The sequence below is a fragment of the Carassius carassius genome, chromosome 18, assembly GCF_963082965.1.
Source record: "Carassius carassius chromosome 18, fCarCar2.1, whole genome shotgun sequence".
NCBI classification, from domain to species: Eukaryota; Metazoa; Chordata; class Actinopteri; order Cypriniformes; family Cyprinidae; genus Carassius; species Carassius carassius.
Genome location: NC_081772.1, coordinates 2,836,994 through 2,909,082, shown reverse-complemented (window position 1 = coordinate 2,909,082; position 72,089 = coordinate 2,836,994). Strand labels below are relative to the sequence as shown.

At 35.9% G+C, this 72,089-nt stretch overlaps 4 protein-coding genes, 1 long non-coding RNA gene and 1 pseudogene across 5 annotated transcripts; 3 read left to right on the top strand and 3 right to left on the bottom strand.

Annotated features, from left to right (window-relative positions):
* Nucleotides 1–2,319: 2,319 nt before the first annotated feature.
* Nucleotides 2,320–6,561, top strand: LOC132091770 (uncharacterized). The gene is made up of 3 exons (XR_009422125.1): nt 2,320–2,653; nt 4,192–4,377; nt 6,438–6,561. It is a non-coding gene; the product is annotated as an uncharacterized LOC132091770 (long non-coding RNA).
* Nucleotides 6,562–10,770: 4,209 nt separating this feature from the next.
* LOC132092111 (insulinoma-associated protein 1a) lies at nt 10,771–13,049 on the bottom strand. Its single transcript, XM_059498198.1, has one exon. The coding sequence runs from the start codon at nt 12,921–12,923 to the stop codon at nt 11,721–11,723; it is 1,203 nt and encodes a 400-aa protein (XP_059354181.1). The 5' UTR covers nt 12,924–13,049; the 3' UTR covers nt 10,771–11,720.
* A 7,021-nt stretch (nt 13,050–20,070) lies between these two features.
* Nucleotides 20,071–34,890, bottom strand: LOC132092848 (cilia- and flagella-associated protein 61-like; annotated as a pseudogene).
* Nucleotides 34,891–36,222: 1,332 nt separating this feature from the next.
* LOC132092110 (crooked neck-like protein 1) lies at nt 36,223–44,824 on the top strand. The gene is made up of 14 exons (XM_059498197.1): nt 36,223–36,413; nt 36,577–36,729; nt 38,632–38,723; nt 38,800–38,958; nt 39,071–39,237; nt 39,702–39,880; nt 39,972–40,142; nt 40,341–40,532; nt 40,658–40,717; nt 41,862–41,942; nt 42,488–42,727; nt 42,855–42,956; nt 43,042–43,290; nt 44,391–44,824. The coding sequence occupies exons 1-14, from the start codon at nt 36,366–36,368 to the stop codon at nt 44,736–44,738; spliced, it is 2,241 nt and encodes a 746-aa protein (XP_059354180.1). The 5' UTR covers nt 36,223–36,365; the 3' UTR covers nt 44,739–44,824.
* A 321-nt stretch (nt 44,825–45,145) lies between these two features.
* On the bottom strand, nt 45,146–47,499 carry LOC132092109 (N-alpha-acetyltransferase 20). The gene is made up of 6 exons (XM_059498196.1): nt 47,396–47,499; nt 46,893–46,917; nt 46,710–46,800; nt 45,976–46,111; nt 45,626–45,771; nt 45,146–45,461 (listed from the first exon to the last, which is right to left on the bottom strand). The coding sequence occupies exons 1-6, from the start codon at nt 47,446–47,448 to the stop codon at nt 45,376–45,378; spliced, it is 537 nt and encodes a 178-aa protein (XP_059354179.1). The 5' UTR covers nt 47,449–47,499; the 3' UTR covers nt 45,146–45,375.
* Nucleotides 47,500–48,563: 1,064 nt separating this feature from the next.
* Nucleotides 48,564–69,183, top strand: LOC132092108 (CD109 antigen-like). The gene is made up of 33 exons (XM_059498195.1): nt 48,564–48,866; nt 49,301–49,467; nt 50,037–50,065; nt 50,183–50,419; nt 51,479–51,604; nt 51,784–51,823; nt 51,904–51,985; nt 52,060–52,153; nt 52,612–52,744; nt 52,875–52,984; nt 53,695–53,970; nt 54,088–54,186; nt 54,269–54,331; nt 55,220–55,396; nt 56,630–56,782; nt 57,177–57,266; nt 57,371–57,440; nt 58,321–58,423; nt 59,749–59,863; nt 59,951–60,064; nt 61,505–61,723; nt 62,370–62,511; nt 62,614–62,790; nt 62,878–62,959; nt 63,056–63,284; nt 63,397–63,568; nt 63,763–63,953; nt 65,089–65,247; nt 66,235–66,300; nt 66,664–66,800; nt 67,567–67,723; nt 67,870–67,972; nt 68,070–69,183. Exons 1-33 carry the CDS (start codon nt 48,796–48,798, stop codon nt 68,264–68,266), a joined length of 4,380 nt encoding a protein of 1,459 aa, XP_059354178.1. The 5' UTR covers nt 48,564–48,795; the 3' UTR covers nt 68,267–69,183.
* The last annotated feature ends 2,906 nt before the right edge of the window (nt 69,184–72,089 follow it).

The following is a 72,089-nucleotide window of genomic DNA, read 5'->3' as shown; positions in this document are numbered from 1 at the left end:
AATATAACATTATATATATATATATATATATATATATATATATATATATATATATATATATATTTATATATTTTATATTACAGCATTTTTACACAACTGTATAAAACTTTGCACAGTACTGTAGCTTTGCAGGTTTTCTTGAAGGGTTCTGGAGACATTACCACAGTTATTCTGGATTGAGTCTATCTCAGTTTGTTATTTTTCTTCATGTTATTCCAGACAGACTGATGATGATGATCAGATCTCTGTCTGGAGCACTGGCTGCTGTCAGACTCCTTGTGCAAACACAAATCTCACTGGATTATTACATTTAATGGCAAAAATAATGTTTGGAAATGTAAATTGATATTAACTACTGACACACTAGTAGAACACATAGAAATAACTGACTTAAAACCATTTTTTTAATGGTGAAAATACTAGAGGCCTAAGACTTTTGCACAGTACTGTATATATATATATATACATACTGAATTTTTTTTTTTTTTAAACTTACAAGGAATAAATACAATAAAAATATATAATAAACTATCTATATATTCTAGTTTATTATATATTTATATATTGTAATAAACTACAATATATTGATAGTTTCATGCAAGTGAAAGAGATAATTGTTACGCTTCAAAAACAAAACAAATCCATCCGACAGATAGCAGCTCAGCAACATAAAAAGGCCTAGATGTCTGCGGAGGATAACAGTAATTGATGATTGGAGGATTCTCTCCATGTTAAAGAAAAACCCTCTCACAGCATCCAGCCAAGTGAAGAACACTCTCCAGGAGGCTGGCGTGTCACTGTCAAAGTCCACACTCAAGAGAGGACTTCATGAGAACAAATACTGAGGGTTCACAAGGTGCAAACAAGGCCAGATTAGCCAAAAAACATCTAAAAAAGCCAGACTGCTTCTGGAAAAGCATTCTTTGGAAAAACTGATATCAGCCTGTACCAAATTGACAAGAATAAAAAAGTATGAAAAAGTCTTAAGGACAGCTCGTGATCCAAAGCACACAACATCATCTGTGAAACATGGTGGAGTAGTGTGAAAAAAAAAAAAAAAAAGTGAAGTGACATTCAGCCAAGTACGGTGACCCATACTCAGAATTTGTGCTCTGCATTTAACCCATCCGAAATGCACACACACAGAGCAGTGAACACACACACACACACACACACTGTGAGCACACACCCGGAGCAGTGGGCAGCCATTTATGCTGCGGCGCCCGGGGAGCAGTTGGGGGTTCGATGCCTTGCTCAAGGGCACCTAAGTCGTGGTATTGAAGGTGGAGAGAGAACTGTACATGCACTCCCCCCACCCACAATTCCTGCCGGCCCGGGACTCGAACTCACAACCTTTCGATTGGGAGTCCGACTCTCTAACCATTAGGCCACGACTTCCCCTTTGTGATGGCATGAGCGTGCATGGCATCCAGTGGCACTGGGTTACTGGTGTTTATTGATGATGTGACAGAAGACAGAAGCAGCTGGGTGAATTCTGAAGTACATAGGGATATACTGTCTGCCCATATTCACCCAAATGCAGCAAAGTTGATTGGACAGCACTTCATAGTACAAATGGACAATGACCCAAAACATACAGCAAAAGCAACCCAGGAGTTTTTGAAGGTAAAAAAAGTGAAATATTTTGCTTTGGCCAAGTCAATCTCATGATCTCAACCGCACTGAGCATGAATTTCACTTGCTTAAGACAAAACTGAAGGCAGAAAGAGCAACAAACAAACAACCACTGAAGTCAGATGCAGTAAAGGCCTGGCAAAGCATCACAAAAAAGGAAACCCAGTCTCTAGTGACGTCCATGAGTTCTAGACTTAAGGCAGTCTTTGCTCACAAAATATTCTCAACAAAATATTAAAAATTAACTTTTTATTTATGATTACATTTATTTGTCCAATTACATTTGAGCCCCTGGAATGGGGGAAATAAAAATGGTTGTAATTCCTAATCATTTAATGTTATATTTTTGAATTAAAGTTTAAAGTCTGCACTTCAGTTTCATCTTGATAGTTTCATTTTAATTCAATACTGGTGGCATACAGAGCCAAAATTATGAAAGAGAATTTTTTGGAGAATCATCTTGCAGAGTTTATCAATTAAATCTAACGAGCTACTGAGCAACACAATTTAAGGTAGTTAAAAGATTTCGTTTGAATTAAAGAAGAATGGATTGTATGTTTTAAGCTGTACTGATTTGTATTTGTGTTCCTGAGCAGGATGCATTTCTACAGGATGTGTTTGTGTGTTAATGATGCTGGAATTCTGATGTGTGCATCTGTGTGTGTTTGTCCTCTGACAGCGTCCTCAGGTGCATGGTGTTGCACTCTTGAATGGGCTCTTTCAGCGATTTGTCACGGTTCTGTTGGGCCCTGCTGTGACGGCACGTGCCAGATCACCGCCGAGGCTCTGCTCCCCGTGTGCCAGACGGCCTCTCGCCGTCCTGACAGCCCACCAATGCTGTCACCCGCCCTGCGCCCGAACACCGACTCCCGGCCCTGGCAACACGAGCTTAACCACAACCCCTACCCAGAATAGATGCAGATACAGGGGCCAGACAGAAAGCCCCAGAGGACACACACACACGCTGTACCCTGCAGCTCCACAGACTGTTCATTTCCACGAGTCGGGATGAGACAAGGTCAGATTCAGACTGACTTTATGATTTCAGTTTATCAAAACATTTAAAATCAGTGTTACCTGATTATGTGATAGTTCTGATTGGATGATACACTCATAAAGCCATTGTAAATACCGATATAACAGTTGAATTCTGTTGGCCTATTAATTCACCAAGCTGCTTGACAATTTTACATACACTTATTGTCAGAACAGTATAAAAAGTAAATTGAACTTTATTCATATATTGTTCAATCATGATTCTTTTAATGCCATTTTCTAAGAACGTTGTCTATTAAACCAGAGTTGTTATTCTGTTGTCTAAAATGATTAAAAATGATTTTAGATAATTTAAATAAAATAAAAAAGTATAATAAAATATAAATATTAGATTAAAAACCTAACAAAAAATTAGCAATGTCGTCTTGGCAACTAACTGAAATACATTTAAATTATTGATGTAACTGTTGCTGAAACTAAAGATGAAAAATAAATCTAAATAGAAATATTTAAAAGCAATAATTAATAAAAAATAGCAAAATACATAATAAAATTACTAAAACTTAAACTTAAAATAAGATGAAAATATCAAGATAGTAGTTAAATACTATAATAATAAAAATAAATTAATAAAATGAATTGAATATAATATAAAACACTACTAAAAATGGTAGTATATAAAAGTATATAAAGTATATGAAATTACAAAAACCTATGCTTAAAATGAAATGAAAACCTAAAATAAAAGCTCATTCAAAAATTAATAAAAGTTATTATAATATACAAATAATAGCAAAATAAATAAAATAATAAGAAATAAATAGCAGAAATACAAGAAAATAATAAAATGGCAAATTTTACTATAAAATTACTAAAATATAAACTAAAGATAAAATAAAAAATGTAATATAAAAAAAGCTAGTCAAAATATTAATAAATTCTAAATAATGCTAAAATAATACTTAAGCATTTTTAATGCTAAAATGCACAAACAAATTAAATAGTTCACACATTTGAAGCAGTTTAATTATTTCTTTCTCTCTCTCTTTCTTTCTTGTACATTAAATGAGTAACGAATTCTTTGTGGCTTTGAAGAGGAGGGACAAGTGTTTGTTTCCATGCATTCATTAAACAGCAGCTGAAACTGAATTGGAGAAACATACACACACACACACACACACACACACACACACACACACACACACACACACACACACACAGAAGTTTACAGGGGTATGTAAATTAAGACATACCAAAGACTTGAAGCATGATGTACTTTTAATTAGGAATAATAAAGACCTTTGAGGACATCCTCAAAAAGCAGTTTTCTTACTTTTAGAGGACATTTATAAGTGTTTTGTCCCCAAAGTGTCTCTTTCTCCTTTTTTTTTTTTTGTGTGTGTTCTGCAGGATGCATTTGTTGTATGTTCAACAAAGCCGAACGCATTAATAACACAGTTTGAAATTGATGTCATGGATCACATATCTATCTATCCAAGCACTTCGGGGAGAGACATCATCTGTGTGTGTGTGTGTGTGTGTGTGTGTGTGTGTGTGCAGACATGTGCAGGTTGTGCCCGTAGCGGTCTGGCCCGATCAGCAGTCTGACGGTGACGGGAGGAGGCTGGCAGGTGGGGGAGCCAGTCATTTGCATAATTATGGTCGTGCTTCCTGAAACACAGCCCCGCCCAGCGCCGAACTTTCAACAACCTGAATACTGACGAGCTCAGAGACACACAGCCATGAGTGAGTGTGTTTTGATGGTTGTAGATTCCTCTAAGGTTATCCTCAGTTCACTTTTGTGCAACAAAGTGTTAGTGTTATTTTAGTATAATTAAGATACTATTATAGTTTTTATAAATTGTTTTGAATTAGTTTTTATTTTTTAGATTTTCAGTTTTTACTTTCATTTTAATTAAGTTAGTTCTGATTTAAGTTTATTTCTTATGTGCTTTTGCCATTTTTATTAGGCTTTTTTGTATTTCTTATAGTTTTGCTTTCATTTATTTTTATTTCAGTTTTGTTAGTAACTTAACTTACTTCAATAATTTAAACTTATGTATTTCAGTACCAAAACATTTATATATTCATTCTAATTTTAGCTTTTTTTTTTAAATTTTAAATATGCATATATACTTTTTAAATTGTTTTTTTTTGTTGTTGTAATTTTATTTATTTTAATATATTAAGTTAACTAAATCAAAATGAGTAATCGGCAACTATCTGAAATAAAAATGTTTGCTTTTTTATGTTTTATTTAAATTAACATTTGTTTTTATTTCAAGGTTCATAAAGGATTTATTGTTTTAGTTAACTATAATAACCCTGTTATGTGCATATCAAGATAGAAACTATGGTAAAATTTTATAATGATTGTGTAAAAAGGTGCAAAATTGCAAAGTACATGCACTGAAATAAATAATTTAAAAGTTGTAAATCCTATTTCAGTCTTTCTACTTGAGAATTTCATGTTTAAATCAATCTAACTTGCAATTTTTTTTTGGTAATTGTTTGTGAAATTTACTAGCAGTTTTTGAGTGAAAATTGTTTCAACTAAATCATATGCAAGTAACGATCAGTATTTTACAAACCATGTGAACCGTTTTGTTTGATGGTAGTTTGTAATTTCTGAAACTAAACGTTTTTTTGCACACATTTCTGTCCTGTTAAACCTCTCAGACGTTTTAGCATCTTTGTCACACTTTTTGGTCTCTCGTTTTGTAAATGCACTGGGACCGGCGTGCTGCCATGCGCTCTGATCAGTGAATAGATTTACAAGCATTAGGGTCGGGGTATTGTGTGCTGCTTGAGAACAGGAGGTCCGAGTCTTTTGTGTGGATCAGCTGTGTTCCCCCCACCACAGAAAGCCGTCTGCAAACCTCCTGCTGAATTGTGTGAGGGTCTGGGGTCCCAAAACACAATAGACATGTGCCACATTTAACTGACACTCCAAACCGGCCAACACTTAACACACACACACACACACACACACACACACACACACACACACACACACACACACACACACACACACACACAGATAAAGAGTGAGAGAGAACATCTCTTTTATTTCTTAGTTGTTTATCCTGCGAAAAAAAAGGTCCTTACTCATTTTTGTTTTATTTTACATATCTAAACATTCTTAAATTAAGATTTAAGATATTAAGTCTGTTTTCGGAAAGGAAAAAAAATCTAAATTATATAATTTTTTTTACTTAAAATAAGATAAAACATCTGCCAGTGGTATCCTTTTGAGTTAAGTTTATTTTCTGACCCCACTGATGGATTTTTTCCCCCTAGTTTGAAGCACAAACAAGACTTTATATCTTGCTTCTCAAGTAAATGTACCTTGACTTAAGAATGTTTAAATATTTGTACAAATGAAAACAAGACCAAAATAGCATTTATCTTCTAAAAAAGATAGATTTTTTTTTAGAAACATTAACTTACTGACACCAAACTTTTGAATTGTAGAGTGTGTCTATATATAGACATTTGTCTATGAATACTAAAAGTGACATTTTTAAGAATATCTGAGCTGCAGCTGTGTGTGAATTAAATCTTTATTGCACGCTGAATTAGATTTGGTAATCTAAGGCTAAACAAGCCTTCATTCTCTTTCACAGCACTAACTGGTTGAATGTTTTAACCATACTGTAATTTCCTTTGTGTGTGTGTGTGTGTGTATGTTAGTCCATGACAGCAACACCTGCCACACTGGAAAATGCCTTGAGGTTTGTGTGCTTTTCTGTAGGACTGAAAGTGCAAGTGTTTACTTTCCTCTCCGTCTCTTTGTCTGAGTGCAGGCCAGATAAGAGCTGCCACGCACCAGACTGCACGCCTCCGTCCACCCGCTCAACCAGTGTTTACTTCTGAGGAAAGACAGCAGGCGGAGAAAGGGATGACAAACAGACGAGTGCGAGCTGCAGCAGGCAGGTGTGACCTCTCTTTACACGTGTGACACACGCTCATATGAAGAGAGAGATTTGTTTTCATAATGCCACATTGTTGTGACACACCAAACACAAAGACATGCATTTTAATGCGCTTTCATAGCTGAGGATACTAAATGTAGATCTCAGTTTAATTGTTGCAAGGGATTTTGGCTTTGGTGGGCACATAATGGCAGACAACAGACATTTAACCATTTGATCAAAATTATTGCTAGGGACAATTTAGTAGTTGCTGGATGTTGGTAGGGACATGTCATATGAAGAGGTCAAACAAGAGATTAATAAATTAATCCGAATTTCACCAAATGCTTTTGAAGTGAAGTGAAGTGATATACAGCCAAGTATAGTGACCCATACTCAGAATTCGTGCTCTGCATTTAACCCATCCAATAATGGGTTATTACCAATAATTATGGACGTAATTATTACATAAGTCTGTCATTGAAGTGAATTGATATTTTTGTCTCTTCTGAGGAAAATTAATTCATTTGTTTTGGCAATGTACCCTCACACACAGAAATTTTGGTCAGATCTTTTAAATGTGTCGCTTGAATCGCTTGAACTGAATGATCAAAATTGAATCAATAGTAGCGGTTCCGGCTTAAATGACTTAAATGTTCCTCTTTTCACGTCTTCAGCGATGTTTACACAATACTGACAGTATTACTGGCTTAGCTCGCTAGTTGTATGTCATTGTTTACAAATAAAAGATCCATATTTCCATTCCAACGATAACATTCAACACAAATCAGTTGAAAGCATCCACTCCAGAATATTCAATTTATCAGTAGCCTATATTGCAATAAATATTTCAGAAATTATTGTTGTATCTGATTGTATTAGTCTATATAGAGTGATTGAAGCAGTTGAAGAAAACAGCAGAACAACATCTAGCTAAAGAGGAAAAAACTTTATCATTCAACTGAAATTGACTTTTGCTACAGAAAATAAATCTTCAGGAGATTGAAAGCAGACACAAATGAGATATTTGTTCATGTGCAGTAATAGGGCTATAAAATGAATGTTGATAGCAGCTCAGATCTCTTGGAGAAATGTTGCTGAAATGTTCTATTTTATCACTTTGTAAACATTAAAGGAATGTTACTTTGGAACAATCGTTTTAGGACAAAACATTCCACGAACAATGTATAAACAATGTTTTTGTACTAATGTTTTGAGAACATTATTAAAGACCAGATAACTGAATGGATGTTCAGTTAATATTACTTGGAAGAACAATTGTTCATAACTTTGAGAGAACCTCGGCAATACATTTTGTTAACTTTTCCATTAAGTAATGAAAACTTTATTTCGGAATGTTCTGCAACATCCAAAACTTCACATTTGGGGCACAGTGGGCACAACTGGAGTCACATGTGCAAAACTCTTACTACAGTCTGCACAGCAGCAGTTCATGTGAACCAAACTCTAGTTCGTTTTTCATTGCTTGAACACAGTTTTCAAAACTTTACACACTTATCCCACGACTTTAACCACAACCTGCACAACACTGTGGATTTACAGCACTTTGTTCAAATGCTAACACACTGCTGTCAGAACAGTGAACCACACATTCAAAACAGAAGAGATTTCAAACACTGCTGATTGCAATTTCAGGATTAGCCCTGAAAATTGTTTGTTCGAATTACAGTGTACTTTTAGTTTATACCTTTTTTTTCTCATTACTGTAATTCCGTTAATTACTACAGACTATTGAAGCAAACTGCTAATTTTCATTTACCTTAAAGAATTTTTATGTTCTAAAAATGTAAATAAATAATGTGAAAGAATGTCACTCCTTTCTTTGAAGAAAATATGACTTTTTCTGTAAAGATGAAAAGTGAGTATTTTCTGTATTGGTGTTTGATGCTAGAGTTTTTCCTCTCGGTGTGTTCTGAGTGACGGTGTGTGTTATCTCAGTGAGGGTTGTGTGTAGTGTTTGGCTGCACTGAGTCTGTTTTGAGCCATGTGTTAAGAGTTGTGTTGCTTGGAACGAGTTTTGCAGGTGATGTGAACTGTTTAGCTCAGGTGACTGTTGGTAGTGCAGACTGTAGTTAGAGTTTTGCACATGTAGCTCCAGTTGTGCTCACTGTCGTTTAGCAGTCGAAAAAAACTGTATAAATAATATTTTTGTGCTAACGTTTTGAGAATGATTAAAGACCAAGATAACTGAACATTACTGCAAGAACATTTGTTCATAACTTAGAATGTTTTGAGAATATTCTGTTAGCTGTTAATTGCTGGTACTTTATTGTTAGCAAAGGAAGTGCTATTAATCAGTCTCATTCTCTCTCCCAGCATGCACCAGCTCCATGGATCAGACCTCAGATGATTGATACTAGCTGAAATGTGTCCAGTTAAATCATTAGGACACACACTACAGGCCAGTCATTCTGAGAGGCAAGTAAAGTCAACATCCAGCCTCTCAATGATGCTGAACTAATGCTGATTGATCACACTGTTGATGCTCATTTGTGTGTGTATGATCGGTTTCAGCTGTAAATCATATTAGCTTGTTGTTTGCTGTATCTTCAGATGCCATTACCTTGTTTTGTTCTGGTTTGTAAATGTTGGCCACAGTGTGTGTGTGTGTGTGTGTGTGTGTGTGTGTGTGTGTGTGTGTGTGTGTGTGTGTGTGTGTGTGTGTGTGTGAAAAGGCTTTATCTGTTGTTATCTTCGCCAGCCCGCTTTGCAGCTGCTCTCCACCTGTCATCCACACACACACACACACACACACTCACACACACACACATACACACAGGGAGTGGTGCACATAGTCTGGAGCAGTGCGCATGTGCATACATGCAAATTAGTTAGTGATTACGGGGTCACAGAGGGTTGCATTCTGTAATAAAATACACTGATGGAATGTACACAAAAAATAATTAATACTCAAGATGAGTATTGCATGTGAAGTTTCAAGTAGTGATGTGACTTACTCCATCAAAAGCTATTTTAACAGCATTTTCTACTTTTTGTATAAGTATGTGTGTGTGTGTGTGTGTGTGTGTGTGTGCAGTTTTTCAGCTCATGCTACTATAGACCATTTGTATATATACATACATACAAACATACATACATATACAGTATATATAGAATATCACAATTCAATATATTTATTTGCAAAGATAATATTATTTTACGGTATTTTCTAGTATTTTCTATGCAGGTTTTTATTTTTTAAATATCCATATCAAGCAACTAACAGCTTTTATACAAGATGGAAATATGTTAAAATAATGACTTTTATCATAAATGTTAGGCTGGGGCAGGTTGTCACATGTGTATAAATTGTATCCAATTCATTAATTACTATTTCTTTTTGCCTAAACAGTGATTTGATTTTTGTAATGTTTTAAACATTTACATTTTTGCTTTATGAATTACGTGTTTTGTGCTACATTGTTTTACTATTAGCTGAAATGTCATTAAATAACAAGTAAACAAACATATTTTCTCTAATCGATGTCAATAAATATCAGGTTCAGTATCTGGGTAAATGTGTTTCCTGGGCAATGACAGTGGAAATATAATTTAGGGTTTCTGTTTATATAGAAATGACTTGCTGTGAGAAATATTAATTGGAGTAAAAATTGAGAACTAGCCCAAGGCTGCCTTACCATGGTGTTTTTGTGTGTATTTCTTTCAGATCTATGAGTTTCTTGTTCTCAGCCCTGGGGTGAGGCTGTTTGTGGAAGTTTGTGTTTGTGTGTGTGTGTGTGTGTGTGTGTGTGTGTCCCATGGCCTTTGAGAGGCTGTCTGCATAACAGCAGTGTGTCTGAGGTGCTGCATTGTGGGATTTGGTGTCTATGGTGAATTCTCTCTTCAGTATTTATTAGTAATTAATTTAATAATATTGTTTCCTAAAAAGATCTACAGATTTTATTTTAAAATTGAAATGTTTACATACACACACCCACACATAAATTGTATATTGTTTTCAAGTTTCACTGTTTTTAATAACATTTTAGCTTTTTAACAGTTCATTAGAAAGTATATTTTCCATTTAGCCTCATAGTCATAGATTTTTTTAATTATTCAAAAAAGTAAAAAAAAAAAGTTTCATTGATGTTTTAAAACAGTACTGTGGTCTGTCTTGTGTTGAGAGCTTGTGAAATTACTTTTCATAATGAGTTTGATGCTGTTAGAGGAAGTCTCAGGATGTAATTAGTCACAGACAAACAGATTGTTTAGGTTGATGTTTTTTATTAAGTGCAGACATATCTTGGTACAGAATCAAGTTAGACACATTTCATTGAAGATGATGAATTTCTTTGTTCACAGTGTCTGGGTTTCCACATGACAACAGATTGCTGGAATGTCACATCACGAGTGGATCCCATTTGAATTTTTGGACTTTATTATTATTATTATAAGTATTTTTGGACAGATAGCAGAACTGCAGAAACACACAAGCACTGAACATGTAGAAAAATAATAATAAATTAATAAACGATTGTATCTGATGCAGAGTAAATTTCAGACTTTCAGCATTGACAGAGATCGATCTTTAGATCAATAAATGAAACATTTGGCCCTCGAGACAAATTTCAAAATCAATCACAAATGATAGGCAGACAAATAATTTAAATAAAACATTTGAAATAAATAAATAATAATAAGATAAATAAATCACAAACATATACACACAAGAAGAAGAAGAATTACAACAATATAAAAATTATTATCAGCAACCGCAATCACTCCAACATTTACATGATTAAGGCAGTTTTACAGCATGTCAAGATCTAATTCAAGGCATTTCTGGCTACACTAAAGGGAGAAACCCTTGTCAGAAGGTTGTTTGGAAAGCTACAGTCAAAGTCCACAGATTCACAAGCTCTATTAAAGCTAGAGACGATGGAGACATATATACAGCCTGTGAATTCAAGGCATGTTCTAGGATTCTTAGGTCTAAAAGCTAAAAGCACTTGTGCGGAGATCCTAGAAAAATAAGCGAACAGTCTAACCTGTTGTAGATCAACTACCTTAAATTTGAAAATAGTCTCATCTGGTGCTCGTCCAGGTCTATTCTGTGGGTTAATGCAGTGCTTCCCGACCCGGTTTGGAGGTCAACCGCTCCTGAGTTATCCGAGAGGTGGGTAGAGAAGCACTGGTTTAAGGCACAGCTTTGCTTCAGCAGGCTGGACGCACAGGCATCTGAAGCAGGATCACCTGCCTGTTTTCCGACGGGTGGCATTTGTTGATGTGTCTCGTGAGTCCCGGCGAGCTGTAGAACATGGCTGGGCAGTATTTGCAGGGGTAGATCTGCGCCGAGTGCAGCAGACGGATGTGCCGCTCCTGGCTCACTCTGCTGGGGAAGTTTTCTCCGCACACCGGGCACAGGTGGCTGTGGCACTCGGACGCGCTCAGATTCAGCGGCGCCTGACTTTGGGATTTATCGCACGCGTCGTGGTGCGCCATCACGTGCTTTTTCAGGTACGCCTGACGTTTGAACTTCCTCCCACAGTGCTGGCAATCATAAAGCCCGTCTTCGGATCCGGATTCGGAAAGTTCAGGACTCGGAGTATCTCTGTCGCTGGAAGTCTCCTCTTTTTGAGGCGCGGGGGTTTTATTGCTCTCCGGGTTCTGCGGTGCTGTTTTGGGTTTGTGCCACCGCCGGTGCGAGGCCAAGTTTGCCGGGCAGCTGAAGAGCTTGTCGCATTCGGGGCATCTGTACTCGATCCGGACGATTCTTGAGCATTTGTGTTGGGCTAGAGAGAAGGGATCGGCGTATGCCTCTCTACACAGCTGACACACGAACTCTCCTAGCGGCTTGTCGCTGCCTGTGCACTGAGATCTGGGTTTTTGCTCCACCGGACCTTCTTTGATCTTCAATCCCAGAACCGGGGAAGTGGTGACTTCGTCCTCAAACTGCAGTTTGCGCATAGCTTTGGCTTTCTTGGATGCTGGTTTTCCTTTGCGCTCTGTGTCTGATGCGGGTCGTTTGGTGGTTAATGTGGTGCCGGTTCTGGTGCTGTTGCTGGTGCCGATTTTAAGATCCACTGGAGCGAAGGGCGCGTGATCGGAGCCGTTGGGCGCCGCCGGGAAGGACTCCGCCGAAATGGGCGAGCTGAGATTGAAGCGTCTTTCCAAACACGCCCTCTCGTGCTCTCTGCTCACGGGTCGGGTTGGACTGTACATGGATCGGTACACAACCTCTGGGTTCCCGAACTGCACCGGCTGCACCGAGTCCGTGCGCGGCGACGCCGGGCGGTGCGCGCCCGCCGCGTCCTGCTGCGCGCTTGGAAACGCGCCCTGCTCATCCTCCTCCGACCGGACGCGGTATGAAACAGGTGTCGCTTTCTTATTTCTCTTGACTAAAAATCCTCTCGGCATCTTCGCCAGCTGAAAGGCACTTCAGACGGGTTAGAATCAGAGGCACACCTGGTACTATATTTGGACGCGTGCGGTGATCTTTCCATCACGGAGGCATAGCAGCAGTCTTTTTAAGCAGGAATGATGACATTGTTCTCGCCCCTCGCTGCCTCCTCCAATCAGATGTAGCTGAAATCTCTGTGGATTTGGAGATGGGAGGGTCTGCAGATTGCTCGGGCAGATGTACCTGAGGTTTATTATATTAGGATGCTTTAGGCACACGCTGGTTCCTCCTCTTTTCACGCTTTGATGCTTCCCGTCAATGCACACGTGCCCTGCCTTTGTCAGCCACCTTTTAGGGGCTCCTTCGCTCTTCGAGCATCAGAATTTCAAATTAAAAGGGGGAAATGGCAACAAAGAAGTTCCGTTGTTAATGCTCACGCGCGCAAAGCGGCGCAGTTTTAAACCAAACGTCCTTAAATCAGTTCGTGCTGCAAAAGGCCTGCAAGTTGCATGCGTAATATTTGTCTCGCGACTAATTAAATATATAAATCAGACGCCCGCGGGCTCCGGACATGTGCGACAGTTGAATGCGGGACGTATTAATCACTCATTGCGCGCATACATAATTCATAAAAGAGGCTCCTCTTGTTTGCATCACAAAAGACACGCTTGCGCGAGCGGCAGGAACAGTCGCACATCATCCTTCTGTTCAAACGGACTCATTCCTGTCTGCAATCTCGCTCGTGCCATCATCATCATCATCAGCAGCAGCAGCAGCAGCATTGTGCTCGTGTGTGATGATGTCATTCCAATGCAACGGTCTGGTCATAGCGGAATTTCTCATAATCTCCCTCGAATCGTTTGGAGAACGTCACAAAAATGGCATTATTGCAATTGCAGACAAACACATTTGCTGCATGTGATTTCATAACTCTGAGCATTTATGTTTCATAACTCATGAGCATTTATGTGTATTGCATTCATTTTATTTTATTTACACATACAAGATGCATTTGGGCCAGATGGGCTACTTGCCTAATTTGAACACCTGATGTAAGCTGTTTTAAAAATTATTTTCTTTTGTTATTTTATTACACTCGATGTGCAATTTAGAAAAATTTGTAGGTTTTTATTGCATTTAAAAAAAAAAAAAAAAAAAAAAAAAAAAAGATAATAATAATAATAATAATAATAATATGAATATGAATATGAATAATTACATGTTCAATACCCAACTTTTAGATTCATGTGCAAGATGGTTTACTTGCCAAACGTTGACAAACACATCTGATATCTGATAAGCTTTATTTATTTATTAAACTTGATGTGCATTTTAGAAGAATCTATGTAGTTTATTGTTATTATTATTATTATCAATGTGAAGTTTGGTGGAACCTGTGTTTATTTTAAATTTTAATTAATTTCCACAATTAACTTTGAGCTTAATAGGCAAGATGGTTTACTTGCCTGACTTAGACAAAGCCATTTGTTGCATTTAAAATCTCACGTGTAAGTTTCTTTTTATTTAATTTCTTTTTATAATTTTTTATTTTATTTTGTTTTTAATATCTGATCTGGTCACATTATTCACCAGTGCTAAACATTCTAAAATAGATGAGCTATGTGACATGCGACTGTTGAATCATGCGTCTATGATTTTCTGCCCCACATTCATTATCATACAGCTGCTGCTGCGCTCCGTCTTTACAACCGGTCAGATTTCCCTCATTCTGCTGCTCTTATCTGCCCCACCGCCGAGGAGACATCAAATAATATAATACTGGACAGCATACATGGTGTATTCAAAAGAGCAAAGTCAGATACTTGACATGTACTGTCACCCAATACACACCAAACATTTGCATTTGACAAAACAAGAAGCTTTATTTATTTGCTGTGAAGATCTTTGAGCCCCAACCCCCACAATGTGTTCCCCCCAAACATATGGCACAGCAAATGTAGGAAATAAATACAGGATAAAACAGATAAAGTACTGAATAAAAACGTTTAAATATTAAATGGATATTGATTACAGCCAGACGTACATAGTCAGATGGTATCTGTTGTACTTCAGATAATCCAGAACTCTCTTCCTCAGAGAACACTGATCGAACTCTGTTTATTCTGAAGAGCCTTTTGCATTGACACTGAACCATTCTCACCCTGTGAAGACACAAAAGTCTTGTTTTTTGTGTCGTAATATGAAAATATTATTTTATTTTTATTATGCTTGATGTTCTTCTTTTAGTGGAACCTGTGTGTAGTTTTTTATTGCATTTTATTGGGCAAGATGGTTTGCTTATCTAACTTGGACAAACACATATGTTGCATCTGATGTCTGATTTTTATTTTATTTTATTTTAGAGAAACCTGTGTAGGGTTTTTTATTTATTTTTATTTTATTTTATTCCACATACAATATATTGCCAAACTTGAACAAAGACATTTGGTGCATCTGAAATCTGATTTGAAAGCTTTTTTATTTCATTTCATTTCATTTGATTTCACTTTATATGTATTTTAGACGAACCAGTTTTATTTTATTTAATTTTTGGTTGTATTTCTGCCCCACCAGAACTAAATGCATGAAATACATTGCATTAAAAGGATTGGTGCATGACACATACATGTTCAACCATGTTAAATAATTGCATTAATGCGTTTATCTGACATCAAAAGATGTTCTGGTAAGGCTTTTTACAGAACAAATGCTTCTAACAGAGATTTAGATGTACAGGAAACTGACCTCTAGTTTGGCAGAGTCCATGATTTGCCGTATTTCCTGTTCAAAGTCAGCGAAGCAGTCATGATAAAGATCCAAGAACCAGTTCTCTCAAAAAAATAAAAAATAAAAATAAAAAAGGATATTAAAAAGTCACATTTGTATTTAAATACATAGTTCACTCAGGTGTGAGGCGATATGAGGGTGAGCAAATAATGACAACACACACACACAGACACACACACACAGACACACCTTACTTTGCATGTTCATCTTATGTGCTTCATACACCAGCGTGGTCAATCAGTTACCCCTGATTTTGCCCCTGTGTATATGAGAATTATTATAAATTATTCCTCATAACTCTTGTTTTTATAAACAAACAATTAATAGCATTTTCACCGGAACACCACAAATATAATTATAAAGCTGTTTATCTCATATCAGATGCTGTTTCTGTGTAACAGATGGTCCATTCTGTTATAATCACTTAGCCCGTGATTAGATTATGCAAATGAACTGTCAATAGTTCGGTGTCAGTCAGAATTAGATGAGGGGGAAAAACGGGGAGACGCAACACATGCTAAATGTTTTAAACTCCTGCATGCCTATAAAATGGAAGAAAAGTATTAAAATCCTAATAAAAAGGGACACTGGATCTTATAATAAACTCATAAAGAGCACTTGATTGATTCTTGCAAAGGGACAGTTATTGTAAAATGTTACACTTCTGAAGAATACCTTAATTGTTTGCACAAGCAAAAATGTTCTTTATGATGCTAGGGTGGTTACCTGGTGCTGCTATGCAGTTGCTGAGTTTTGAGTGGATTTTCTAGAGTGTTCTCATTGCTAGGGGGTTCTATGCAGTTGCTAAGGTGTTTTATATGGAATCTCTAGTGTTCTGGAGGCTAGCAGGTTGTTAGGGTATTCTTGGTTGCTAAAGTGTTTTGAGTGGATTATAGAGCATTTTTCCAGAGTGTTCTAGTTGTTTGGGGGTTGCTAGGGTGTTTGAGGCAGTTACTAAGGTGTTCTTTAAAAGAGCTGACATTGAAGTCTCTGTGATGTTTTGTTTCCTAGGTACTGATTCAGAAATTCAGAATGAGAAATAGTGACCTTGGATCTTGGCCTGATTATACACTGGAATGAGGTGGTTGTGGTCAGACGGTGAGCCGGCGGGATGCTCCAGGGTCGGGTCACATAAGGGCAGGAGAACAGATGCCAAACTCTGCCCCACCTCCTTAGAATTAAAGCAGGAGTCGCTCCACTGATTGGCAGGGTAACGGCGGGCGTATATGGAGGGGTCGTTGGTGTGGAAGGTGAAATCTATGACCAAATGGCCATCAAACAGCAAACAGGCATTATTGATGGATTAAAAGCATCATAGTGGACAGTTTTATGAGAGAAGATGAAGAAGACCTATGAAAAGTGAATGCAAGTTAGTTATTTTATTTAAAATGTACAAACGTGCAATATTTTGAGTGGTTTCTAATCATGATGGACTAAACATCCCTTAAACGCATGTTAAAGAACTCATATTATGAAGAGTTAAAATGTCCTTAATCTTTTTAAAAATTAAATACTAAATCATTCTGTAACTTTCATAACTAAAAATGTAAATTTAAAGGTGAAATAATATCTTAAAAGCACAGGAGCATGATAAAATAAATGTTTAAAAAAAAAACATTGCTACCATTTAAAACTACCATTTTAAATTTTGGGGTCAGTAAGATTTAAATTCTTTGGAAAGAATTAATACTCTATTTAGCAAGGATGCATTAAATTGATATAAAAAAATAGAGTAAAAACATGTATAATTTTATAAACATACATAATTCTATAAATAAATGTTGTTCTTTTGAAATTTCATCCAAATTCATCAAAGAATCCTGAAAAAAAATTCACAGTTTCCACAAAAATATGAAGCAGCACAACTGTTTTCAACATTCATAATCAGAAATGTTTCTTGAGCAGTAAATCATCATATTAGAATGATTTCTGAAGATCATGTGACTCTGAAGACTGGAAAAATAATGCTGAAAATTCAGCTTTGATCACAGGAATAAATTACATTTAAAAATATATCCAAATAGAAAACAGCTATTTTAAACCGTAAAAATATTTAATATATTAAAATATAATTACTGAATTTTGTATGATCAAACTGTATGATCAAATTAATACAGCCTTGGAGAGACTTCTCATAAGAAACTTATTTTCAATATAGATTTTAAAAGATCCTGGGCCCTATGCATAGGTAGTCCTAATGCCCCTCCACCCCCCCACCCCCCTCTTAAAAATATATATTCCAGACTTTTCAAGGGCCCTCTCTTCCTTTGGGGCCCTGGTAAGCAGTACTGGTTTTACCCCCAGTCCGACGCCCCTGTCTGTACTGCATGTTGTTTTACTAAGTACATGCAAGTATTGTTAGTCTTTTTGTTAAGTACATTATTACATGCCAGTGTGCTGTTGCTAACTAGCACTTATCTGTAAAGATCTGAATGAATGCAAGTGAGTTGTATATAATTATCATTGTGATGAGTGGGGTGGGGTAGGATCACGGAAACGAGGCTTGGCTCCCATGGCTCTCAGCCCCGCCCTACTTATCATACAAATAGTGAGTTTGTTTACTCAAATATTTTGAGGCAATAAGTTTCATCAAATGTTTTGAGTGTTCTTAACTTATCGGGATCTACAGTGTTGATTTGATTCAACAGGCAGTCATGACGGACATGGACTTCCTCCATTTCTAGCGCTTGTTTTACTGCATGATCCACCCACGTTGTGGAAACAGGAAAATGGATCTTCTTTGGGAGAATGGACTACATGAACCTGACGGCCGCTGACACCAAGATGCATGAGCATTTCCATGCCGGTTGAACATGTCTATGGCGCAACATCACCTGTGTCAAACATCATTTTGTGTTTGGTGTATATTTTACACACTTCACATTTAAGAGAGTGGCTACATTTGACATGGACAACATATTGTGAAAAAACACTGGACTTGATTACATTCATACCAATGAGAATTAATCAAGTTACATTCCCCCCAATAAAAAAAAACTGGTTTACTTAAGTGTAAAATAAACTTAAGGTCATTTACCCTGCACAAGGGGGAAGGGAAGCAATTTATTACAGCCCTTTGGAGAGATAATATCAGTGGCTGTGAAACAGAGAAGGGTCACTTAGCAACCCGGAGAAGGTCCCATTAGGTTAGATGAGGGGGAGAAAAAGAAAGAAGGGAGAGAAGATGAAGGAAGTGATGTCCTTTCACTGCTGCACCCAGTGTCGCAAACCCTCATACAACATCAATGCTAGATTGATTTAATTGAGATCTTTTGTGAAGGAAAGTCTTTGATATTAACATTAGAGTCCTTAAGGATGAAAACTAATCAGACGGTGCTCACATAACACACAAAATGACACACAGTGAATATATAGACACACATGCATGATCCTGTATAATGACTTTATTACTGTATTACTTTTGCCTTGTTTACACTAAAGCATGCTCTAGTATTTCAGAATAAAACAATTGTAGCATCAATGTATACAAAATAATATGGTGGATCAATAATGCAGTCAAAATCTATAATTAAAAAACATGAAATTGGAACATTTAGGAACTGTAATGAAAATTATTATTTAAATCATTAGTATTATTATTTTTAATATTATTATTATTATTGATATGAATTATTAATATTTACATGCAATGTGGCAACTTGCTACATTAATACAAAGTCCCTTTCAAAATGTTTTTAAATGTTTTTGAAAGTAGTCTCTCATGCTCACAAAGGCTGCATTTACTTGTGAGCATCCTGGCTGAATAAAATTATTCATAAAAGTATTAAGTTCAATAGTATTAACTCATGTGCGGTCAAAGGTGTGTGTAAATTTGCTTTGAACTTGATTCATCCAATCAGATTTGAGAACCAGACCTTTGTCTTCTATACATCTCATGCTTTCAGTCCTGTAGCTTATGTCTTCAATGCCATATTTTCTGCCAGTTTATGTTTAAAAGCATTCATTTACATATCATCTGTCTTTCCTAATGCAGGGCTGAATAGTTAGAGGAGGTCTCGCTCAAGCCCTGTCCATGGTGCTGAAACACCGCCAGCTCCGCTCAACCTCTGAGTGCTCGGATGTTTTCAATCACAACATGATTTCTGCCAAAATTATTATCAGGTCATTTGTGTTGACAGCTTATTCGGAGCCAGACCCAGTGATGCCTCTTTGGTTGACCCAAATACACATTCTCATGCCACTAAACTGATATCTTTCATATGCAGACATTATACAGTAATTAGCATTCACTGATAATTGCACTACTTCCCGGATTATTAAAAGAGGCTGTAATTAGTAAATATAATAGGCTTAATCAGACAGATAGCAGTGGCTCATCTCTGCCCGTGTAGATTAATTCTTAGCTCACCCTGCTAATATGAATATTCCCCTTTAAATGGATGAAAGGAGATGAGATTTTACTCACGCTAATTAGCTACTTGTAATGCTCTGACAGTTGGATGCGGATTTAGAATAACAGTGTCTTGGTAAATGAGATGTTGGCTCATACTGTTGGTTTTTTGGATTATGGCATCAGTGCTGGTGAGACTGGGCATCTGAAGAGTAGTTAAAAATTTCTTAGTTAAAAATCTCCCTCTCTCTATATATTCATAATAATTTAAATTAATAATTCAAATAATTGTATATATATATTCTCTAACCAAACAGTTTAATATAATTTTAATATTAATGAACTTTTATTTATCACAAATTGCAGAAACTTTGTAGAAGCTGGTAAATATATTTGTATGTGCATACATTTTATATAAACATATGTACATATGTATCTGCCATGGGCTGTGTAGAATAAAGTCCACAATGAAAGAGCAATAATCCAAGAGTTCTTCAAGAATAATCCACAAGAAAAGCACAGGAATTAGCAGGAGTAAACCAAACACAGCCACAAGTAAGCAAACATAAGAACATACAAAAGAACTAACTCAAAGTGAGGGCTTTTATACATAGAAAACTAAGGAGCTAATTAACAAGGAACATCTTAACTGAGGGCTGTAATCAGAAACCAAGGAGAACATAACAAATTAACAACATAGAAAACTAACTAGAAACAGACATGAATAGAACAGGAAAACAGAACAAAACAAACTCTAAACAAACTAAAACAAAGACAGTACTCCCTCCTCCTGCAATGCACGACCTTGTGCCATAAACAGTCCAATGGGGTGGCCCAGATTGAACACAAAGCCTTCAGAGCGGTGGCGGCAGCTCGGGTGCCAGGAAGGTGCCGGCAGTAGCCCAGGAGGTGCTTGAGACACAGAGGGCACCGGAAACATGGGGACATGATAGCCCCCTCACCCCAAAATTCTAGGATGAAAGTGGGCTTCGAGGTGAGCTCAGGGGCAAGTGTGGCCATCTGGCTGAGCTCTGGAGCGAGAGAAGCCTACTGGTACAGCTCTAAACCGAGGGCTGATACTGTGCTGAGATTTGGTACTGGAGCAGACACAAGATTGAGCTCTGGAACAAGAACAGGCATGAGCGGATTGAGGGGCCGGAGCCAACACTGGAGCAGACTAAAGGGCTTGAGCTGACACTGGAGTGGACTGGGGCTGGAGCCGACACGTGTGGATCTGTGTGGGACCCAGACATGTTTGAGCCATTATGGACAGTGTGATGCTCTCTGGGTTGGGCTCTGGGTTTTCCCGTACTGGAATGGACTTGAGAATTTGCTTCACAGGAACGGACTCAAGAACATTACTCACTGGAATGGATTTGGGGACTCCACTCAATGGAAGCATTGTGACCACACAACCCAGGAAGCTAACTAGAAATTTATATATATATATATATATATATATATATATATATATATATATATATATATATGTGTGTGTGTGTGTGTGTGTGTGTGTGTGTGTGTGTGTGTGTGTTCAGCTTCTATATATACAGTATCTGCAATGTTCTACCATTAAATGTATTGTCAGACTCTGCCAAATACAGCATCATCCGTACAAGCTGAATTCTCATGTACTAATTACTGTACTCTGCATGAAAACCAAATTAGCATTGCATTAATTTGCAAACAATGATCTGCACTGGCACAGAATACATGTTTCATAATTCACAGTGGCATCTTGGTTCGCTGAATTGTGTTGATGTTGTGATTGTGTGTCTTTGACCTGATACTGCAGGCCGGTGCAGAGGATCTGATCGTCATACAATTCATAAATTATGAATTTACTTTTTTCACTTTCACATACTTCACTTTACCATTCTCCATCAGCTCCAGGTGTTTGGCCTTGCGTTCAATATCCTTCATCTTACCCGTCACCACGCTGATCCAGCAGTGCAAAGAGAGCTGGGCTTGATCCTGATCACTGTAGCAGTGACTGTGGAGGAACAGATTCTGCAATCAATCTTACACTGGAATGAAAAGAGCAGCCAGAGTGATATGTCTTTCACTGTAAACGGTTTCTCAGTGCTCAAGGTTAACCGACTCATTCACTGGTTTATGCTATAAATGAGATGCTCAGAATCAAGGTTTTGTGTGGAAGCGAATCTAATAATTATAAATTAACTAATTAATGCAAGAGGACAATAATAAAGAGCATTGAGCACTGACAGCCCTGTTCTTTTAGGAGACTGGCAATATTATAGCACAGTGCAGTTCTGCTGTATAAACTTTTCTCCTAAGAAATTATTAGTAATGTTTATAATGTATTGACTTTTCATTAAAATATAAGTCAGGCCTTCGAGTTTGAACTCCAGAGTAGCGATTTGGAAAACCGTGAGTGGAGATGAGAGTGAGATTGTTTGATCTGAGATGAGGACTGGCGGGAAAGAGAAATGTAGTCGAGTGAGAGTCACATAATGTCATTGACTCTTTTATTTATCAACTTTATGCATCCTGACATATACAAAGAATCGCTGATGTTCAAACTGTTGTTGTCTCCAAATCAATTTCAGGTACGGTAAGCGTGTTTTTGAAGAACAGACTGTGGAAAATGAGGCTTTTTTTTGTCAAATTTTGTGTTCCTTTTCTTCTGTCCAGAAATGAATACCATTGAATGAAGAGAGGACAGTAACGACGTCTGAACAAAAGCATGCGGTGTGTGTGAGGTTATTCTGCAAACACTCGATGGACAAATGCTGAAATCCCTTAATTTCCAGCACAGCGCTGGCCTGCATTAAAGTGCTTTCTTCTCCAACCATCACAGTAAAAGCCTTTCCTTTTGTTTTGCCTTCTTTCCCCTCTTGTTTTGTTTCCTGTGTGTAGTGGTCTCCCCCCTTCGCCCTCCCCCGTCCCCTCAGGAGTGTAAAAAGGTCTCTTCTCATGTAAATGACCTGTTTTGTATGTGTTAGAAAGACATGATCTCTATCTGAGGAAATCAGGCTAGCGTGTGTTAAAAGAGGAGCGCTTCTGAGTGTGTGAGGCCTGTAGACTGTCTTGATTGATCAGACGGAGAACGGCTCTGCGTTCTAGTGCTCTTAGCGATGCAGACAGACAGAGCTGCGACTGTCATCTTTAGCTATCTGTCCTCTATTTGACCCTGTTTTAAGGTTTCATTCCCTGTCAACAAAATGTAGGACATGCCTCAATACACTTAATGAATTAAATATAAATTAAAAATTAATAACATTAATTGATTTGTGTGATTTTTTTCATACATAGACATATATGAATAATTGAATTAATGAATTATTTTGTATTGCTAAAATGTGTACATTCAAATATTTAAACAAAATTTGAAAAATGACTTAATGCACTAAATAATTTAAATGAAAAATAAATAAATTTGTATGATTTGATTTTAATGAAACTAATTAATTTCGTTAAAACAAATTATTTTTTTAAAATTATTGTTTAGTGCTAAAGTAACATAAAAAAAATAACACTTAAAAAAAAAATTAACTAAAAACAAGATTTTTATTTTGGGACATGCCTAAATAAATAAATGTAATTATACATTTTAATGTTTGATTATTGTTTAAGTAATGTTTATTGCTAAAATACTATTAAAATAACATTTAAAAACATGTATACATTTAAATATTTAAACACAATTTGGGAAAATATTATGAATAAAAATAAGATTGAAAAGGCTTGCACAATTAGTCTAAATTAACCAAATTAGCTAATTTGGGACCAGATGTTGTAGTTAATGATAAACATGATTTAAAGAATAACATTTTATTTGATAAAATTGAGCAAATGTGACTAATATTATTTACTAGATGGCAGTGGATATTTTCATTGTTGTTTCATTAAGAATGTATGGAATTAATTAAAGAACAGAATCATTTGTCCATCTTTTATATTAGAAAAAAAACAATCGGTGAATCCGTGTCAGTGTGAAATGTTAATCTCGTGTGTGTATGTGTGTGTTTTCTCTCTGCAGACTGTTCTTGACCACCAGCTCACAGCGTTCTGGTCTTATCAGCAGCTGACAGGCCTTTATTGTGGCCAGTGTCTGACTGCTAAGTTTAGGGGCCAAGCATTTTTATTGGTCCTCTATGGTCCTGCGTTTCACCCCATCCTCAGGGGTGATAAAAGACAAGAGAGAAAGCGTGAGGGGGGCCAATGGTTTTGGCTTGACAGATAAGCGCTGTCGGCCATGGCCTCCACCTTCTCCATTAGTCAGGCGGCCTCTACAGGGGCTGACCGGCCATAAGTTTAGTGGACACTAACTGCCTCATTAGTCAAGTCATTAGCGACAGCAAGCACCAATTGCGGCCTAGAGAACAGTAGCAGGGCTAATTAAAGGGCCAGCGCGTGACCTCCACACACTGCCAGCTCTAGACAGCTGTGTGCCCACGGTGTCTGCCAAACCAGCAGGAGTTAACACACACACAGCCGCAGAGCGACCCCTGCTTGACAGACAGTTATCAGCTTTCAGGAAACAAGAACGGGCTTAAATCACTGCTTTGTTTGGTCAAACGCTTTGCGAGAAGCTGCATCCAAACCCCTAACCTCTCCTGACATCCTCTTGAGAAATGACTTTCTGAAAAGTGAAATCCCTCGGAGACGAAAGAGCTAAAGTGTGTGGATGTCATTGTCTAAAAACAGTGTTTCCAAACCTTTTACTGTACACTACCTTTTAAATCTTTCTTTAGGGAAGAAATTAAAACTTTGATTCAGCAAGACTGTGTTAAATTGATCAAAAGTTGTAGTAAAGACATTTATAACATTATAAAAAAAAGTTTTACTTTTGAACTTTCTATTCATCAAGAATCATGAAATAAAAATATAATGGTTTTCGCAAAAATATGAAGCAGCACAACTGTTTCCAACATTGATAATAATAATAAATGTTTCTTGAGCAGTAAATCAGCATATTAAATTGATTTCTGAAGATCATGTGACACTGAAGACTGGAGGAATGATGCTGAAAATTCAGCTGTGCAGCACAGGAATAAATTTCACTTTAAAACACAATCAAAAGGAAAACAGTAATTTAAAATTTTAGTTTACTGTATTTTTAATCAATTTGTTTGTAAATGAAATCTAGATGTGATGTTTAACAAAGGAAAGGTCATTTACAGTCTTTGTAAAGTGACTTATGTATATCATAGTTGCATTTTCTATAAGGTTTTTCTCACCAAAATGGGGCTCTGATATTTAAGATGAAATCTTTCAAAGTACCACTTGGGACTGATGCCTGGTTGGGAATCACTGATTAAAAATATGTTAATAAAGACAGACAAATAGTTTATTTGAAGAATCCTTTTTAAAACACAAAGAGATTTCTGTCCAGAGACAGAAAGATCCAGAATACAGGTATTAATTGGTGTGTGCTGGGAGTTATTATATAAAGGCATATATTCAGATTTCATGCAATCATTGTTTGGCTCAGATCCCTGAGGGTCACTCTCACTAATTATAATCACACTTGAGATGATGTCTCTCCACCTCCCAGAAAAAGAAGAAAAGAAATCTTTTTCAGACACAAATATCTTGCTGTTTCTTCAAAAAAAAAAAAAAAAAAATCCTTGAATGCTATTTACTGTAAGGCTTAGTAATCAGAGTTAACCATCTGATTGAAGTAGCATTTCAATCAAACTGCTTACCTGAATGTTAGTGCTTCAAGAAAAGCTAAACCCATGTCTGATGCTCCCACTACCACGATTGTGGCATTGATGGTGAGTTTGTGTGGTACAGGGCAAAAGGAGCCTGACAGAAAGAAATGAGAAAAAAACTATCTTCTTTAGTGTTATTTAACCCATAAAAATGCTCACTGGTGGAGTTTTTCATTTGCCAATGATGATATGAAATATGAAGCAGCACAGCTTTTTTCAACATTGATAATAATAAGAAATGATTATTGAGCAGCAAATCAGTATATAAGAATGATTTCTGAAGATCATGTGACACTGAAGACTGGAGTAACGATACTGAAAAGTCAGTTGTGCGTCACAGGAATAAATTACGTCTCAAAATGTACTCAAATACAAAACAGTTATTTTAAATTGCAATAATATTTCAAACTATTACTGAATGTTTTGATCAAATAAATGTGGCCTTGATAAGCAAAACATAAGAAAATTTCCAACCCCAAACCTTTGAACAGTAATGTTCAAAAAAAGGATTTATTAAATCTGATAACTGATGGATGCTGTTAGAAAGGGTTCAAAATCATAAAGAGTTTTGTGCTATATTATGTTTCCATCAATAAGTTTGGTTTATGAATTTATAGGCACCAAACATACAGTTGAATAATAAAAAATAAAAAAAGATTAAACATTTTTTTTGTTGCTAAAACAGCTGTATTTTTGTATCTGTGGTCACTTAAACCATCAGCTCAGCTGGACCTTATTGTTGAACACTGGATAATCTCATAACCTTCTGCTTGTTGATGCAATGAAATAGTTGTGTTTCAGGTGTGTGTTTTTCCTTTAACCAGAGAGTTAACAGCTAACAGCTAAGCTCAGCTAACAGTAAATGCAGTTTTCCTAAAAGCACTGCTGATGTCCTACATACGGACGGGTTCCCCTGCATGACAATAGTTTAATCAGAGCAAGAGCGACAGTATGTTTCACTGAGCACTTATTGGGGTAAAAAGATACCAGCACAGCGAACAGGAAAAAAGCATTTGCATTAGCGAGCACTATAACTCATCTAAAATACCGAAATGTGCTAATGTTAAAGAGTTCCACTGAGAGAAAGGACACATACTTTATTAAAAAAAAATGTACAGAACACCTAATATGAAGCATTGAAAAGATCAATTCATGTTGCAGATTTACTGAAAAGGACATGTTGGGTGCCGTGAACAGCCTTCGTGTTGTCCTAATCATTCTCTCTCTGGTTCTCTAATTGGCCCTTGAGCAAGAATAATTTGAAGGATTTGTTCTGTGGTACACCTTATCTGATTTTAAGTGCTAGAATAGAGACGTGGTGGACTCGAAACTATGCCATTTGTCATTGTAATATAAGAACACAGCTGATTACACAGCCATCAACGAAGGTCTATTCAGAGTCATTCATTAACTGCTATAATCAATGGCAGAGACTGAAGGAAGTTTAAATTCTGGACATGTGCAAGGGGCCACTTGAAGAATCAGAAAATGCACAACAGGGATCATGTGCATAAAAATAATCTTCTGATGCCCTCTGAGAAGTTTTGAATATCAGAAAGAGATCAGTTCTGCGAGATATCTTTGCATATATATACAAGTTTGGGGTCATATATTTTTGAAAGAAATCTATGTCTCTTCTGCTCATCAACGCTGCATTTTTTAAAATCAAAAATATAGTAAAAATACTAATGTTGTGTACGTACTATAATTTAAAGTAACTGTTTTCTATTTGACTTTATTCATTTATTTCTGTGATGCAAAGCTGAATTTTGAGCAGCCATTATTCCAGGCTTCAGTCTCAATTTCTTAACAATTTTCTTAACAGCTGCTAAAATTATGCACTTGCTCATTTTGTGCTGTTCAGCATTCAACCTCTTTTAAATTGTGTTTTTCTTAATACTTAAAATATGATGTCATTGCAATAGTTTGCATTTTAAATTCTGATTGGTCTTCCTTCTATCCATTTACCCTCTAGCTGTTGAGAAGGTGCTAAAAAGATGGCGACCAATGGCAGACTTTGAAAGTGTTAAGGAAACCTGTTTGAAAACGTTTTTTTTTTAGAAATTAAAATGTTTTCAGATATTGTTCAGCTGCTTCTGACAATGATGTGACAGCGATATCGATGTCAACCGGGAGCTGACCCTGTGCTCTCTGCTCAGGTAAAGCCAGTGCAGGTGCGTTGGTCTCAAACATGAAGGACTTCTATAAGACATAATGCCCTTCGTAACACAACACTCTACTGACGAAGACTGAACAGGTGCTTTAACTCTGATTAATTCATCTGAACCGGACAGAGGATTAACGCAGTCATTGCACTCTTATCTGGAGTACTGCCTGGACACCAGCGTTGCTGCGCTACCAAATGGACCTTTCTAATGTGGACTGAAGGGTGACAGCTTGTGTTTCTTGCTAATGCACTGCACTGCACTGCACACACACACACACACACGCACATGCACACGCACACGCACACATCTGCATATGACACAGCAGCTCTGTTCCAAACCTAACGAGCACCCTGTACTGTCTAACATGGGCAGTAGTTTCAACTGGTTTTGCTTCAGAAATCAGACTTTACACTGGACTTCAAGTGGTGACTTAATTATCATATGCCCGTTGTAAAAATGTCCTGTTAAATTTATGGTGATAAACTGCCAGCTGTGGCTGTCAGAAATTCACTGTAAAAATAAATACATTTATTTTCCCACCTAATATTGTAATTCATATTTTTAACATGCAAAAACCATACATTTTACAGTATTTTTCAGTAAAATTACAATTTTTTTTTACCTCTTTTTTTTTTTATTTATTTTTTTTTTTTTTACAGTTTGTGTGTGAGAATGTATATAAAGTATATAAAATGGGTTTGGTAATATTTTTCACAATGTTTTGAAAAGAAGACTCTTATACTTTATTTAATCAATTTATTTGATCAGAAATAATTGTAATATATAATTCTGTGAAATATCATTAAAAAGTAAAATAATCATCATTACTCCAGTCACATGCTCCTTCAGAAAAAGTTTGCCATACAGAAGTACACAAAATAGCAGTGCATGAATAATCAATCTTTATGAATGATACATATGATGCTACTTAGGCATTCAACTAAAAGAAAAAAAACATTTTGTAATAGGTAATCATGTTGTGAATATACATTAAAATGCATGTGGGCTGAATGTGCTTTCATAACACCTCATGATTAATTGAGCTTGTTTAGATTGTATTGATGAAGAAACATTGAAGTGAAATCTTCCCTCTGGCTATTGGGTGTGTGGTCTTACTCAGGAGTAAACACACACACACACACACGCGTCTACAGCAGATGTTGGTTGTTCTGATGATTGCTGGATAAGAATGCTGTTGTTACCTGTTAGAAACCAGTGTAAACATTTTCCGCCATCTGCCAGCATCCATCCATCTGTTTCTTTACAACTAGACCTTCAATAACCTCAGGCAACAACGGCCCTGGGATCTGCTTCACGTACGGCTAACGATTCTGATACACAGAACGTGTAACGAGTGGAATAATGCAGACAGCTATGGCATTAATTACTGATAAATGTAAGTGGAAACAAACATGTCATGCTGTCCATTGACAGTTTCGGGATGGAGAGTCGCAAATTTACAGTCACAAATTACATGTGATGACACATTCATTTACTGCACAGCACCCTCTTGTGGTGTATCATTTTCTACTCGATGTGATCACTAAAGCATGCATCCTCGTGCTCATACTTAGGGTAAGTGATTTAAACAAAGCCATAGCCCTAAGCAGTACACCTCAGTGTCCAAAACTGTTTGTGCTCTAGCATTGTGCTGGTGAGTGCTGAGCTGTATGGAATAGATTCAACTATTGGTTTTGTATACAAATAACGTTACAGGTGCTTTCGTTGTTGCAATATTTGATTGCAGACTTTATGTTAATATTGCTGGAAGCTGGTCTGACCTGTTTTTTTGGTGATCTGCTCGATTCTGCTGGGACGGTGCATTGATTATCTGTCATCTCGGGCTCACAGGTACCATGAATATCCACACCACTGTCAGAGAGTCAAGACTGACATTCTGAGAGCAAAGAAGGACAAATGAAGAAATGTTTGTCAAGCCCTGGACCAGAAATCAAGACTTTGGATGTAAAATATTTACTTGAAGCACCCCTGAGATGTTAAGTTAATATTTTAATAATATTATGAAACATTCACATGATAAATGTTCTCTGATGTTGGTTAATGGTCACATGGCAGATACTTTTTCAGTATTTGATTTTGTTTTTATTTTAAAATGCTTTATATACAGGACTTCACATATATATGGCTTATTGTTATGGTTATTATTATTAGTTTTAGCTGAAAATATAAAACTTATAAATTTTTACTTGTTGTAAATTACAGTTGTCATGTATAATATATAACACATAATAAAATAATGTATAATAATTATAATAATTAGATTTTACACTATAAGTTACAATATAAATATTTATATCTTACATTTTTTTTCTTTTAAATGTTCAAATCCTCAAACTTTTATTTTGGCAGAATACTGGTGAAGTTCTGTAAACATCTGTCCACAAAAAAAAAATTACTCTACCAGTCAAAAGTTTAATAGAACAATTCATTAAAGAATAATCATGATTTTTAATGATTAAGTCTTGAAAGGGACTGCGGGTGGAAATTAGCATTTTTTGCTATAACCTGGCACATGACATCTCTTCTTTTTAGACTAATGTTTTTTTTTTTGTGCATTGTCCCTGATCAAATAAAATAAATAACAAATAACAATGCTCACTAAGGCTCCCTTTTTTAAATACTTTTTTAAAATCAGTAATATTGTTAAAAATTACTACAATATAAAATAATAAAGATATATTTTTAAATGTAATTTATTCATGCCAAAGTTGAATTTTCAGCAGCCATTAATAATTATATTTGTAAAAATACTTTAATAATCTTTGTAATATATTTCACAATATTACTGTTTTTACTATTTGTGATAGAATAAATGCAGCCTTGCTGAACATAAGACACTTAAAAAAAAACTTAATTATTCCAAAATGATTGGTACTATACATTAAATTAAACTTTATTGTCAGTTTAATTAACAGCTTTTCATCAACCTAAGAAGAGGACATGCATGTGTGCACTGCAAAAATAATTCTTTCTTAGTATTTTTGTGTTGTTTTCTAGGACATCTAAAAAAAGATTTATGAAGATACATTTACTTAAGTAAGATATTAAGTCTTGTTTTCTGAAAAATGTAGATGAAAAAGAGTTGATGCTTAAAACAAGAACCATTTGATAACCAATGAGGATAGAAAAAAATAAACTCAAAGGAATTCAAAGGAAAAACACAATTATTGTATTACCCCTTTGGCAGATGTTTTTGTTTTTAAGCAAAAACTCACTTAATTTTGATTATTATTTTAGAAAATAGGACTATATATCTGATGTTGTTTTGTTTCTCCAGTAAATCTTTACAAATGTTTAGATATTTGTACTGGAAAACAAGTTTTATTTATTTATTTTTTTTGCAGTGTGATATTACTGTCCTCTTTTTTACAGGATTCTTTTGTCCACCTCATGGCTGTAATGGGGTGGGTGAAGGAGGTAATAGAGGCAGGACTTGTGGACCTCCCTAAAGATACATGTAGTGTGATGCTGGAAGACAGGGTTGAGGAAAAAGTGACATAGTCGACCGTGTTCCTCTCGCTGATGATGGGTCAAAGTTAGATGAACTCAATGTCCTGGAATCACAAAATGCGTTGCATTTATTTCTGGTAAGATACACACCATGACACTTTTCATCTCTGATGATTATCAAACCAACTCGCCTCTCGACCTGCGCCACAAATGCCTGAAGAGCAGTTCCATTCATGGTTTTATGTGCTCACAAATACTATCAAGGTCAGAATATTGTTCTTTGACTGTATTGTGGTTTCAATCATACTTTTTAATACAAATCAAGTACTAGAATATGAACTATTGATTTAGAGATTTATTTTAGATGATTTAGAGTGTGTTACATGTTAAACAGGACACAGAATGTAACGGTGTTTAAAGAGACTTCTCACTCGAGACTAGTGAACATTCTGTCGTTTACTTTACCTATAAAAAGTTTGGTAGTGGTAAGATTTTTGTATGTTTTTAACAGTAGCCTCTTCTGATCACCAAGGCTGCATTTATTTGATCAAACATACAGTATAGTACAGACAGTAATACTGTGAAATATTATCAGAATGTAAAATAACTGTATTCTATTGGAATATATTTTAAAGTGTAATTTATTCCTGTGATCAAAGCTGTATTTTCAGCATCATTACTTCAGTCTTCAGAAATCATTCTAATATGACGATTTCCTGCTCAAGATACATTTATTATTATTATTACTGCTGAAAACAGTTGTGCTGCTCCATATTTTAGTGGAAACCAATACTTTTTCAGGATTCTTTGGTGAATAGATTGTTCAAAAGAACAGCATTTATTTGAAATCTTTCACTCAATCACTTTTGATCAATTTAATGCATCTTTTCTTAATAAAAGTACCAATTTATATATATAAAAAAAGAGTGACCCCAATATTTTCAGAGGTATTGTACTCTTGTCTTAAAGATGTATGACTTTTTTCTTTCACAGTACACAAAAGGATATATTTTGAAGTATATCACTCGGCTGTTTTCTAAATAAGCCAAAAACTTAATATTAATAATTATAATATCTCAGAAGACTTGAAATATAGCATACAAATCATATAGACTACTATTACTAGTTTTTAATGGTACTTTTTGTAATAAAAGAAAGCCACAGAGCAACATGAGTGTGAGCAAGTTATGATCATTTTTGGGTGAATAACATATTTAGGTGATTTCTGGATTCCTTAAATTGATGTACTTACCGTGAACAGTTTAAACCGGTACGGCAGAAAATCAGCTGATCTTTGAGGAAAGAAGACGACAACAGAAATGAAAGCTTATGAGCATCATCTGTCCTACAGGAGCATTGAGAAAGGCTGCCATGTTGGGCAATAGAAAGAGATTGTGGTCTAGTTGGTCTCGCTGTCACTTTACTCATTAATTACATGTTCATGCTCTGTGGGGAGCGACAGGCCTCCATATTCCACAACAGCTGGCCAATAAGGTGGCACACAGACCAGCTCAGCAGGAGCAAAATAACACTCAGACGGATTTTTACAACAGCTCCTCACTGAAAGCCACTGGAGAATGGCCAGATGAGGACACACAGTTTTCCTTGAACCAAAATTCACTTAATCAGTACAAGTGATAGCTTACGTACTTCAGAGGAACCATATTTCACACTTTCATAGCATTATCCCACTAAAGTCATGGTTTCTTGCTCCAGAAACAGTCATAAATTAGATTTTCATGACAATTATCCACCCTTTCTCTGACCCTTTGAACTAAACAGGCTATTCTAAAGGTTGCTAGATGGTTACTTACTGGTCCAAGAAGACCTCATCTCATTTCAAACGCCTTTTCCATTGTGAAGAGCTGGATGCTGAATGCATTAGGTGGCCTATCTGGTTCAGAGTCCTCACCTGAGTCCATTGTGTCTTTGATGCAGATCTCAAAACTCAAAACTCTGGCTAGTTAGAGAAATCAACAGAGAAACAAAAATAAGCTAAGTTACTTGGCATGAATCACAAAAATAGCAACTGGTATTAAAATGCAAAAGAAGGAAGAAGCATCTCAAAGATGATGTTTGGCTCTGCCATCCGTTCACCCTGAAGTTGATTTGGGAATACTTTTAATATATGATCCATAAAGAGCACCATTAAATATTCTGAATGTGTCTTTTGAAACTCACTTGCACAGGTTCTTTGGCTTCATCATATTGCTGGGCGTCAGAGATATTATTTTCATCCCCCAGTGGATGTGGTTCCTCTGTTTTTTTTCTCTTGATGTTCTGGATTTGTCTTTCTCAAATTTTCAAATTCTTCAAGTTTAAACCACTTATTAAATAGCTTCAAATCCATGTGACCACTCACACTGACAAAGCCAGAAAAACTGCCACAAAGACATGATTCCTGTCTTCCTCTGAGCCATTTTTAGTACAGTAGCCTATGAGAATCTCAAGACTTTATTTAAGCCTAATCCTGATTCCCCCTTTTTCCACTCCTTTAAATTGTTAATAGGTTATGAATAGTTCTTTGTCAATAACATTTTGACATTAAATTGCTTTTGTTAAATGCATTAAAGCTTCACCCATATATAATTTAAAACTCTCATAAAAACTGAGTTAGAGATCTCGAAAAAACAACACCTCTGTAATAATTTTCTCTGGAATTTTTATTTTATTTTTTAATCCTCCTGGGCAATGTAGTACAGTTGTCCCGCTGAATGGACGGGACATTCAGACAAAAGGCAAAACTGCTACAGATGTCTGGACACAATATGTTCAGTGTGAGTATGTCTTGGCAGGGCATGAGCTCTCATCTGCCATATGTCACATGAACACATGTCAGCATGCACCGCAGAGGAGAGAGTGAGGCGAGCTGTCGTCCTGTCATTCCTGAGAAAACACAAACTAACACAATTTCTGCCCCACTTTGCATAAAGAGTCCATGAACTTAAGAGGTTATTGTGCTCTTTTTTTCAAGCAATAAATTTCCCTGTTGCTTTCCATTTTCTTGTTTAAAAGAAAAACATTTGCATCTTGAAAAAAAAGAAAAACAAAATCAGCTGATTTACAAAAAGCCATTATATTATGTATTTTGATGATGCTGAGTTCAATAACATCAAAAACTTTCAATCATGCACACATATATCATGTAAATAAGAAAGCAAAAATGCTACAGAATGCATCGTATTTTGTGATGCTCGAGCAAACAGACACCATTTTAAAAATTAGCACTCCTATAGTATAGTATAGTTTATTATAGTATAGGATTTCATTTCTCAAAAATAATAAAGGGCAGTCTATTTAAAGAGGTCATATTTGTGCACATAGGGAAAATGTAATTTATTCAGAACCTAATTTTTTAAGCTTGATGATCTACATTCATTTTCAATTTCCTAATTGTAAACAAAACCTGACTAACTTCACAGACAGCTGCATGGTTCTCCTGGTCTTGAGCCTTGATGAGCTCAGACAGGAAGTACGGCCCATGGGACTCCACCAGTGGCGTGATCTGATCTGCAAATATGTGCATGAGGTCATCGTGATATTCCACTCTGGGGAATAGGAAGTTATTGCACCAGGATTTTAATACATCACTGTGCTGCAAATGCCCTGTATAAACTGTATTGATATAAATTGCCAACAGCAGGACGAAAACAGTCTAGACGTGGATTATAATCAGCTTTACACTAGATGAAACTACACAAATGTCTGAATGTCTGAGTGAATGTCATATTTCACCCCAAATACAAGAGGAAAATAATAAAAAATACGAAATTATATTTTGCATCGAGAAAGTGAAACCTATTTTAGATTTCTTTATATAAGATTTCTTTTAATCATTATATGAAAATGAGTGCTGTCAAATGATTAATCGTGATTAATTGCATCCAAAATAAAGTTTTTTTTTATATAATATATGCGTGTGTATACTGTGTATATTTATTATGTATATATAAATACACAAACATGCATGTATTCATATATTAAGTATTATTTATAATATAAATTATATATATGTAAATATCTTTAAAATATGTATGTATGTTTGTGTATTTATATAAACATACATTTTTCTGTACTAATATGTGCATTTAGGCATTTATATGCATATACAGTGCTGGTAAGGTTAGTTTGGAAAAGTAACAGGTTACAGATTACAAGTTACCCTATTTAAAATGTAATAAGTAGTGTAACTATTTCAATTACTTTATTAAAGTAATGTAACTGATGTACTTTTGATTCTAAATTTCTAATCAATGTTTTCAAATGTTGATAATTTTCAAACACCTAAACCAGTAGGGTTAACCTCACAGTAGTGATCAACACTAATTACAGTAAGATTTCAAAACCCTTCATCACCTTGAATTGAGATTATAATAATGAATATAATAAATATTTATATTTAAATTAAATTATATTTAAACATTTTAACATGTATAATTATATTAAATAATATATATTAAAATAATTAAATTCTAATTAATATGTGTATTTATCTAATTAAAAATAATTATTCATTAATCATTAATAATTTGTAATTTGTTGTATTAAATTTTTCACTACCATAAACAAAACGTATTTTTTTAGTATGCTTAATTATTATTTTTTATTTATTTTAATTTTGTTTTTGTAAGACTAACTAATTGCGTAATAATTTTCTTAACTCTTAACCCTTACAGTAGATGAATGACATTGATTCTCCCAAACGGATGAAGTGATGTGTAAATCTAATACAATTAAGAAAACATACAAATAGTTATGATTAGATACAGGCATAAAATGTGCTATAGTTGTAGCCTTATAGATTTGCCATTTGTTTTTATTTTTACTACGGAGCTCCGTGACGTACTGCGGTCAAATGTTACAGCGTGTCACGTCAGACGCGACGCGCGACACACGACACACGGCACCCAAACGAAACGGTTTTATCGGCTTATCGAAGTTTAAAAACGTAAATAAATACATAAAGTTGCCTTTTAGTAAAGTGACAGCAGCGTAACAATCATGGCGTCCACTGCGGCGGGTAAACAGAGAATTCCGAAAGTGGCGAAGGTAACTTAATAAAATAAACAATGTTTTGTGAGTTAGCATTAGCATGTAAGCTACGTGAAGCGGTTGTGTTTCACTGTAAACACCTATTATATCATGTTTCTAGATGTAGTTAATTGAGCTAAACGTGGTTTTTGTTTCAACTTATTTTGTGTTATGTGTTCAGGTGAAGAATAAAGCCCCAGCAGAGGTGCAGATCACCGCGGAGCAGCTGCTCAGAGAGGCGAAGGAGAGAGAGCTCGAGCTGCTGCCTCCTCCACCCAAACAGAAAATCACTGATGCAGAAGAGCTCAACGACTACAAACTGAAGAAGAGGAAGGTATAACTGCTGTATGTTCTGTATATGATCACGACATGTTTGGCAAAATGCATGATGGTATCAAATAGTAGTACAACGGTTACAGCTACTTTGATGCATACCATAGTACTGTGTGGTTACTATATGCATGCACCATGATATGAGTGAGTGAGTGAAGTGACATTCAGCCAAGTATGGTGACCCATACTCAGAATTTGTGCTCTGCATTTAACCCATCCGAAATGCACACACACAGAGCAGTGAACACACACACACACACACACTGTGAGCACACACCCGGAGCAGTGGGCAGCCATTTATGCTGCAGCGCCCGGGGAGCAGTTGGGGGTTCGATGCCTTGCTCAAGGGCACCTAAGTCGTGGTATTGAAGGTGGAGAGAGAACTGTACATGCACTCCCCACACCCACAATTCCTGCCAGCCCGGGACTCGAACTCACAACCTTTCGATTGGGAGTCCGACTCTCTTACCATTAGGCCACGACTTTCCCCAAATATTACCATAATGTCTAGAATACACGGTATTTCCAAAGTATATGTGCAGAAAACATGGTTTTGTCAAGTCACATTTATTTATATAGTGCTCTAGCAATACCGATTGTTTTAAACCAGCTTGACACTAAACACTAAACAGTATTAATGTTCATCTGTTGTGGAACATCTTCAACTTCAAAAGAGTCATTTTTCAGCTCAGTTTAGTTCAGTCACAGTTCATGCTTTAAAAACATGACATTACCATAGTACATCTCTGGAAAACATGGTATTAAAAACATGGTGCATGCACAAAAAACATGACATTACCATAGTACATCTCTGGAAAACATGGTATTAAAAACATGGTGCATGCACAAAAAACATGGCTTTACCATAGTACATCTCTGGAAAACATGGTTTCAAAAACATGGTGCATGCACAAAAAATATGGCTTTACCATAGTACATCTCTGAAAAACATGGTATTAAAAACATGGTATTAAAAACATGGTGTATGCTTTAAAAACATGGCTTTACCATAGAACATCTCTGGAAAACATGGTATTAAAAACATGGTGCATGCACAAAAAACATGGCTTTACCATAGTACATGTCCATAAAACATGGTGTTGTCATGGTATATGCCTCAAAGACATAGTATTATTATTATAGTAGAAGTCCAGAGAACTTGATATTGTCATGGTACATGCCCCTAAAACATGGTATTACCTGTGGACATGCAATAAAACATGGTATTGCCATGGTACAGGCTTAAAATTGATAATTTATTGTTATGATATATCCCCAGAAAACATGACATTACTTTAGGGAATGTCCAGAAAACATAATATTGTTGTGGGATGTGCTCCAAAAAAAGTTTTAACTTTTAAGGTGGAACCTGCCATAAAACATGGTACTACCAGGGTACATGCTGTAAAAATATTTTGTTACCATAAGTAAAACATTGTATTACCATAGTACATGTCCAGTAAATTTGGTATTTCTCTTGTCATGTTATATGGCACAAAAACATAGAAGTATTATCAACGAAAATGTAATAAAATATGGTATAATTGCCATGATACATGCTTTTAAGTATATTATAATACCATGTTATATATTATAATACCATCTCAAGAAAACATGGAATTTACCACAGTGCATGTCCAGGAAACATTATATTGTCGTGGTATGTGTCCCAAAAAATATAGTATTACCAATGTACATGCCATAAACATGCTATTACCATGGTAAATGCTTTAAAACATGCAATTACCATGGTGCAGCTCCAGAAAACATAGGATTATCATAGTACTTTCAAAAACTTGGTGTTATCATATAGAAAAATAAGAACTTACCAGGGTCCGTGTTCTAAAAATGCAATTGCTACGGTACATATCCAAACACATTCAACTTTTTTCTATCAATTCAGGGGTTTGAAGACAACATCAGGAAGAACAGAACTGTAATCAGCAACTGGATCAAGTACGCACAATGGGAGGAGAGCCTGAAGGAGGTCCAGAGGTGAGTTTCAGTTTTGTGTCTGATGACTGAATCGTAGACTGGAGGCGATTTCTTTAACTGTTTTTATTGTATTCAGAGCTCGCTCTATCTACGAGCGTGCGCTTGACGTGGATCACCGCAACATCACGCTGTGGCTGAAGTATGCAGAGATGGAGATGAAGAACCGGCAGGTGAATCACGCTCGCAACATCTGGGACCGAGCCATCACCATCCTGCCCCGTGTCAATCAGTTCTGGTGAGCTTCCTTCTCATGATCATTAATGCATTCAGACAAAGATACTCTGATTTATTTATTTTTCTTGTTGTAACTCCTGATAAATTATTTTATTCTTATGTTTATGCACCAGGTACAAGTACACCTATATGGAGGAGATGCTGGGGAACATTGCTGGCTGCAGACAGGTGTTTGAGCGCTGGATGGAGTGGGAGCCGGAGGAGCAGGCCTGGCATTCGTACATCAACTTTGAGCTGCGCTATAAGGAAGTGGACAAATCCCGCAGCATCTATGAGAACTATATCTTTTCATAAATAGTCTGGTTCACCAGCTTTATCCAGATACAATACACATACAGTGCATGAGTACTACATAGCAAATCCCAACTGCCTTGTTTCATTGCACAATGAAACTATATTATCGCCCAACTCTTCATATAAAGTTAAATAAGTATGTCCAACTTCAACTGCATACATACAGTACACTTCTGTGGAGTGATATGTACTGTAGGGTAAAAATCAGCTGCTTGATTTTTTGTGTTGTGGCATAATGCAACTATTATCTCCCAGCTTTAATTTGCTAAATGCACAAGGCATGGAGGTACTATAAACATTAACATCATGAATTTCTGAAAAGCGCTAAAGAAACAAATTTGACTTATGAAATATATATAAAAATAAGTATATTATACATATATTGTCATCTGAGTGAATGAATGGCTGTTACATAAAAATGTACTGTTGTTATCCTTAATGTCAAAGTACTTGTGATGGTTCATCCTGAAGTGAAGAACTGGATCAAGTACGCTCACTTCGAAGAGAAGCATGGCTACATCGCTCGTGCGAGGAAAGTGTTCGAGAGAGCTGTGGAGTTTTATGGTGAGGAGCATGTCAACGAGAACCTCTACGTGGCTTTTTCCAGATTTGAGGAGAAACAGAAAGAGGTATGAAGTCCTGTGTTCATGCCATTCAGTAAACACGAGACCCTTCTGATGTTTCCTGCTCAGACCTGACCGTTTGCTTTGTGTCTTTTAGTTTGAGAGAGTTCGCATCATCTATAAATACGCTTTGGACAGAGTCCCCAAGCAACAGGCCCAGGAGCTGTTTAAGAACTACACAGTGTTTGAGAAGAGATTTGGAGACAGGAGAGGAATCGAGGACGTGATCGTCAGCAAAAGGAGGTTTCAGTATGAAGAGGAAGTCAAGGTGAATCAATCAATGACAATTAATCCTTCCTCAAAATTAATGCTTAATCTTAGTTCTGATTTAAAAACAAACAAATGACTTTCTTAGAAACCTTTTGGTCTTTGCTAAACCAGTTTGTAGTTCTAGCCATATTCAAAACATCACTTTCTTGCTTCATAACAACTCTGTTGCTTATTATCATCATTTCCCCCTCTATAGGCGAGCCCACACAATTATGATGCCTGGTTTGATTACCTGCGGCTGGTGGAGAGTGACACCGATGCAGACACGGTTAGAGAAGTGTACGAGAGAGCGATAGCCAACACACCCCCCATCCAAGAGAAGAGACACTGGAGACGCTACATCTACCTGTGGATTAACTACGCTCTCTATGAGGAGCTGGAGGTCAAGGTATGATAGACATCTGTGAGCTAAAGTATTCAGCATTCATGTGCATCTCTCAGTTAAGCCGTGGAATTACATCTGCATGTTTAGAGTCAGACCTTGGTGTCATATGTTTAGTCTGGTTTGTTTAGGACCCTGAGAGAACGAGGCAGGTGTACCAGGCATGTCTGGAGCTTATACCACACAAAAAGGTAAATCTGTCAGTCTTAATGGTGCTTAAAAACACTATTTACACAACCTCGTGTCATTTTTGGTGAACCGGTCCTTAAAATGTTAATTCTGTGCACTTTTGGACAGTTTGCAATTGGGCTGTCACGATTCCTTGATTAAATTTGAGTACTCGGATTAGAAAAAATCCTTGATAGCATTTTGCATGTCAATTAACCGGCAAAATATGAATGAATATATCCATGAAAAGCATTATTAGACCGTTTTCACAAAGGCTGCGATAGGCAGTTCAATAAATATATGTGCTGCCGGTTTAATTTGCTCTTTATTAATATGTGTGTAGCTACCGTGCATCTCAGTGTGGCTATGTTCACAGTAAATGCTGCTCCGTAAAAACAGTCATTTACATTTGTGGACCATTTGTCTTTGCAAATGCTGTGAGTTGCTTATAACGTTTTGGGAACAATGTGCACCATTTTATCAGATTTATTAGGTAAATCATTTATAAACCTACGCCAACACAGAAGAATACATCTTACAACATTATCTTTCTAAATATGCTAACTGTTCATCGCATTCACTAAGCCCTTACTTTGAGGTTGCATGTTCTGATGTCCACATGTTCTTGAAATGACAGTGGCCAAATATTGAAGAATAAGTGGACATCTGAATGAAATGTTTATTAAATTATAAAAAGAAAATCATCAGGATGTTGGCGCCCTCTGCAGGCATTTGATAATAATAAACACATAATGTACATAAGTTATGATTATATTGTTTTATTACATTGTATTTTAGCTGTTTTATTCAATAAAACTATATGATTACTTGCTTTTGATATTTTATATGAACCGATTGTTATTGCCTCATTGCTATTATACATTGATTTTAAGTAATTTTAAAGACTATTGTTTGCTTGGGTCTATTTTAATTACCACCAAAATATATCCAATTTCTCGATTAATTGTCAGAATAATATACCAATTACTCTATTACCAAAAAATCATTAGTGACAGCCCTACTTTGCAACAATTTTAGCAGCTGAAAAATGTTGTGCTTGACACGTATTTTATCTGTGAAATCTTCTAAGGGTGTTTCATAATGATGTTACTACTGTTTCTAAGTTGTTTTCTAACTATAGCCTGTATGTCTTTGTTTTATACCTAGTTTACGTTTGCCAAGATTTGGCTCTTATATGCGCAATTTGAAATCCGACAAAAAAACCTCCAGAATGCTAGACGTGGCCTGGTAAGTGTTTCACTCTTAAACACACTTGTATACTTTTAGACTTCTGCTGTGTTTTGGATCAGTAAGAATCTTTTTTTTTTTTTTAAATAAATGAATACATTTAATAAACAAGGATGCATTAAATTGATCAAAAGTGACAGACATAATTTTACAAAAGATTTATATTTCAAATAAATGCTGTTATTTTGAACTTCTATTCTTTAAAAAATCACAGTTCCACAAAAATATCTTTTCAACACTCATAATAATCAGAAATGTTTCTTGAGCAGCAAATCAGTATATTAGAATACTTCTGTAGATCATGTGACACTGAAGACTGGAGGAATGATGCTGAAAATACAGCTTTGATCACAGGAATAAATTACACTTTAAATATTTATTCAAATGAAATCAGTTATTAAAATTTTTTTTTTACAGTGAATAAATGCAACCTTAAGAGCATAGGAGATTTCTTTCATGTCTTTTAAAAAATGACCCCACACTTTTGAAAGGTAGTGTACGTCATACACACTGCAGAGTTTGACCTCTGACCTTTCTCTTGTCAGGGCACAGCTATTGGAAAGTGTCCCAAAAACAAACTGTTCAAAGGCTACATCGAGCTGGAGCTACAGCTGAGAGAGTTTGACCGCTGCAGGAAGCTCTACGAGAAGTATCTGGAGTTCAGTCCAGAAAACTGCACCACCTGGATCAAGTTCGCCGAGCTGGAGACCATCCTGGGAGACACTGAACGGGCCAGAGCCATTTTTGAACTGGCCATTGGACAACCACGACTCGACATGCCAGAGGTCACTACTTCACATTTCTCTCTCACTCTACAGTTTTTTTTTCTCCATATTCTCATTATATCATACTATATGAGCCATAAAGGCCTGATAAAGCCAAAAAAAAAACTATTCCATGTGTTTATATCAGGTGCTGTGGAAGTCATACATTGATTTTGAGATTGAGCAAGAAGAGTACGAGAACACACGAGGACTTTATAAGAGACTGTTACAGCGTACCCAACATGTCAAAGTAAGCCATCAAATTTACACCAACACACCATGCTCATTCTAAATGAATATCTGATGCATTTGTTTCCAATCTGGTTGTATTGTAGGTCTGGATCAGCTTTGGCCAGTTTGAGCTGTCCATCGACAGTGACGACCGCATTCAGAGATGCAGACAGATCTTTGAGGAAGCCAATAAGAGTATGCAGGGCTGTGAGGAGAAAGAGGAACGTCTGATGCTCTTGGAGTCCTGGAGAGACTTTGAGGACGAGTTCGGATCGCTTGCCAACAAGGAGAGAGTCCAGAAACTCCTGCCGGAGAAGGTGAAGAAAAGGAGGAAGATCACAGCAGAGGACGGGGTGAGAGTTTATGCCTTCTTATGTCCGGTTCATGATGGTGTCATGAAAGTAGGGGTGTGTATGACAGTATGATTCATTTGTTCTTTTGATGCATCAATCTTGAAACATGGATTTTTGAAATGTGGATTGTTTCAGTGAAGAATCTATTTAAATGGGCTAAAAACTGAATGAAATGTCATTTGTTAAAATATCATTCAATATTGTTAAATATTAAAACATTTAATTTTTGGAGACATAGTGACACTCGTTTTCTTATTATATTGGCCTGCAGATGCATGCGCATTATTCTTAAAACATGAGTTTTTAAAATTAGAATTATTTGTTATAGTCAAGAATTGGTTTTAGAATTTCCAAAAATTTAATGAATCACGATTCAGTCAAGTATCATTGAGTATTTAAAAAAATGTAAGTATTTAATTACTTGCATGTGCAAATTTTTGTAAACTTTCTTAGGTGTGTTTAATTCAATATTTATATTCATATATAATTCTATTCCAAGTACTCTGTACATGCACTTGGGATGCAACAATACAGTAAGCCCATGGTTTAATGTTTTTTTTTAAACCAGTTTTTGGTTCCGTTCTGATGGCTTTAGTACATCAGTGTACAAGACAGTGTTTTGTCTTTTTTCCTACCTAATCATTTACATAATGGTAAATGGACTGCATTTATATAGCGCTTTCAACAGACCACATGGCCATCCAAAGCGCTTTACAATTTGCCTCACATTCACCCATTCACACACCGACTGCGGTGTCTGCCATTCAAGGCGCCATCCAGCTCGTCGGGAGCAGGTGGGTTAGGTGTCTTGCTCAAGGACACCTCGACACTTGGTCAGGTGGAGCCGGGGATCGAACCACCAACCTTCCGGTTTGTAGACAACCTACATGAACCACTGAGCCACTGCCGCCCCTAATTAATGCACTTAAATGTTAATGCACTTAAGTGTTAATGCACTTAAAAATACAGAATTATTATTTGAAATCAGAGTCTCATCGTGAATTGAATATTTTGCAGAAATCATTCCTGAATTGAAAACCTATGAATTGTTAATTGAGTCAACCCTAGACATCCCTAACATATTGTCTTTTGTTTATCAGTCGGATGCAGGCTGGGAAGAATATTATGACTACATCTTCCCTGAGGACGCGGCCAACCAGCCCAACCTCAAACTGCTGGCAATGGCCAAGATGTGGAAGAAACAGCAGCAGCAGGAGGATGAGGATGAAGAAGAGCAGGAAGAAGAAGAAGAACAACAGGTTCCACAAGGAAAGGAAGCACAAGAGAATTCAGAACCAATTGAGCAGGGATCTGCGGCCCACAGAGAAGAGCCTGGAAAAGAGTATGACGATCGTGACGATGAGAGCAGCAGCAGTGACAGCGAGAGTGATGGTGAAGATGACAAAGACAAGACGGAAGAAACAAAAGCAGACACAGAAAAACTCTGAAACGGAACTTGACATGTTATGTGTCTCCGTTTCTTTCTATCCATCTCTTTTTTTTTTTTTGTAACAAAATAAAGGTGTGAACCAAATGTGCCAGTCACTTATTATTATTCAATATGGCTTCCCTCAAACCGATCATCGTTTAGATTGTAGTTGCAGAATCAGTGGTAATCATTTCGTAAAAGTTTGCAGTTGTCATGTTATTTATGATGACTGAGCAAACAGGTATTTTTCTCACTGATACAGTAAGAATGCAGAGGCATAGTCTGCGTTAATGGAAATTATTTACTGAAGCTGTGCATGGACATATGCTATGACACAAGTTTATTATAATTGTTATGTCAGTACGGTGTTCCCTGCCTTATTTTGACCGCCTTTGCACTGTTACAGGGAAAACCACGAGAGAAATGTTCAACCTGCACAAGAGCCTTTTATATTTTATTTAAAAAGACAACTACGCCAAGTGTTTGCTTTAAACTTTTTTATTTAATGTAACTAGTCCATAAGATTTAGCTTTATTAACTCAGTAGAATTATTAACCCAATTCATTCAAAGCGGTGGCTCTCCGACATTGTGACCAAAAAAATCTAATGTCTGTTTTCCCAGTTGAATGTTGATTTCAGAGAGCCACATGTTAATGTTATTCAATATCTTCTGGTCGGACGGGGTGTGGAAGCGGGATTATGGATTTCTTCTCTGTGTCTCTGGATAAAGCTTTTCTCATATCTGTCAAAACGAAAGAATGGTAAAATTAGATTTGTACGTTTTCTGAAGAAATGTGAGTTTAGCTTGCAGAAGACTTTGCCGTGATTCAAGTCTCATTTTATTGTTTGCCAGATAATAACCAAACCCAAAATTTTCAACAGTAGTGTAATAAATGAATAACCCACCATATGCATCTTCATCAGGTTCACCGTTACTGGCGGAGTAATACTCTATAACGGTTCGGTACACGCTGTAGCCGAGCTGTTTGTACATATTCACAGCAACTTGATTGGAAACTCGCACAAAGAGATCCACAAAGAATCCACCCTTCCTAAATAAAACCCAAACAAACAAAGCTCATTTAGAGTAAGGATGCACAGATGCTTTGGCCAATACTAATATTTATAGTAATGTTATGGCTGATAACAATATGATTTCAGATTATACAGTTCTGCCTGGTTTCATTTTTACATGCATTTATTTAGCAGATAGGACATTTCAAATAAGGGGTGCTACAACACAATGTAACTTGTACCTTTCTGAGATCTCCTCTAACATCTCCATGAGTTTGGCAGCCAGACCCAGTCGTCTGAACTCGGGGGCCACAGAGAGAGCGGTGACGTGCCCGTGCCACTCCTCTCTAGCGACGGACCCCTCTGCCTTTCCCATGACTACAGGATGACCATTAACATACAGGTTATAAATACTCCTGTCAAACAGTTTTACACCAAATCCAAATGTATCCTAGTTACTGTTTTAATACGTTTCTAGTTGTGCTGTCAAAATTAAGACGTTAACACGTGCACTTAATTTTTACAGTTTAACACATTAAAAATATTTAATGCACTTAAGCAGGGGTGGAGCTAGGGTTGGCCACCCCACTCACAACTGCTGCTTCTGTCTCTTTTTATTTTATTTTTTATTGCCGTTTATTTGGATGCAGAATGTCGTTACGACCACATCAAAAATAATTTGTTCTGCCTCTGAAACAACTTTCCTTTTCAGATGACATCATCAGTTTCTCTTGTTATTCAGCCCATCCCCTTTATAAACACAAATAAAAAAAAATTCCACAATGTAATCTTGTTTTGCGCAGGAACATGTCAGATTTCTAATGTATAAATGTATTTCTAGATTCCCCAGAAGAAATTAAGTCATATAGGTTTGTAATGACATCAAAGTAAGTAAACAATGTCTTAATTTTGATCCTTTACATGCACTCTCAGCTACAAAGTGACAAGAGATGAGAAAGAGACACGTCTGACTCACTGTAGCCCATCAGTTCACCGCCTGGAGCCTCTGCTACTATGAAATACTCTGGCCAATGAGCCAAATACTGAAGATAGAAAGGAATTCCATACTGTCCAATTAATTTAAGTTTTTTAATAAATATATATAACAGTGCCAGACTGATTCATATTTGATCATTTTGAGGTGTGTTTTAAAGGATACAGTTTCTGTCAAGGGATCCAGATTACTGTGGGATAAAAATACACACGTTAATGTAAATATTACCACAATCTCATATATGATGAGCAGCATATAGAAACAAACCTATTTTTTTAATATTACAGTGTTCTAACACACTATTGATAGAATGATTATTAACATTTATTGAGGTAAAATTACGATATCACTACATGTTTATCCAGATCATGTTCAACATGTATATAATACACAGTTAAATTATATAAATGATACAGAGTGGAAGAAAATCCCGAGTACAGTGAAAATACTATGATACATGACTATAAATAAATAAAACTCCTTACTTGTTCTTTATTATTTATATTGATGAATATCTGCATGTTGAATAGGATCTGAATGAACATCTAACATGCCTTGCACCGGTGAAGGTGGCTGATTGTTAATACTATCGTATTATCGTTAGGCACATTCAATGCTACAGTACTTTTTTCGCTATTATCTATAATGTATTTAATTCTATAACTCACATATTGTTGAATTTAAACAGATCATCGCACGTGTAAGCTCGTAATGTTGTCATTCTCCCGTGTGCGCAGGGCGACGCTCTGACCTCTCACCTCTACGTCACACACATGACGTTTCGTTGTATTTTTAAACAGCGGCATCTGTCGGCTCGATGGAGAAATACACCGGCGGATTTATTTATTTAATCCAATATGTTTAGGCGATCGAGCGTAGAATTTGAGTCGCTGAGGACTGAATCTAAAACTTTCAGATGACACACAGCTGCTTTAATAAATAATACTTTTAATAATAATGCATTAACTAATATTTGTTTAAATTAAATTAAAATATGAAAATAATTAAACAACATTTATATTACATGTAGATATTAAAATGTGTTTACAATACAAAACTGTCACGTCCCCGGGCTTATCTATCTGTTTTTCCCTATAGTGTGTGTGGTTGTTTACACTTACCATGTGCTTCTGTGTCACTGTGGCGCCCGTCTCCGCCCTCTTGTTTCATTATTATCTTGTTATTGGTCACCATCACCTGCTCTGCATCATGTTAATCACTCCTTCTCTATTTAGTCTCCTCATGTGTGCTGTCTGTTGTCAGATCGTCGTGTTGTTCTCATTCATGTCTCAACTTTGTCCACATCTCTCGTTTAGCCTGCACAGAGATCGTGCCCGTTTTCTTTTTCATCCTTTAGTTTTGTTTTTTTTCCCTCTTCCTCCTGCTTTCAGGCAGCACTACTCTTCAGCCTTCCGTGCTCACGATCACAGATCGCTGTCACTCCTCTTCTTCGCCGCAGCGCGCCACCAGTTCCCCGCCTCAACAGCGCCCCCGCCTCCCTGTCAGTTTATCTGGGCATTGCATCAGTAGATTTCCAAGTGCAATTCGTCCAGGAGACTCTTTTGGATCTGCTCCAGACTGCCCTGTTCCTGGATAGTTTTTGTTTGTTTTTATTTTTTCTGTCCTTTTGAAATTAAAGCCCATCTAATAAACTGACCTTTTTGAGCACCTGCAACTGAGTCCCAGTCTCGCTTTGACACAAAACAAAGGCTAATTTTTTAAAATACATTTTATTGTTTATGAAAACAGCACAAAACTGTATATTAATAGTAGAGTGCAGCAGTATTTTTTAGACACCGTACACAGCTTTCCCTGAATGTATTCTTCACATTTCTTTACAGTTTCATTTGTTTAAGACTCATTCATTGTTTTCTCTTTTCTTTGTTAGTTCTTCTCAAACATGTCTTTATAAAGGTCCCTTTCTTGTGCAGAGAATGGCCTTTTATTGTCTCAGGTGTATAGGTGGAGTGATGTGGGATCAGGTGTTGGATGGCTCTTTAAAAGCATGTGTTAGTCTCAGTAGTTCAGTAACAGTAACAGTACATTCACTGGAGTGTTACACCTACAAATGGAGTGGCTTCAAGTTTTTGGGGTCCTGGGATGTTTACTACTCTGCAGTGGAACTCTAACCTCACCAAGGTAATAAACAAGGTATAATTTGTACTTAAAATAAAAAATGCTTCAAGACATTATTATAGACTACCGTACAACGATTTAGGGTTGGTAAGATAAAATAAGATAAAAGAAGACACTTTTATTTGTTTAAAAATACAGCAAAAACTATTATGTGGTGAAATATTATTACAATTAAAAATAGCTGTTTTCAATTTTAATACATTTGAAAATGTAATTTAAATCTGTGAGTTAAAGCTGAATTTTCAGCATTATTTCTCCAGTCTTCAGTGTCACATGATCCTTCAGAAATCATTCTAATATACTGATTTGCTGCGCAAGCATTTCTTATTATTATGAACAATTGTGCTGCTTCATATTTTTTTCAGGATTCTTTGATGAATTTTATTAATGTGTCTCTATTATAATGCTATGAAAAATAAGACATTTTCTAATTTCAGCCCAGCACAGAATCCCTCCTATCTCATATCTGTCTCTGAAGTCCTGCGCTGTGGCGTTCCGACCACTTTATCAGTCACCGTTCTGGCAGAGTATCCCATCAAAGTCACGGCTGAACTCATCCATGGAAACAGCAGTGTGGCCCAAACAGAGAGCACTGTCCCAGCAGGTAAATCAACATTATTATTATTTTATTGCATTGCATTGAATTACCATCTGGCTTATCCCACATTTGAATATCTCCTATACATTTAAGTAAAACATTTATTATGTTAACTCGACAAAACCAGCATATACTGTTTTGTAAACTTGGGTTAGGTTTATTTTTTTATCTGTTTTATCTTATTATTTTATTTATCAGTGGTGAACTCCAAATTTCTTTCTCTTAGTTTATCTAATGTTATGTTTCAGTACGGAACAATTAATCATTGAAAAGCTGACATATGTAGAAAATCAGTATTGAATTATTTCTAAAAAGCACCTTGCAGTTTCTGAAGTTCAGAAATTATTAACATATATTAAAATGTATTAATTTAGCCTGAGATGCAATGCAATGCAATTTCTTAAATCCTAAACAAATAATTTGTCTAACAGAGTATTTACATTCAAAATCACACTGTCTAACTGGAAAAGTGACCTTATTAAAATGACCTATGAAATGTACATATGATTTTATATAATATACAACTCCACCTTGTTCAAACAAGTATTCATGTCTGCTCTGTATTCATTTTAAAGGCTCTACCAGACTGCTTACTCTTCCGCCTGTGAGTATCAAGACTGTCATTTCCATGAATGTTTTTCTAAATAAAATAAATGAATTGACTGAAAACCAGTACAGTACAGATTAGCAGAGTTTACTGTGTGTTGTTTCCCCTCTGCAGGTCTTTTCTGATGTCATGAGTTACTGGTATCCATATCAGCTGGATGTCAAGGGGTTTGTTGGAGCTAATCAAGTGTTTTCTAACTCCACCACAATGGTCTTCAGCCCCAAGTGCATGTCCATCTTTATCCAGACTGACAAGAACAACTACCAACCAGGGCAGACGGTGAAATTTCGGGTTGTATCGGTTACACCTGAAGGAAAGCCATCCAAGGGTCAGATCGATATCTTTATCAGGGTGGGTGTCTTGAGAGTTTGGCATAAAACAGCTCAGCTGTTCTAAATTTAGTGTAAGCCACAGCTTCATGGGCTTATTGCTTTTATAAAATGGTCACATGACACATATATTAAAATGCTAAATATGTGTATTAATAAGGGCTGTCAGTCGATTAAAATGTGTTATCTTAATTAAATGATTAAAGTTGATCACAAATTAAATTTGGCTTTGAAAATACGCACAGAAGATCATTTAAAGCCATTACTGGGTTAAATGAGAAAAATATCACATAGATATTACAAAAAGTAGCTTTAGTATTTTTTTTTTATTATTTGATTCAGCATAAAATTTATTACACATAAGCATTTAGCTTTAACATAAATAAACATAATTTGAGAAACATCTCAGTATTTTTTTCATATATTGAAAGTAATTGGTAACCATTTTTCAAAATATCTTCTTTTCTGTTCCACAAAAGTAAGTCATACAAGTTTGAAATGACAGTAAGTGACTACAGAATTTTTTGTTTTTGTGTGACCTATCCCTTAAATGTTATTTTATTATCTTAAATGTTGTTTATTTATAAATGAATGAATTAATACTTCTTTTAAAAATAAAATTATACCAAGCTAAAAAAAAAAAGTTTTTATATTAAACTATAACTGCCAGCAGGTGGCGGTAAATGTCTTTATGAGTCAGTCATTCAGTCATTCATTCATTCAGTTAGTTTCTGTTTCATTCAGGAATGACATAAATGCCTTTGAATCATTGTTCAACCGATTCGCAGAAAAGAAACATCGTTGTGTTGATTGAAGACACACAACAGTTCTGCTGTGGCTTTATAATATTCGTAATATTTTCTTAATGAATAAATTAAATTAACGTTAAATTGACAGCCCTAGTAATATTTTTTAAAATAAATAAATAATTAAATGGCATCAGTCGGCTAGAAAAATAAATCCCTTACAGTAAAGCCAATAGTAGCCTAACATGTAAATCAAAACAGATACTGGAACTGTTCTCATGTGCTGTCCTTATGTAATGGATGGACTGTTTTTTGTGTGTTTTAAATGTGAACAGGATCCCAAGGGGAATATGATTCGACAGTGGCTGTCTGTCAATGGCTTTCTAGGGGTTGTTTCGAAAGAGCTGAACCTCTCTCAGAACCCGCCGCTCGGCCTGTGGAAAATTGTAGCTGGAAACAATGTGAGTTGAGTGGAAAGTTGCCTTTTTTGAAGTTTTGGCCTATTTTGCAGAAACAATATTTTAGCAAACATGAAAATTACACATCAGTCTGTTTACCCCCCCTAAAACTACAATATACAACTGACATGTAATTGATGCTCTTTACACAATTCCAACACTTCTTTTTTGTATTTATGCAGGATGTTGTACAAGAGAGAGAGTTCACTGTGGACTACTATGGTGAGATTTCACATATGCTGCATATCTTTTATGATCTATGTTTTGTCAAGACAGCAGTCTTTAATATCATGTGTTTACAGCGCTGCCTAAATTCGAGGTGAACGTGGACGTCCCCTCCGTCCTGCATTATGAAGACACACTGTCCGGGACGGTCACAGCCAAGTGAGCGTTTGTCCTGAACAGTAGTCTGAAAACTCAATAGAAAAACAAAATTCATACTTTGTCTCTGTTTTCAGATATTTTTATGGGAAGCCCGTCAGTGGGATGATGTCTGTCACATATTTCCACTTTTTCAATGGACTTAATAAGCATTACCAACTCAAAGAAACAGTGAGTACAGTTTCAGGAGAATCATCTATATTTGAAACTAAGGATGCACCATTACTACATTTCTCAGCTGAGACTGATACTGATAGCTTTGTTTTCCTCTAATTCTATAAATTATTCTATAAATTACTATTTATTTTCATAAATGTTTCTATAGCCTACAACTCAATACTTTTCATAAAAACATGTCATAAAAGATTTATTCAGACAAACATAGATAAGTAACAGTAAGGGCCCTCTGGTGTTGTATAGCTAGCTAATGAACTGTGAACACTGCATAACGTTCCTGAGGTAAATGCATTGTTAAGTGTCATATTTTTCAGAAGCTGTTTTATTCGATGTCTTTCTTTTGGTTGAAAGGCTGATTTAGTGACTAACTGGTTCCTATTTGAAACCCCATGCATTGAATTTAAAGTCAACATTTTGTTAACCGTTAATCAGACTCATTATCTCTGGTGTAGATTGCCGGTTCTGCTGCTATCACGTTTGATGTGCCGTACTCCAAACGGTTAGGTGACCACACATACTCATATTATGATGAATATGGGCCCAGTGAATACCTGGACATTAGTGTGAATGTCACAGATGTTACAGGTGCGTTCCATCCTGCCTGTACATGGCTATCAAACATTAATAACACGAACTTAGCTGTTTTCAAATGAATACACAAATTGAGATGTCCTTTCAGTTTTTATTTGAGCTGTTTTTATTTCTCTGTCTGTAGGGTTAACCTACAACAGCAACGCAAGGGTTTCTATCGTGATGAATAAATACAACCTGGAGTTTCTGCAGCATCCACAGATCATAAAACCCTCCATGACCTTCACTGCTCTGGTAGAGACTGATTAACATTACTTTTCAGTCCATATTTGGGGTAAACTGGGTGAATCATGAAGTCATGTTTCACCCTAAAATAAAAAGAAATATATATTACACAAAAAAATATTATTTTATTATTTTCATGACAATCAACCAAAATTGTGTGATGTGTCTATGTGTCATTGCTGTAATGCAGGTATATTTGACTTTATTACACAAAATTGCTGTAATTATCTTTTAGTAAAATCAGCAGTTCAAAAAAAAATTATGAATATTGTAGATTTATATAATATAGAATTACATATTATCTGAGTAAACCCACTCAGAAAACCTTAGCTATTGGAGCAACACGCTAAAAACCCTCCAAGAGCACTATATATATATATATATATATATATATATATATATATATATATATATATATATCAGCATTTTTCAAACTAATGAGAATTGGGATGTGTTAGTTGTCATGGAAATAATGTCACTATGCAAAAATCTGAATGGTTCTAAGGAACAGGCCTAGTTTAAATGATGGAATGGGGTGAATTCACTATTCTAAAAAAGAGAACAATAAAGTTGTATTTTCTTTTTTTATTGATTTGTTTTCTTTAATTTATATAGAGTATATGTTTAATTTTTGTGAAATATATGACCTAGACATGACCTAACATGACCAATGGATTCATCCTTTTTAATTTTTTCCCCTGTATTTTTTATTTTCTAAGCTGAAGTTAAGCACCTATGACAGCCGGCCACTGAGAGCTGAAGAGCAGAGCAGAAGTGTGCAGCTGGAGGTGACCCAGAGCAAGTTCAGCCCCTGGACATGGACGTGGAACAACAACGAATCCATGGCACCTCGCATGATGAACAACACACCAACATTCAGCTTCTCTTCCATTTACGATATTCCAGTTGAAAATATTGATCTTCCTGTTACTGCTGATGGCGTGATGTCTTTCCAGATTCACCTCTCTGACAGCGTTGCCACACTCGATATACAGGTGTGAACACTTCAGCCACACTTTCCACTGCCTTGATATCCAATATGCATAGTAGAAGCATGTCAACTGGGATGAAGCTTGGCACTTGACATCCCTTCCTCCTAACTTTGATTTCAGGCTCGGTTTAAAGATGCAGTCCAGGGTCTTCAGCTCTACAGGAGTTATTCTTCACCAAGCAGTTCCTACATACAGCTTCACAGAGACAGTGAGCCTCAGGTACTCAGGCTGTTTGAATTTCATGTTACTTCACATTATTTTTGTTTTCACCTTGTTTTCACTGACAGAGTGACTTTTGCAGGTTGGGCAGCTGCTGTATTTGACTTTGGAGAACAATTTTAATCTGGCAGAATTTCACTACCTTGTAAGTATTTTGAATAAAGCGATACTGCATCCATTTTTAAGACAAAAATTTAACTGTTGAGCCAATACTGATAAACCCTGTATGAGAAACCTCCATTTGTCAATCAATCAATCAATCAATCAATCAATCAATCAATCAATCAATCAATCAAGCAATCAATCAATCAATCAATTTGGAAAGTAGATTTCATGATGGGTTTAAATTCTGCAATTTATTTAGAATTATTTCTTTCTTTAGAAATCCATGTAGAAATAGTTTTACTGAAATTATAGAATTTGTTTTACTGAAATTATGTTTAATTTATTTAATCATACTGTATATACCCCATTGGTAACACTTTAGAATAGGTAACACTTGTTAACTATTAACTACAACATTTCTCTCAATAAATTCTTAATTTGCTGCTTATTAATAGTTAGTAAGGTAGTAGTTAGGTTTAGGTATTGGGTAAGATTAGGGGTGTAGAATAAGGTCAGGTAGAACAAGGCATTAATATGTTCTTATGTAGCACTAATACATGGCTAATATTCTAGTAATATGCATGCTAATAAGCAACTAATAGCTGTTACCTGTTCTTAAGTGTTACCAGTCCGTTTAATGTAGTTGTGAATAATGGGAACCTGCAAATGTATTATTTTACATATGAATAAATATTAATATTTAAATGTTAATAATATTTTAATTAAATATTATTTTAATCAGACATTTAAAAATGTGTTTGATCTAAAATAATGTTATTAAGTCCAGTATAAAACTAAATTTAAATTGATTATACTAAATGTGATTATTGGAACTTATGAGTGCTTTTTTGATCAGCTTAAGTAGGATTTAAAGGTTTAAAGTATAAGTCATTGGGACACTTGTGAGAATGAGCCTGTATTGATGCAGGTGATGTCCCGCGGTCGGGTGTTGGATGCTGGGACGGTACATTCCTCCTCCTTCAGTCTGAACACAGATCACTCTTGGACTCCAGAGGCTTGTGTGGTGGTATACCACACGCTTCCAGACGGAGAGATCGTGAATGATGCTCTGCAAGTTCATTTCACACAAGTCCTGCAAAACACAGTAAGAGTTCATCACAGGATACTCAACGTGTATATATGTTTGGAAATACAGCATAGTAAAGATCAGGAAATTGGAAATTCATAAATGTGATTGATTTTATTTCTAAAGTAATTAAATGCCTATTACGTCATTGTTTTAGCCTACTGTTGTGATAATGCTGGTTAATGTTCCTGATGGATTTTCTCATTAATTATCCTGTTTTATTCTTAAATATGTCAATATTAAACATTGAACTAGACTATTCAAACCGATGACACCAATGCTGATAAAGAATGTTTGGCAAAATTAATTAATTAATTAATTTAATGATGCCATAAAATAAAAAAATTCTGCAATTTTATTATATTTTAATTTTAATGTTACATTTTAATTATATTTAATTAATTTGTTCATGCAAATGTACTATTTTTATATTATATAATTGAGTCATTTTCTGATATTTTGATGAAAATCAGCCATTTAAAAAATAAAATACATTTATTTGGCATTACAGATTAAGTGTTTTATTAGTCTGTAAAACATAAAGGATTTATTAAGTTTATTATGTTTTGTTTCACTTTTATTTTTTATATTTCTTTATGAATAAAATGTTGACAACTTACTCATGCATAAAAATGACATGGTACATGCATTAAACTGAGCTAACAACAGTTTAACAGTCCAATAGTCCTGCAGTGTTCTGGAATGTTCCAGAAAGCTCTAGAATATTACAGAATGTTAGCAAAGTATCTTTAAACTTAGTGCAAAATTTGTACAGAAACATATCTGTACAAAACCAGAGTTTCAAAATTAATGACTTACCTGACTTAAATATTTACCAAAATATTGATGCAATGTGAAAATATATAGTACAATAATTATCAGCACCACAGAATAATAGAAGAACCATAAAATAATTGAATCACATTAAAAGTGAAAACATTTTTTATTACAGTGTGTAGATAATATATATATATATATATATATATATATATATATATATATATATATATATATATATATATATATATATAAGAACTGAATGTAATGTTTTTGGACACTTTATCACATCTTTTGCAATAAAATAAAAATGTCTTGTAATTTAAATGTATATATTACAGTACATGCAGTCATTTGACCGTTGAATGATTCTAGTTGAATACTCTTGTTTCACGCTGAAATTTGTCACATTATTAAAGTAAAATAGGTTGCAGTGTCATTATAATAATATTTAATCCTTGATCTCAATTGCAGGTATCTGTGAGCTGGAGTCAGGATCATGCCGAACCGGCAGATTCTGTCTCTCTCTCCGTGTCTGTATCCGAGGCCGGATCTCTGCTGGGAATTCTGGTGGTGGACAAAGCAGCATTAGACTCCAGCAAAGACAATGGCATCACAGAGAAGACGGTAATATGGTCTTATACAGATTCTAGATTGTGTCATCAACACCGAGCCTTTGTTTTCCGAGTTTCTCACCTGATTTCTTATCTTGTTCAGTGTATTGTGTTTTAAAGTGTGGGAAATCTTCTTTGAGATTTTCAGACGATTGTTTCACCCACAAAAAGATCACACGATAACTATAACTGGGCATCCTATGTAACCAAACGCCGACACCACGCCTGTGTTTCACTTTTAGACAAAAGAAAGAAACTGAGAGGAGCTGTGTTTATCAGAACTAGGTGAACTAATTTCAACACAGAATTTGTGATCAACAAACAGCAGCTTGTTCTATTCACATGATGTCTTGCATCACAAAACTAACCTAAGATGAGCAACATGAGCTTCTGTGTGTGTTTTTCAGGTGCTGGAAGAATTTATGTCATATAGCAGAGAGATGACCCATACGGATTACAGTAGCATGAAAATGGGAGATCCGTATTCCATATTCATGGTAGATCAGATACATGAATGTCATCTGATGCTTGATTTTAATCTCAGGAACAGAACTCGTATCATTTGTCCACAAGGGTTTATGGTTATTATTGTATTCTGCAGACATGCGGCGTCACGGTTCTGACTGATGCCATGCTGAATCAGGAAATTGATCAGTTTTTACCTGCATTCCGTAAGTCTCCTGGCAACCGCTCAGAACACTTTAGCAACCACCTAGTAACGTCCTGGCAACCGTGCAATTTTTAACAAATAGATATTATCCTTTGCTTATTAATCACAGTACATTAAAACATTAAATTTAGAATGAAAAGATGTTTACATATGCAAATAAGCTATTATATAATTAAATATGCACTAATTTGCATACATTTCCAGAACAGAATTCTGAACATTGACTAAAGCCAGGTTGAAAAACCTTTTTATTTCATTTTGCTGAGTTAACAGGGTATTTTGAATATATTTTTTATCACTCCATTAATCAGAAAATACTGTCAACAGCCAGAAATATATAGTGAAAGTGACGTGACATTCAGCCAAGTATGGTGACCCATACTCAGAATTTGTGCTCTGCATTTAACCCATCCAAAGTGCACACACACAGAGCAGTGATAACACACACACACACACTGTGAACACACCCGGAGCAGTGGGCAGCCTTTTATGCTACGGCACCCAGGGAGCAGTTGGGGGTTCGATGCCTTGCTCAAGGGCACCTAAGTCGTGGTATTGAGGGTGGAGAGAGAACTGTACATGCACTCCCCCACCTACAATTCCTGCCAGCCCGAGACTCAAACTCACAACCTTTCGATTGCCAGTCTGGCTCTCTAACCATTAGGCCACGACTTCCCCTATTATATATAAATATATAAAAAAATAAACACTAAAATATGAAGTTCAAATGGGCTCTTTACACTAGTCTGGAAATAAGAAATGTAATGTAAGCAAAGATAAAATCTCAAAATTGACTAGTACATGAAAAAACAATGGTTTTGCCTATAATGTCTTGCATTTCATAATCATTCTCTCATCGAAGCTCATATATTCCACAGCAGGGACGGAAGACTATCTGAATCAGCTGGACAGCGAGGCTTTTCAGGAACCAAGAAAGCGAAAAGATTTTCCTGAAACCTGGATCTGGCTGGATGCTAATGTGAGGTAAGAGGAGAAATTGCTGACTTTAAGTAGGAAATAACAAGAATTCAAAAATGAGATCTCTTTAATATCCCAGTTGTTTCTCCTAGACAACAATGAGCGGAACAACTTTTGCTTTAGTCTACTGAGACCCCAGTAACTTCACATAAAAAGTGACATGACATTCAGCCAAGTATGGTGACCCATACTCAGATTTTGTGCTCTGCATTTAACACATCCGAAGCGTGCGCACGCACACGCACGCACACACAGAGCAGTGGGCAGCGGCGCCCGGGGAGCAGTTGGGGGTTCAATTCAATGCCTTGCTCAAGGGCATCTAAGTCGTGGTATTGAGGGTGGAGAGAGCACTGTACATGCACTCCCCCCACCCACAATTCCTGCCGGCCCGAGACTCGAACTCACAACCCTTCGATTGCCAGTCCGACTCTCTAACCATTAGGCCACAACTTCCCTCTCATGCATCTCCTCGATTTTTTCCCATTGTTTTTTAAAGATGTTTCTGACAAAGGGTTAATTTATTTGATCAACAATAATAATAATAATAACAATACAGTAAAAACATACTATTACCATTTAAAATAACATATAATTGCCTAATTGGGGCCTTTTCCTTAGCCCCATCTGTATTAAAAAGAGACACGCAACAGGACGCTCACTAATCACTCAATACAACATCTGTTTCTGCAAAATTGGATGTCAATAGTTGCTCATTACTAGACCGATGAGATACAGATACAACACAAAAAATCAGGTGCATGTGAAAGACCCTTTCAAATTCTGAGGAGTTCATTCATATTCATGGTTTGCGGTGTTTTAATGTTTTAATCTGCCCATCTGCCCCTATAATTGTTTTATATGTGTATATATAGTAAAATGTAATTTATTCCTGTAATGTAAAGCTGTATTTTCATCATCATTTCTCCAGTCTTCAGTGTCACATGATCTTCAGAAATCATACTTATATGCTGATTTGCTGCTCAAGAAACATTTCTGATTATTATCAATATTGAAAACAGTTGTGCCGATTCATATTTTTATGTAAGCCATGATACATTTTTCCCAGAACACTTTGATGAGTACAAAGTTAAAAAAGAACAGCATTTATTTTAAATAGATTTTTTAAATATTATAAATATCTTTACTGTCACATTTGATTAATTGAATGCATCCTTGCTTAATCAAAGTATTTGTTTAGTATTGTCTTCTGCTTCTCAATCCCCCCCCCCCCCCCCCCCCACCCTCCCTAAGAATGATCTGAGCTTCTATCTACATTAATTTAATGTCAGCAATTTACTAAATTGTGTCTGTTTTTATTTCTTACGTTGCAGTAATTCTGTCTCGGATTCCTTCAAGTTCACTGTGCCGGACAGCTTGACCTCTTGGGTGGCCTTTGCCATCGTGATGTCAGAGAATCTGGGTTTGGGCATCAGCGCTCCTGCAGAGGTGATTTACCATGTCCAGTTTACTCATCACTGAATATTAATATATATAATAGAGATACTGATTATTAAAAGAGAGTTTCTTTCCCAGCTGACTGTGTTCCGAGATTTCTTTGTTTTACTGAATCTCCCGGCATTCCTGATCCGTGGAGAACTGCTACTGCTGGAAGTCAATTTATTCAACTATATGGATGTAGATTTGGAGGTGAGATTAGTTTCTAAACTTTGATTAACTGATACAGGAAAACACATTTATTAGTTTTTTTTAAAGGAATAGTTCACCCTAAAATGAAACCTTGCTGAAAATGTACTCACCCTCAGGCCATCCAAGATGTGGATAAGTTTGTTTCTTCATAGGAAGGGATTTAGAGAAATGTAGCATTGCAGTACTCGCACACCAGTGGATGCTCTGCAGTGAATGGGTGCCATCAGAATGAGAGTCCAACCAGCTGATAAAAACATCCACAAGTAATCCATACCACTCCTGTCCATCAGTTAACATCTTGTTAAAAGCTGCTTGATTGTATGAAAAAAATCCTTAAACTTTAAACCATCGCTTTTAACTTTAAACCATTGCTTCTGGCCAAAATACTATAATCTATAATCAATAATAACGCTTCCTCCAGTAAAGAATCCCTTATTGTTCTCTCACATCAAAATCCACCTTCGTATTTGTTTAGAAGTGTTTTGGCATGTAAACCGTACTAGATCTGTGCACATTTCTCTTCTAATTCAGACAAGACAACATATTTAATTGGAGAAAGCAATATTAAAGGAAGAGCACTTTTAACCAGAACAGTTTGACATTAAAACATCTTTAAAATTGTATTTGTTTCGTATAAAAACTCAGCTTTTCACTTCACATGATGTAAATTGATGAACTGGAGCTGTTTGGACTCTCGTTCTGATGGCACCCATTCACTGCAGAGCATCCACTGGCAAGCAAAGGATGTGATGCTACATTTCTCCAAATCTGTTCCAAAAAGAAACTAAATCTCCTGCATCTTGGATGGCCTGAGGTTAGTACATTTTCAGCACATATTATTCATTTTTGGGTGAATCATTATTACTGCTGAAACTGTTAAACTTTGTGTTTGTTATTTGAACAAAGCACTGGTGTTCTGTCGATTTGTCCTACGTTGTAAGATTTTTCTACCTCCTATTATAACAGTGGGTAGTACAATTCGACAACGAAAAATACTACTGTAAAGTTATGGTTTATTAACGTCTACACCTACCCTTACATTACTGCAAATACAGTAATTATGTGTTATATTCGTGGTTGTAGCATACAGCTACAGGAAACCAACAATAAATATTCTTTTCTACCAATTAGATTGCGTTTTTATTAAAGTTTACACCTACCCCAACCCTAAACCCCTTACCCTTACAGTAATGCAGATACATTAAATATTGTTGTTTAGCATGAGAAAAAGAACGCAATATTGATGTGCGCATGCTAAGTAAACCCGGGTACGAAAATCTGACTGGTAGGATAAAATGTCAGGACACCGACATTAAACCCTGGCACACAAATAAACAAAAGCAAACTGTTCTGTGAATGCAATTTGAAGTTGATTTGTGAATTGGAGTCAGCTACGTTACAATTGACCTGAAGCTCTCTACTTGTCTTTATCTGTCACAGGTGATGGTGGTGGTTGCAGAAAGTTTGATGTTTGAGTTTGTGTCACCAGACAACGGAGGATTTTCTTTGGACAACGTGAGGAAAGCCTCAGTGTTGAGTAACAACATCACAACACTTCTGTTCCCCATCAGAGCCACAACGCTGGGAGAGATTCCCATCTCTGTCAAAGCCACGTCCATCTACTCTTCAGACTGGGTCTACAAGACGGTTCTTGTCAAGGTGATTCATTTCAGTATAATATATCACCCCAAATTTAAAAGAAAACAATCGTTGGCCCGTTTTTGCATAATGGAAATCCAGGTTGTTTTGAGATTTTTTTTTATTTTTTTATTTATTCATGCATTTATTTATGTATTTTGACATTATTATTACATTTTCAACTCAAGCAAATTTTCAAACTTAATGTAAATTATCAACTCAAATTAAACGACTGCAATGCATATGAACATTTGTAGCTTTTTCCTCATTTTTTATAATTCTATATTTCTTACATCAATGGAAAATCTGTTTTTATTTAAATAAATTCAAGATGTTTATTTAAGAAGAATTATTTATTAACTTCTTAATTAAATAATTATTTATTTTAACATTTTGACAGTTTTCATGGCATTTTTTGCCACATATATATAGGTATGTTCATGACTACAATGCATCCGGATATTTGAGCTTTTTTCCCCTCATTCTTCATGATTCTATTTATTACAGCAAACCAAATCTGTAATCCATTTTTGTTTTAAACAAATTAAACAGACTCCAACAATGTGCAGTGTACAATATGTGCAACAGCTGGGAAAGTGAAAAATCCTGCTAAACATTTGTTGTTATTTTTGTTGGATGTTGATGGTGATGAATGATTTTTCTCTAGCCAGAGGGACTGGAGCAGTCGTTCACTCAAACCTTGTTTCTGGAGTTTCAACTGAAGCAGAAAACGCTAACCAGGACAATGTCGTTTAGTTTTCCTCCAAATGTGGTTCCTGACAGTCAAAGTGCCAGCGTGTCTGCTGTGGGTGGGTGTCCTCACTCTGTATTTCTATTGTAAGAGGACTTCACTTCACAATTTTGCATTAATGAGTGAAAACATCTATCCTCTATATGTGTCTGTGTTGAAGGTGACATTCTAGGCCCGTCCATTAACAATCTAGACTCTCTCATTGAGATGCCTTATGGTTGTGGTGAGCAGAACATGATCCATTTTGCTCCGAATATTTATGTTCTCCAGTACATGAGAAGCACCAAGCAGAGCGATGAACAGACCAGAAACAAAGCTATGAGCTACATGATGGAAGGTGAGCGTGTGGAGTCTTATAGTACTATAGCACAAGAAGCAAATGTCCCCAAGTTGTCATAAAAATATATCATATGTTTGGTTGCAGCTTATGAACGTGAGCTTTCTTACCAAAGGGTTGATGGCTCCTTCAGTGCTTTTGGAGACAGTGATGATTCTGGCAGCACATGGTAACACAAATAAACACATTACAGCATAAATTCTGATTTGGGGTAAAAATAGCATATACCATATTTAATATTGGTGGTGTGTTTTATGATATTCAGGCTGTCAGCGTTCGTGCTCAGGTGTTTCCTCCAGGCTCAGGACTTCATTTCTATTGAGCCGATGGTGATGCAGAGGACAGCATATTGGCTGCTGGCTCATCAGAACCCTGACGGTTCGTTCAACGAGCCGGGTCGGGTCATCCACACAGAGCTACAGGGAGGACAGGATGGGCCCGTGTCTCTCACAGCGTATGTCCTCATAGCTCTTCTGGAGGACGCTGAATACAGGGTGACTTAGACTGAATGATTGAATGATAGATGGATTGATCGATCGATCGATCGATCGAACGTAGAAAGGATGGATGGATTAATTGAAGACTATCTGTTTGTTTCTCTGGTAGAGTACATATGAAGGCAGCATCTCTTCTGGCGTGAGTTACCTGACGTCTCGATTGGCTCAGGGAATCTCCAGTAACTACAGCCTGTCTGTAGTCACCTATGCTCTGTCTCTGGCCAACAGCACCGCCGCTCCATCTGCCCTCACCGAGCTGTTGAACAGAGCACTAGTTGTTGGTAAATATCCTCTGGATTTACACTCTGAGGACAGCACGCCACAGATGTGAAACACACACACGAAGCTGTAAAATAGCCTGCAACTTTCCTTTAAATCGAGCGAGCAGCTGTAGTGTTATGGATGAGCGTCGTACCTGGCACAGTAAAATGTGTTTATAATAGTTGGGTGGTGATGTTGTACCTGGGTCTTTCAGATGGAGTGCCAACCTGGAGATCTCCAGCCAACGTCCTGTATAATTCCTGGCAGCCAAGTTCATCAGATATTGAGATGTCGGCCTATGTACTGCTCGCCATGCACAGACTCCAGCTAATGGATGAAGGATTCACTCTGGTGAAGTGGCTCAGTAAGCAAAGAAACCATCTAGGGGGATACGGATCCACTCAGGTACATATCAAACAGACAATCATCTCACGAGAGAGACAATAGAAACAGTTTAAACGGGACAGAACGGCTGACTAAAAGGCACTTTAAGGCATTCAGGCTCCTGAAACGAATGTCAACATTTAAAAAAAAAAAACTAAATTGCCTACAACACTGGCTTTATAGTTACACAAATATGAAGCAGCACAGCATTCCAACATTGATGATAATCAGAAATATTTCTAGAGCAGCAAATCATCATATTAGAATGATTTCTGAAGATCATGTGACACTGAAGACTGGAGCAATGATGCTGAAAATACAGCTTTACATCACGGGAATAAATAGTATTTTAACATATATGGATTGGGCCCATTTAATCTCCTTGTAACAAAGCTGTAACAAAGCTTCTTCTTTTTTTTTTTTTTAAGAAAAGAAGGAACAAACAAACAAAAAAAGCTAATCAAATTACACCACAAATGATCCTGTAAAATTCCTTCAACCACAGGGTCCTTCCAGTCAGCAGGGTTTAACATCTACAGTACTGCGGCACTGACTAGTTTCCACTGTTGATGATTACACACATCTATGATCTATTTCATTGATTCAGGGGGGTGAATTTGTTGGCAGGCAAATGTTTCAGTTGGAAATCGAGCTGTGCCAAAGGCCATTGAGGCGAGACAATAAAGTGTACTTTTATCTATTTTACTATTATCCTGGAGATTTGGCTCTGGACCGAAGGCCTGCGATCAGTCATGAACACTTACCTCAATGATAACTAGCAGTTTCCAGGACGTGAGCTTTGATAAAGCTCTACACTCATGTTGAAGCCCTTCGCTTTGACACAACAAGGTCAAATCCAACAGGAGAACATCTGACTGCGCTTGAACGATTCCTGGCAGAGTGTGGAAAGATTAAAGGATCTGTGTCTCTGCTCCGCACATGTGCGGTGTTGTTTTCCAGGCGGCGGGTGATTGAATTGAGAGTGTTTCTGTGACATAGATACACAGACACCTGTCACTGACGCAGAGATTATAACATCTGCCAAAACTGATACATGCTTATCCCATTTTTTTTTTGAATGGCCTTTTTATTGTTTTGATCAGTTCTAAAGCTTTATTAAAATATCTTTGCTCAGTTTGTTTGTCTTTATTTTCAGGATACAGTGATGGCGTTGCATGCGCTGTCAATCTACGCCACCTTCAGCAGCGCAGAGTCCATAGATGTCAGCATCACTGTGAACGGTGCCTCCGGTGCTGTCGCCACATTCAACATAGACAGAGACAATTACCTGCTCCAACAGAGCCAAGACCTGCCCGTATGTATATAATACACTGCTCTAGATACACACTTCTGTTCAAAAGATTGCGGTCAGCAGAGTTTTTTTTTTTTTGAAAGAAATGAATGCTATAGTAAAGAAATTTGAAATGCTACAAAAGATTTACAAATCAAATAAATGCTGTTCTTTTGAACTTTCTATTCATCAAAGAAGCCTGAAAAATGCATCACCACTTCCACAAAAGTATAAAGCAGAACTACTTTCAACATTGATAATAATAAGAAATGTTTCTTGATGCTGAAAATCCAGCTTTGAATCACAAAAATACATTACATTTTAAAATATAGGAATATAATATAATTTATATATTATTATAACAAAATTTGACAGTTTTTACTGTATTTTCGATCAAATAAATGCATTAAGATTAACAATCTTAATGAACAATCTTATTGTAAAAGCACAAATGCGAAGCATATAATTTTATAAAAACACATTAATTCTTCAGTTAAAACCTCTATTATTTGAGCTGTAAAGCTGTTTAAATTGTTTTAAGGGCTGTCATGGTCATTTTTAAGTAGTCCAATTTTATGTAATTTCACAAAGAAAAGGTTAGTTTTTGCACAATGAACATGCACAGTGTTTACATCATGTGGTTTTATTATTGAATCAGTGAAAATTCTGCTTTGCCATGACAGGAATATATTGTATTTTAAAATATATTACAATCGAAAACAGTTCTTTTCAATTGTAACAATATTTCACAGTGTACTGTATGTGTCTTAATGTATCTTTGATCAAATAAATGCTTTTGTGAGCATAAAATACTTTATTCAAAATTGTATTCCCCATGTTTCTAAACAACAGTCTGTAACTCCTAACATTAAAACCTAAAAAATCCTAACCTAAGTATTAAACGGCATATGTGTGGTTTCTTATCAAGAAGCTCTTATCTTATTGTGAAGCTCTAGTAATTTGTCAAGACCTGCTAAGTGACACAGGATTATATTGGGTTTGTCTCTACAGATTGAAGCAGTAAAGGAGGTTGATATTGAGGTGGTGGCAGAGGGTAAAGGCTTTGCTCTTTTTCAGGTATTTCTAAACTTTCTGACAATTTGTCCTGAAATGCATTGTTTTGTACTGCTGCAAAAAATATTGAAGTTAAAAAAAGCTGCTATTTGCTGGTTGACCATCTTAACACAGCAGACCAAGCTAACATCTCCATTGCAAACCTGTCAGTTAGCAAGCTATTACCAATGAAAGCAGGTTATGAAGGTGCAACCGCTGCGAATAACAGCTGAAATCCCCATAAAGATAAAAAGAGATACTTTCTCAGTCCAGTGTGTAATTATACCTTTGATTGCTCGCCATGAAGCACATAAACCGGCTTTATAAAATGAGGAAAAAATCCCAAAGAATTATTAGAGTAATATTGATTTTCTCTTACTGTTTCAGCTTAGTGTGTTCTACAACGTGATGAACCTGAGAACATCGCTCAGACGGCGTGACATGCACACGGACGAGGCCTTTTATTTGTATATAGATGTATTGGATGACGAGGAGTTCAATGTAAACCTTAACATATGTTTCAGGTGAGCGGCTGAGTTAAGAAATGATTTCATCAGAACCAAAATATGTGATTAAAATGTTAACAAAACAATAGGGCTGCTTGATTATGGTTAATTAATAGACTAATAAAAATAAAAATCACATTAAACATATAATAATATAAATTAGAAAAATATATAACATAAAAGATATCAACAATACGTTGTTTAATATCTTATTTCAAATCCAAAATGGTAATAATAAAAAAAATATAAATATATTTGTATTATATAACAAAATATCAAAACAAATGGCATTTATTTTAAATAAAATATAGCAAGTGCACAATTCAATATAAAAAAAAATTCACAAAATGAAGTATGAAACAGAAAACATATTCTTTAAAAAAAAAAAGACAAAAAGTCTTTGACAGTTTCTGGTTGGCAAACTTTGTGGATGTTTATTGTTATTTATATAATAAAGGACATTCTTACAAAAAAGTACAATACAGAAAGCATATAATAACAATAGTAGTAATAAAAAACCACAATAAATAATATACAGTAGTCTCATTATGGATGTTAAAAAGTAAAATCAGTGTCCACATTGTTGATTATCAAGAAACCAATTCCTAAAAATATTCATATTCTACACTATGTGTCATTAATATTGCACTACATTTTGGATAACTGATGCAAATCATGAAATACAAACATTTTTAAGTGTCCAAATACTTTTTGGGGTCACTGTGAGTAAGCGCTTTTGATTAGAAATCTGTTTGAAAGCAGTATTTTTGCTGTTTTTTTTAAGGCTGAGGGAGAACCAGGGCCTGGGACAGACGGGGATGGCCATACTGGACGTGGCTTTACTCTCGGGGTTCATTTTGGCCCAGAACGGTGTCCAGCTAAATGATATAGTCAGACGAGTAGAGACACCTTCAGGACGAGTTATACTTTATTTAGACACAGTGAGTTCCTCTTAGCTCTACAATATTTAATCAACATTACAGTATTGTGTGCTAAGTCTGTTTTTGTGCTGATGATGGATTATTTGGTTCATTGTTTTTGTCTTCATTCTGTGTGTCCAGTCTCATTGTCTTTCCTCTCATCACAGGTGACCACAGAGGAAAGCTGCAGTGAAATATCCACCATCCAGGAATTTAAGGTGACCAGTGTCCAAGATGCTGTGGTCAAGATCTACGATTATTATGAGCCCCGTAAGACTCTTTAAATAATAGCTCCGGATTCTCTAATGCATTTTTAGGTTCCAGTATGTGTTCCAAGCTCCTTGTATCTTTCCCTTATCTTCTGCAGGACGGAGGACAGTGCGGTCCTACACATCAGAGACAAGACGGGACATGTCTGTGTGTTCACTATGTGGGCCGGATTGCACTCAGTGTGAGGTTCAAGATATCTGGGTAACTGACAGGACAACGTCCGTTAACCAACATCCACTTCTGGCTCTAAGTTTGACCACAGCTCTTATCATCCTCCTGTCAATCTACAACTAGTGTTTTTTTCCCTGAATCAAAACCATTGTAATCAGTTACACAATAACACAAGCAAAATGTATGTGTAAATTGTTTAAAAAATGGTTCTGTAAATTCTGTGTAAATTTTATATATGAAAATTGGTGCATTTAGTCCAGTGCAACAATTAATGATTCCATTTCATTCATGACAGTTCAATTAAAAATAAATGATTAAATCAAATTCATTATTAAATTATTGATTAATATTATAATAATTATTTTAATTAATTAATTAATGATCGAATAAAAGATACTTTTATTTTTAGAGATTTTTTTTTTAAAGATGAATTGATATAGTAAATGAGGGTCAGGATCAAAACTGATAAATTAACTTTTTAAATGTGAACACTGTGATTCTGCATTCCCTGTCAACGTTATAATAATCCACTGCATAAAACTATACCTACCGCAATTACACATTTTCTAGTAGTAAACATGTTCATGTCTTTTTTGATCTCATAAGATGCAACTTCTTTAATAAGTTTAAAAATTATTTGTTCTTCAGACATTCCCCTTTAAAAACGATAAGTATAAGCTTTATGCAAAGTGACTTTTTGATCATTGAAAATTGGTCAAATTTAAGAGTTTGCACATGGAGCCACATTGTTTCTGGCACTGAACCATATAGGGCCTTAAAAATTAAGAGTAAAAATGAATCCAGAATTTACAAGATTATCATTGATTTGTTTTGAGTAACAGGTATGCATTTTGGAAAAATAATATTTTGGGTACTTTTGTTCTTATGATAGTGTTTTGATAGAGGGAAACAAGATTATTTGTTTTTCAGACATTCTTTAATTTCATAATTTAATTTCTTTACAATCATATTGTTCACAATCCATCCAAGCGTCATTATCTGAATTAATGTGTATCCACTTAGTAAGAAATTGTAACTGATTTGCCATTTTTTTTGCTAAATAGACTACTTCTAACTTTCACATATAACTGAGTTCAGTAATTGGAACCATTTAGAAGAATCCTGAAATGGAATCATTGAAAATAAATAATTAATCTGAGGGAGGATTTTCATTTTCATTTAAAAATAATTGAATATCTATTGATTTTGGATCATTTATAGAAGAAGATAATTCATGATCAGTTTTTTGAAGACCTCATGGTTGATTTGACACTGAATGACCCAACTGCAGTCCCTCCACTGACCTGAATGCAGCTTTGTTGAAGATGTTGAAGTGTGAAGCCATGCATTTTTTCATGCATGATTACACCATGATACAATAAACACACTGATTGCTAATTGCATTTTCAGTTAGCTTGCATTATTGTATGACCTATCAAGCCCATCAAAACAGCTTGATGAAGTTGGGAGACTAGCTGATTTTCTCCACAGCAGGGATACCACCACAATATGTATTCATAATGATAATTTATCGGACTGATTGTGGATCAATAAAACAGCTCCTGCAAAATCAATAGCAGACACAATGAGCCAGCAGGAAATGTTTACTGCAAACTAATCCAGATTGTTTTCGTTCAGTGACAAACTTAGTCTTTGTCGAGTTGAAAACAAGACAAATGTGCCCCATATTCAGAACCAATCAAACTCAAAACTGCAGACTTACTGTAGAAGATAAGAGCACGACCAGAGCAGAAGCAATTGTAGTCGCCCTGTTTACAACAAAGTATGGTAATGTGCAGAAGATGTGTTTGTATTCATTAGCAAAGATCCATGAGTCATTTTTACTGAATGCAAGAGGTTGAATCTCTTTGTTCCTCCATGTTCACATGGTCGAGCCACACAGAGCGTTTTCTCTGCCACTTCATTAGTGCGGCCCACATGGAACGCTTTATCTAACAGGAAACACGTCATAACACGGCTCCATCCTGACCTGCAGGCCTGCATTACCTTTTGGAGTCCAAATCCTCCAGCTTCATGTTGGCAGTGTGGTTTGCGCATCTTTGTAAACAGCGGATTTCTGATCCGGTGTAAACATGTAGATACTACGGTGTAAGAGGAACTCCTTTGTGTCTCGTTCAGCTTGTTCAAGTCCCATCTGTCCAGCAAAAGATTTGTTTTTAAAAAATGTGCAAATCACTGTTTATATCAGTCAGTTTAATCTACTTTCCATTACGTGCGAAGTGTTTATCTATTGATAAATACACTAATACAGTAATGAAAATCTTATCTTTGTAGTTAACTGAATAACCATTTAAATAATGTCATAATTTTTGTTTTTAATTATTAATGATTTTTTAATTGAGGTAATTATCCTAAAATATGCTTCATTTAGGAGTAGATTATTATTATTGTATTCTTATTTCTCCAGTGACAGTGATTTTTTTTGTGGTATTGTTAAAGAAATATTTGCAGATGCTAAAAAACATTTGAATAATAAATCATGAATATTATTTTCTTTCTTCTATTTTCTATTAGATGCAGGATAAATTGTGATTTTTATTTTATTTTTTATTTTTTTGTGAAAGGCTTGCACATTAAAGTGCACACTTTACCTTTAAAGAGCAGGTCATATGGTATTTTAAAGTGTCCTAATATTGTGTTGGAGTCCCCTACAACAGGTTTAAATGTATCTAAGAACAGAAAACATTGTAATTTTCTCAGAATGTACATTCATTTTTAGAATAATTTTTAATGATAACAAAACGATTCGTTTGAAGCAGTTCTCATCTTAAGGTCTGTAAACTCCTCCCTTCCATACCTGTGACCAATCTGCTCTGAAGTCTGTTGTGATTGGTCTTTCTGCATACAATGCATTTCGGGAAAGAAACCCCATTACCATAATCATTTTTCTGCTCTGGAGGGTTACTTGTAAACAAAGATGCTATAAGGTTGCAAAAAGATCGATATTATCTTATCATCCGAGGATGTTTCCGATGAAGTCGCTCAAACAGAAACTCAATCGCAAGCACAACTTGATCAGGACGTTTCTAGCGAAAGTGTTTATGGGCAGGTCAGGGTGACGTGAAATAAAGCCAAGTATTTTTTTTTTTTTTTTTTTTTTTTTTTAACAAAAAACAACAACATACAAAACTCTCGTAGGGGAAAAGAATACACATTCATATATACAAATGTTGTCAATATACAAAAGGTACTAACCAAGCAGAAAACAAAAAAAACTAAAAAAAACAAAACAACAAGGGGGAGCTACTTTGAAATACACAAGTCACAGGCAAAAAATCCCATTTGGAGCTGCACACACACACACACACACAAGGGGAGATTAATCACAACAGTAGTTTCCTAGATATATCACTACACATTTTCCTTGCGATTTTAGTAGATTTGACCTTTTTCAGTGAGGTAAAAAACAATTTAAAATCATTTATAAACCAAACAAAGGAAGGCTTAGAGCATCTCCACTTACTGCAATGAATGTGATATTTACCCATAAGAATAATCATATTGACTAAATCTGATACTGATGAATCTACATTATCCATATAAAAGAGGATGTGTGGCAAGGTGAGATTAGGGATATTATCAATCTTAAGTGACAGCCAATTATGTAATTCGGACCAAAAACTATTGGCCACGGGGCAAAAGAAGAACATGTGTCCCAGAGTCTCATCAGCCATCTCACAAAATACACAAGGGTCTACATCAAATTTGAATCTTTTTCTAAGAAAATCAGCAACCGGATATATCTTATAAATTATTTTAAAGTGAGTCTCTTTAACTTTTGGGGAAATAGGCCATTTGATGAATTTAAAATTTGTTTTTTCTATGGACAATGCAACCATATTCGGAACCTGTACACACAATCCTCTGTTATAATCAAAAAACAATTTAGATTTCAAAACATCATTAATATATTTGTTATTACATT

Coding starts and splice junctions, on each gene's coding strand:
- LOC132092110 (XM_059498197.1), top strand. CDS start 36,366: ATGGCGTCCACTGCGGCGGGTAAACAGAGAATTCCGAAAGTGGCGAAG. Junction 38,959..39,070: donor CCCCGTGTCAATCAGTTCTG/GTGAGCTTCCTT, acceptor TTTATGCACCAG/GTACAAGTACACCTATATGG. Junction 42,728..42,854: donor CACGACTCGACATGCCAGAG/GTCACTACTTCA, acceptor TGTTTATATCAG/GTGCTGTGGAAGTCATACAT.
- LOC132092111 (XM_059498198.1), bottom strand. CDS start 12,923: ATGCCGAGAGGATTTTTAGTCAAGAGAAATAAGAAAGCGACACCTGTT.
- LOC132092109 (XM_059498196.1), bottom strand. CDS start 47,448: ATGACAACATTACGAGCTTACACGTGCGATGATCTGTTTAAATTCAAC. Junction 45,772..45,975: donor TTAGAGGAGATCTCAGAAAG/GTACAAGTTACA, acceptor GGTTTTATTTAG/GAAGGGTGGATTCTTTGTGG. Junction 45,462..45,625: donor ACCTGATGAAGATGCATATG/GTGGGTTATTCA, acceptor TCGTTTTGACAG/ATATGAGAAAAGCTTTATCC.
- LOC132092108 (XM_059498195.1), top strand. CDS start 48,796: ATGGAGTGGCTTCAAGTTTTTGGGGTCCTGGGATGTTTACTACTCTGC. Junction 51,986..52,059: donor TCCGGGACGGTCACAGCCAA/GTGAGCGTTTGT, acceptor CTCTGTTTTCAG/ATATTTTTATGGGAAGCCCG. Junction 63,954..65,088: donor GGGGATACGGATCCACTCAG/GTACATATCAAA, acceptor CTTTATTTTCAG/GATACAGTGATGGCGTTGCA.